At 48.1% G+C, this 71,100-nt stretch overlaps 1 protein-coding gene across 1 annotated transcript; it reads left to right on the top strand.

Annotated features, from left to right (window-relative positions):
* Positions 1 to 33,708: 33,708 nt before the first annotated feature.
* Positions 33,709 to 56,018, top strand: INCENP (inner centromere protein). The gene is made up of 19 exons (XM_054563807.1): positions 33,709 to 33,827; positions 36,839 to 36,989; positions 37,386 to 37,499; positions 38,695 to 39,485; positions 41,999 to 42,050; positions 42,904 to 42,958; positions 43,067 to 43,184; positions 44,240 to 44,291; positions 44,727 to 44,847; positions 44,920 to 45,054; positions 45,563 to 45,574; positions 49,031 to 49,140; positions 49,222 to 49,342; positions 49,738 to 49,860; positions 50,662 to 50,855; positions 52,425 to 52,503; positions 52,684 to 52,776; positions 53,997 to 54,147; positions 55,626 to 56,018. Exons 2-19 carry the CDS (start codon positions 36,850 to 36,852, stop codon positions 55,838 to 55,840), a joined length of 2,676 nt encoding a protein of 891 aa, XP_054419782.1. The 5' UTR covers positions 33,709 to 33,827; positions 36,839 to 36,849; the 3' UTR covers positions 55,841 to 56,018.
* Positions 56,019 to 71,100: the final 15,082 nt, after the last annotated feature.

The raw sequence follows: 71,100 nt of genomic DNA, 5'->3' as shown, positions 1-71,100 counted from the left end.
AGAGACCCTGAAGGACACTTTATAATACTTAAAGCAAGAATCCATCAAGAAGCCATGAATATTGTAAACCTATATGCTCCCAATGTAGGAGCACCCAAATATATAAGGAAAATCTTGGAGGACTTCAAGAAAGATATAGACAACGACACATGGATAGTAGGGGATTTTAACACCCCACTTTGTTTGGAAGATCAACAATAGGTAGATCTTCCAAACAAAGTATCATCAAAGATATAGTGGAACTGAGTGACGCATTAGATCAAGTGGACTTCACTGATATATAGAGAACCTTTCATCCCAAAGAAGCAAAATACACATTCTTTTCAAATGCACATGGTACATTTTCAAAGAGAGACCACATGATAGGACACAAAACAAGCCTCAACAAATTCAAGAAAATTGAAATCATAACAAGCATTTTCTCAGACCACAAGGGCTTGAAACTAGAAACCAACCTCAAGGAAAAAACTCAAAAACATTCAAACTCATGGGGACTGAATAACATGTTATTGAACAATGAATGGGTCAATAATGAGATCAAGGAAGAGATCAAAAAGTTTCTGGAAACAAATGAAAATGAACACACAACTGTCCAAAACCTATGGGACTCACTGAAGGCAATCCTGAGAGGGAAGTTCATAGCAACACAGGCCTACCTAAAAAAGATAGAAACATTTCAAATAAACAACCTAACCCTACATCTTGAAGAAGTGGAGAAACAACAACAAAGCCAAGAGTGAGTAGAAGGAAGGAAATAATCAAGATCAGAGCATAACTTAATGAAATAGAGACTAAAAGAACAATTCATTTAAAGGATCAACAAATCCAGGAGCTGGTTCTTTGAAAAGATAAACAAAATCAACAAGCCGTTAAACAGACTAATCAAGAAAAAAAGAAAATTATTTATTAACCAAATAAATAATATCAGAAATGAAAGAGGAGAAATAACAACTGATACCACAAAAATACAAAGGATTGTAAGAAACTACTATGAATAATTATATGCCAAGAAATTTGAAAACCTGGGTGAAATGGACACATTTCTAGAAAAATATAACCTTCCAACACTGAATGAAGAAGAAGCAGCAAGCCTGAACAGACCAGTGACAGCTTGTGAAATTGAAGCAGAAATCAAAAAACTCCCAGCACTCAAAAGCCCCGGATCGGAGGGGTTTCACAGGAGAATTTTACAAAATGTTTAAAGGAGAGCTAACCCCTGTGCTTCTCAGATTATTCCGAAAACTCCAAGAAAAGAGACGTCTCCCAAACTCTTTTTATGAAGCCAGCATCATCATAATCCCAAAACAAGATAAAAACAGAACAAAGAAAGATAACTACAGGGCAATATTGCTGATGAATAAGACTATAATATCCTCAACAAAATATTGGCAAACTGCATCCAGCAATACATTAAAAAGATCATCCACCATGATTAAGTGGGAGTCATTCCAGGGATGCAAAGATGGTTCAATATTTGCAAATCACAGAAAAAAAAAGGAAAGACAAAAATCACATGATCATATCAATAGATATGGAAAGAACATTCAATAAGGTACAGCACCCAGTTATAAAAAACACTCAGCAAAGTGGGAGTAAAGGGAGCATACCTCAACATAATAAAGGCCATATATGAAAAACCTACAACCAACATCATACTCAACGGGCAAAAACTAAAAGATTTCCCACTAAGATCAGGAACAAGACAAGGATGTCCTCTTTGACCACTTCCATTCAACATAGTATTGGAATTCCTAGCCACAGTGATCAGACAGGAAAAAGAAATAAAAGGCATCCAGATTGGAAGAGAGGAAGTGAAACTGCTATTGTTTGCAGGTGACATGATAGTGTGTATAGAAAATCCTATAGATTCCACCAAGAAACTACTCAACCTAATAAGTGGATTTGGCAAAACATTGGGATACAAAGTCAATATTCAGAAATTGAAGGCATTTTTGTACACCAACAATGAATTATCAGAATCAGAAATCAGGAAAAAAAATCCCATTTGTTATAGCAACAAGAAAAATAAAGTACCTAGGAATAAATTTAACCAAGGAGGTAAAAGACCTGTACTCAGAAAACTACACAACACTGAAGAAAGAAATTAAGGAAGACACAAAAAATGGAAGCACATACCATGTTCATGGATTGGAAGAATTAACATCATTGAAATGTCCAAACTACCCAAAGAAATTTATAGATTCAACGCAATCCTTATTAAAATACCAATGATGTATTTCACAGACATAGAACAGATATTTCAAAAATTTATATGGAACCATAAACAACCCTGAAGAGCTGCAACAATTTTGAGAGAGAAGAACAAAGTAGGAGGGATCACGAACTATATTAGACATCAAACTATATTAGAAGGCCACTGTAATCAAAACATTCTGGTATTGGCATAAGAACAGACACACAGATCGATGGAACAGAACACAGAGCCCAGAAATAAACCCATGTCTCTATGGCCAATTAATATTTGACAAGAGGGGTGGAAGCATAAAATGGAGTGAAAATAGCCTCTTCAACAGATGGTGTTGTGAGATCTTGAAAGCTACATGCAAAAAATTGAAATTCGAGCACCAACTTATACTATGCACAAAAATCAACACAAGATAGATAAAAGACTTAAATAAAAGTCCTAGAGGAGAACACAGACAGGAAACTCTCAGATATTCCATGCCACAATATTTTCACCGATATGTCTCCTAGAACAAGGGACATAAAGGAAAGAATAACTAAATGGGACTTCATCAAATTAAGAAGCTTCTGCACAGCTAAAGAAAACATCAGCAAAATGAAAAGGGAGCCAACCATATGGGAAAATGTATTTGCCTATGATACCTTGGACAAGGGTTTGAGCTCTCAAAATATATAAAGAACTCACACGACTCCACTCCAGGAAGACAGACAATCCAATTGAAAAATGGGCAAAGGACCTGAATAGACACTTCTCCAAGGAGGACACACACAGGACCCAGAGATATATGAAAGGATGCTCAGCATCACTAGCCATCAGAGAAATGCAAATTAAAACCAGAATGAGATACCACTTCACACTGGCCAGAATGGCCATCATAAACAAATCAACAAACAACAAGTGCTGGTAAGGTTGTGGAGAAAAGGGAACCCTAGTGCACTGTTGATGGGAATGCAGACTGGTGCAACCACTGTGGAAAACTGTGTGGAATTTCCTCAAAAAGCTAAAAATGGAACTGCTTTTTGACCCAGTGATTCCACTGCTGGGATTATACCCTAAGAATCCCAAAACACCAATTCAAAAGAACTTATGCACCCCAATGTTCATAACAGCACAATTTACAATAGCCAAATATTGGAAGCAACGTAAGTGCCCATCAGTAAATGAGTGGATCAGAAAATGGTGGTCCATTTACACAATGGAATACTACGCAGCAGAAAGAAAGAAGGAACTTCTACCCTTCATGACAGCATGGATGGAACTGGATAACATGATGCTAAGTGAAATAAGTCAGGGGACAAAAGACAAATACCATATGATCTCACCTATAAGTGGAACCTAATCAACAAAACAAACAAACAAGAAAACTATAACCAGCAACATTGAAAGAAAAAAAATAAATGGACAATAACGAAACAGGAGGGGGGAGGAGGGTAATGGGGAAAGGAAGGGAAAGGGGCAAGTCAAGGAGGATGCATAAAGGACCCATGGACTAAGCCACAGTGGGGGAGAATTGAGGGTGGGAGGTGGGGGTGGGTTGGGAGGGGAAAGTGGTGGCAGGAAAATGGAGAAAAATGTATTGGAACAATAAAAATATTTTTTAAAAAATACAAAAATATATAATGCAAGAATAAACTGTGTTTCTCATACTCATAACTATAAACCTACTTGGGCGCAACCCTGTAGAACGTACACCACAGGAGTTAACCCTGAGGTAAATTGGGGACTTGGAGTGATTATGATGTGTCAATGTAGGTTCATTTTATTAAAACGGCATTCTGATGAGTGACGTTGAAAATGGGGGAGGCTGTGCACCTATAGGGGCAGGGGGTGTTTGGGAAATCTTTGTACCTCCCTCTCAATTTTGTTGTAAGCCTAAAACTTCTCTGAACAATTAAAGTCTTAAAAAACAAAACAGAGGCAGGGTCTGGACCTCTCTTGCCTTGGCCATTGTTCAGGAGCTTAGAGCTGTGTCCGGTGATGAATGAGTCCTGAGTAGCCGAACAGAAGCTAGGTAGTGTCGGGGCATCACCAGGCAGGACACTCAAACCTACACAAGTGCCAGAGACATTCTGGTCCTCTCTGGAGAGGTCTGAATTAGAGTAAGTGACACATCTCCTTTCCTACAAAGATCTCAAGCCCCAAATGTCACCTAGCTGTCCATACAACACCCCCCTTTCCCCACTGCCCAACAGTGGGAGAGTTGAAATTAGATTTGCAGGCCCTTGCTGTTAAGTCTGGAAGTTTCCACCGCAGTCCCTGAACTCTAGAAGGGGAGGCGCCTGTGGGGTTCGTGGATCCAGGAAGCAGCAGCACTCTTCCAAGTAGCTTGGGGAAGTGAGTCAGCACCTTGCCACAAGTGGATTTCAAAACAGAAGGAACAGCAGACTTCAGGGAGTGAAGAAACCTATTGGACAGTGTCATTATTACTTCAGAAGAGCTGAAATCAGCAGGAGCCGTCTGCAGTCACCAGACAGCCACAGGACAGGACATGACAGGGTTTGTTTTGACAACACTCCTCTCAGTCGTTACAGACAAGCCGAAGGGACAAGTCAAAGGGAAAAGCCCTGAGACCATGACTGGCAGAAAAGCGACTATTGGAAGTATTGTTTGTTTCACAAAATCATGCCCTCAACGCACAAGGCAGGGCCTTCACGTCACTGTGTGTGCAAAGACCAAGTCCCTTCAGGTCAATGGCCCTTCCCACGAGAAACAACCCAACACATCCTGGCACATGACTGTGTCTTACGAAGCCACCACCCTGTCGCTTCCTTTTGGCCCTTCTGAACGTGCCTCTGCTGCAGCTCCTCCTTCGCTCACAGCGGCCACAGTTAGTCCTCCTGTTTAACTTCAGAGCAGCAGTGGCCGACCTTGCCTCCGCATTACAATTACCCAGAGAACTTTTAAAAATCCCAATCTCACCCTGGCTGGTGTGGCTCAGTGGATTGAGTGCTGGCTTGTGAACAGAAAGATCACCAGTTCAATTCCCAGTCAGGGCACATGTCTGGGTTGTGGGCCAGGTCCCCAGTAGGGGATGCGTGAGAGGCAACCACACATTGATGTTTCTCTCCCTCTTTCTCCCTCCCTCCCCCTCTTTAAAAAAAAAAAAAAATCTTTAAAGATCCCAATCCCTGGTCACACCCAGAGAAATTAACCCAGAACCTTTAGGAGCTAGTGTGGCATAAATGTCAGTTAAGCTCCCCAAGGCTGAGCAAGCAGCACCCACTTTTGAGTCCTGCTTAGAGGATGCATCCAGTAAAGATTTATTAAGTGCAGCATGAAGAGAAATTCCTTCCGCGGAGGCCAGGGGAGGCCCTTGTCCTGGGCATTTCCCTGGGACAGGTTATAAGTGAGAATCATCTGCCCAAGGCACAGGCTGGTTGGCTCTCATCTCCCGTGGGTCTGATGGGAACATGGCTTTGCTAAAGATAAAAATGGGACCTTAGACGGTCAAACTCAACACTCACCTGAGTGTTAGCACCGCTCCTCCGGGATCTTCCCTTTGTCTGGCACTAAGCTGAGGGGACCCCACGAGAACCCACTTCTGTAACTCCCGGTGGGTGCACGGTGAGGGCTGGGAGCTGCAGCAGGGAGTTCCAGCAGAAATCGGGAGACCCCTTATTCCTTTTCCTCCTACATTCCCTTCCAGGCTGTTCCATAGTTCTTTGGGGTGCAACACAGATAGGGTTGGATTTGAAGGGGAAAAGGTAACTTACCGTAACTGAGAACGTGTGAGAGGAAGCCACATTTGAGCTCTGCCTGCCAGAGTTACGGGGCCAACAGTAACTGTCCAATCCTTTTGGGCTCTTTTCTCTAGAGAAACGCTGTTGATAGCTGAGACTAGAGAGAACAGTGGACGCTTTTTTTTTAAGTTGTGGTAAAATATGCATAACATTGTTATATGCATAATATACAGTTTTCACCATTTTCAGTGTACAGTTCAATGGCATGAAGTGCCTCCATATTGTTGTGCTACCGCCGCCACCACCACTATCCACCTCCAGAACTTTTTCCATTTTTTAAAATGGAAACTCTGAAAAATAAAATAAGACAAAACAAAACAAAACAAAACAAAATTTAAAAAAATAAAATAAAATGGAAACTCTGACCCCATTAAACAGTAAGTCCCCATTCCCCTCCCCAGCCCCTGACAACCACCGTTCTACCTTCTGCCTGTATGAATCTGACTCTCTAGGGACCTCACATAAGTGGAATCATACAGTGTTTGTCCTTTTGCATCTGGCTTATTTCACTCACCATCATGTTTTTGAAGTACATCCATGTCGTAGCGTGTGTCAGAATTTCTTTCTTTTTAAAGGCTGAATTATATTCCATTGTATGTATGGATGATATTTTGTTTATTCGTTCACCCATGATAGACACACGGGTCATTTCTACCATTTGGTTATAAAAGAACAAGTCCTTTCAGAGCACTCTGTGTGCCTGATGTTCATCTGAGTACTTTACCTGTATTAACTCATTTAATCTTTCCAGCAACCTGTGGGTTAGCTTCTACGATCACTGTCATTTTTCAGATGAGGAAATCGAGGCACAGAGAGGTAAAATAGCTTGCTTGGTTACTCAGCTATCAAGTGACGGAGTCAGCACTCCAACCCTGCATCAAGTATCTAGGGCCACTAGTTTGGGACTATTACAGCAGAAGGGGACTCAGCTACCATGTGTCCAAATTTTTTCACAGATAAGAAACTGAGGACTTGCAGTGTTAAGTGACTTGTCCCATAGCTATGGAGACCATATTATCTGAACCTCCCAATCAAGATGTATAATTTGATATTTTTAATGTTTCTTGATGGAAAAAAAAGTCAAGCTGAGAAGTGTAATTGAAAAGGACCCCCAAAGACAAATGAAACTGGGTCATCTTGAGGGTTTAAAATGAGGTCTCCCAGACAGAGCATTCTAAATGAGTACTGTCTGTTTGGAGAACCTAGCCTATCCCTGAAGCTGGCGTGCAAGTCTTCATTTAGAGATTCACCAAACTTGGCAGAGGGAGGCTTTTGAGAGCGACAACTGGCAAAACTGAGTCACATTAGGCATATTTCTGCTCCTTCATGACCTGGATCACAGCTTCCATCCCCCTGGTCATCCAGCTCTGGGCCTGTCTAGTCTTATTATCATTTTCTACCTTTGCACACAAGGAGACTGGGGAGGAGAGGGGGTTGTGAAATTAGCCCAACCCATTACCCTCCGTGGAAGGAACTGCATAGCACTGTCCCCTTGCCAGAGAGGACGAGGACACAGACACGCTTGTTCAAAGGATTCCCAAGTCAAACTTCCCACGTTCAGGTTTTATCTTGTTTCGAAGTTTGTAAAAAGCTTCCATTTCCATGGCAACTGCCCCCTGGTAATTCCTCCTTGGGATCCTGACAGATAATTCATTTTGTACCTTGCTACCAGATATCTTCTAGAACAAGAGTTTGATCATGCCACCCTCCTCCTCAAACACACATCGTGATTCCCCATTGCCTGCAGAGTCTTAGCACAAATACCCTGGCATTACATGTGCCCCATTTTGGGAGCCCCGCATTTCCCTTCCAGCCTCACCGGCCACCTTCTCCCTACACTTGAAGTGTGATGCTCCATGTACTGCCGGCCCCTCCTCAATGCCTCTCCTCTCTGCTCACCAGCTAAGTCTACTCCCTAAATGCCTCTTCCTCGGTACACCTGGCCTTCTCTGAATTTTCTGGTCAGAATTGGCCACTCCTTCCTCAATGCCATCACTGCAAATAGCTGCTGAGTCATCTCAGCCCTGCGGACACCTTGCCTTGGATTCCTGGGAGGACTTTGCAGCCCTTCCCCTATAGACAATAAGTTCCTCACGGGCACTGACCATGAATTCACCTTCATGTATGGCAGAAACCCAAACTCTTCTATTTATAGGCAATACAATATCCTCCCTGGGTATAGCATCCTTTCTTAGCCACCAACTCTTTGTCTTTTTTTTTTTTTTTTTTTTTGAGATATCAATGTTTCTTAAAAGGAGATGGGAGGAAGTTGATGTCAGTTAAAAGTCACCCTGTGGTGAGCACTGCAGCTGCTGACAGGGTGAGGCACTAGCCTAGTGTAGAGCAGAGCAAGGAGAATGGTCAAGAACCACCATCGGGCAGCCACGCTGCTAGAAAGAACAGCCGCGAGTTGTCTCAACCCATAGTATGGGTATATAAGACACTCTGAGCTAGGGATTAAGTGAGGTGGCTTGTGGGCTTCAAACGGTCATTGCAGAATGATAAGAAGAGCAGAGGTTTGATAAGTAAACAGGTCAAAAGAGGCCATCTCTTATGGGCAAGACATAATATGGGCCCAACCCATTGCAGATGGGATGTGGGCCCTCCAGAGCTGCCAAAATACCCTTCTCTGAGGTGATCCCCCAAAAGCAAAACCCAGGACATTTTTTGCATTCACTGCTGTCGGCAGCCTTGGCCTTGTTGGGTTTCAAAGTCTCTCCTTCCTAGCCCTCTCCTCCATTCCCTCTTCCGGTCCCTGTCTAAATGCCCTGTACTTGATTATCTTCTTGAGCCCAACTCTTGTTAGTGACGTTCTTGTTCCATCTGGGGGTACTCTTCCCAGACAACTCGCTTGTGGGGCATCAGGTCCTACCTAAATGCAAAAGAGCCAAGCCCTGGTCTATGTTTGTGGTCTTTCTGAGGCCCAGATTAGAATTTCTGACTCCCAGCTGGGACGCCCCTGCGATGGAGGAAGAAACTTTACTCCCACGCTTCTTTCTGCTGGCCTAATAATTAGACCTGAGACAGATTAGCAAGAGAAAAGAAACACATGTAATACATACATATGTATGGGAACCCCATATACATAAGAGACAGACCCCCATATGCACAGAAGTTTCAGAGACAAGAGGAGAACATGGGTACATAAGACATTCTGAGCTAGGGATCAAGTAAGGTGACTTGGCGTCTCAAAGGGTCATTGTAGAATGATGAGAGCTGTTGTTTAGTAAATAGATAGGTCAAAAGAGGCCATCTCTTATTCCGGGCAAGACGCCTAATTCAAGTTCTTCTAGGTAGTTAAGAGAGGGGCAGAAGTTTCTCTTGAGTTCTCAGCTAAAGTTGCCTTTAGCTCAAAACAATCCACATATCACAAAGGCACATTTTAGACTGACTCATTTGGAACCCCGACACACCAACATCACCTCAATTTTTCTTCAAACTAATATGTTTTTAAAAAATCCTCACCCAAGGACATTTTTTCATTTCTTTTAGAGAGGAAGGGAGAAACATCAAGTGAGAGAGAAGCATCGATTGGCTGCCTTCCACACAGACTGGGATCAGGGATCAGAGATGTCTGACTAGGGGCTGAACATGCAACCTAGGTATGTGCCCTGACTGGGAATCAAACCTGCAACCCTTTAGTTATGGGCGACACTCCAACCCACTGAGCCACCGGCCAGGGCCTAACGGATACTTTCATTGGGAGAAATAGACCTGCATTTTTGGCTCCACTGTCTTCACCCCTCTGCCTCACTGTGGGCTGGGTATACACTCCCACCCCTTGGTTTTGGGTTTGACCATGTGACTTTCTTTGGCCACTGAGGTGGAAGTGATAGTATGCCCTAGTTGAGCCTTTGATGTTGTTGTGAGAGGAGCTGCCCCTAGGTAGCTGCAGCCTGCGGAGTCTGGGCCCGAGATGATCACCCCCTGAGTAAAGCCGCCCCAGCCAACGTGCAGACTAAAGTAAGAACCACTGTGGACAGGTCGGAGCCACAGGCCCTGCTGACTCCCTGAGGTGTGAGATTAAAGGCTTGTGGTTTTCAGCCACTGAATGTGGGGATGGTTTGTTACACAGTGTTACTGCTGCAATAGCTAACCCAAATAGTCTTACACAGAGATGATATGTACAGAACATAGCGCAGGTTAAAATTAGTTATTCCAGGGAATCCTATGTAACCATCACCAAAGTCAGGAAACAAACATTGCTCAGCACCTCAGAGACCTCCACCTGCCTCTTCCTGATCTCCACCTCTGCCTTCAGCCCTGGAGGTAATCACAGTTTTCATTGTTAAAAACTTGATTTTCTACTTTTTTTTATAGCTTACCATCCGTATATATACCCTTAAATTATATGTGTGTTTGTTTTTGATCTTGATGTGACAGGAATCTCCCTATTTGCGTTTTTTGGTGTGTATCCTGTTTTATTTGCGCAGTATAGTTTGTAAGAATCATCCAAATTACTACATGTAGCTATAGTTTGTCCACTTCATTGCTGTGTAATATTCATTATATGAACAGACTACAATTTATTGATTGATTCTACGGTTAATGGATATCTCACATTTCCAGCTTTTTGTTATTACAAACGATCCTGTGTAATCATTTCTATATATCTAGGGTCGGCAAACGTTTTCTGTAAACAAGCACATAGTTAAAATTTTAGGCTTTGTGGCCCTATATGGTTCTCTGTGGTAGCCTTATTTATTTTTAAATAATGTTAAAGTGCTTTTAAAAATGGAAAAATGCATTAAAAAAATGTAAAACTGGTTCCTAGCTTCTGGGTGGTACAGAGAGATATTGGGGGCAGGACTTGGCTGGTGGGCTGCGGTTGGCTGACCACCGCGACCCGAGATACCTGGCGCATGTGCACAAACGCTCCTGTGGGAGGGGCCTAGCGGGTCTGAGGGTTCGCAAATCTTGAGTCTCCCTAGGTGATGCCCAGTCTTAAATGCAGCAGGTAGAAAATGGGAATTTCATCTTCTCAAACGAGTCTGTGGGCTCTGGCTTCACAGAGAGAGCGACCTTCATGTGGTCCCCGTGGGACCTGAGCCCTGTGCCACTCTGACCTTTCCCCGCTCTCACTCCAGAAAGTGCGGTAAACAGTGTCGTTGTCAGGCTGGGTGCCCATCAGAGCGAGCCATGGAGGAGGCACTGGACGGCCGAGCGCAAGGAGTCACATTGGACCTTGAGTCCAAGGGGAGTTTGGATTTCCTTCTAACTGTAATCAAATACCAGTGGTGGGGAGCGGGGGCGGGGAGGGAGGTGTGTGAGGCGGGGTGGTAACCGGCCTGAGCTCTCTTTTGAAAGGATGCTTTCGCTGCTGGAAGCGGGGGTTTTTAGGGAACAAGAGAGGAGGTGGGGAGACCAGGAGGTGGGGAGGGCCACTGCAGGAGTCCCATGAGAGTGGTGGGGACCAGAGCCAGGCCAGGCCTCGGCCTCTGCTGGGCTCTGGCCACCAGAACCTGAACAAGTCCCTGAGCCTTCCATGCTCATCCCTTGCACATCCTGTGCCCTGTTCCTGCAATCCGCTCCCCTAACCCGGTGAGCACGGTTCAGGCATCCTGCCCCCTGCCTGTCCTTCCCGTCCTTCCGGGGCTGATGCCGTCCCCCAGGCGCCCCCACCAGACAACGCAGTGGCCTCACTTCCTATGATTTCACAACCACTGTGATATATACCCTCAGCCTGTTTCCTCAGGGAATTTTAGGTCGCTCTCATCTGTGGGTTCCATCGTTGCAGGAGTTCCAAGTCAGGCCATGGAGCGGGCATTGAGGGGAAGGAGGAGGAGCTGAATGCATGACCAGGCACCTACTGAGGGAGCAACAGGGCAGGTTCCATCCTCACTGTGGTGATTAGGCAACCGAGGGCCACGCCAATGAGCCCACAGGCGGGTCACTGGGAAAGAGACGGTCAATCAAGTGGCTGAGCTGGACCAAATCAGGTGGAGCGGCTTTTGGGGTAATTGGCACCCAGGCTTTGCCAGAGGGAGCAAAGCTAGAGGCTCCCAGGGCTGGGCCCTGCCTCGAATGGAAGCCCAGAACATACCTTACTGTTGCTTAGCAAAGAATAAGCTTCTCTTATCTCTCCTCCTGCAATACTAGTGGTTGTTACAGCCACCTCTGCCCCAAGATAGAACCTGAGGCACTGCTCCTACTCCACCGGAGTTCTTGGCTCTGTTCCTCCCTGTTCTCTAGACCAGTTGCAACACTCAGAGATAAATTAACTCATAAAAAAAGGTCAAACCATCCAGTTAGTTGGCTATGGAGATTCTGGAGAGAAAAAGTGAGGCTAGAAAGACTGAGCTGGGTTAGAAGGCCGGTAGAAGTTTAATCAAGTTATTTGTTTGTTTTGCTTTTTGGCTAGAAGACAAAAGAAAGAACACAACAGTGTGGGACTGGCCAGAATGACACGGGGCTTTTTAGGTAATGAATGCACCCTAAGTGACTCAGGTCTATAGCTTAGATTATTTACCCTCCAAAGGGTTATAAAAACAGGTTCCAAGAGCGCCCTTGGTGTTGCCCATCCTTTCGAGAATTGCAATAAGGAAGTCACTGTAGAATCATCGGATCAGCAAACCAGGGTGATAACATCTCAGGTTACCTGCAGAGGACGAGAAGCAGGAACTTCTGCGTAAGGCAGGAGAACAGTTGGTGTCATCCTGATGTCAGATGAGAGGCATTCCCTGTCCAGGATGTGAGGAGCCGCTCCTCACCCCCATGTGTAGGTCGGCCTGACCTGCGCGGCACAGTCAGAGTGCATTCCCAGCGAAGGGAAAATGTGGGCAGCTGGGAGGTACAGCTGGACGCTGTGTTCCCAGAAGATACCCCCGATGACTCAGTGCGTTGAGCGTCATCCCGTAAAGGTCACCAGTTTGATTCCTGATCAGGGATCACGTGCCTGGGTTGCGGGCTCTGTGCTCTGTTCCCATTAGGGATCTTTCAGAAGGCAGAAGACAACCAATCAATGTTTCTCCCTCACATCGATGTTTCCTCCTCTTTCTCCCTCCCTTAACCTCTTTTAAAATAAAATTTAAATTAAAAAAATATTAAAAAAAAAAAGAGAGAGACCCTTGGAGAAGAAACTGGGCAGCTGCCTGCAAGGTGGAACTAAGCCTTGTTGCATCACCTGATTTCTTTCTAGAACATTCTCTTGCTTCCCTCTGTTTATATGCTAAAACTCTCTTTTTCTGGGAAAAAAGTCTAGATGGTTATTTTTCATTTTCAGAAACCCTCAGGGAGAAAAATGAGTATATTAGGCTTAGAGGGGAAAGAAACCAGATGCTCTGCCAGCTCCCTCAGGCTGGGCCAGGCCTGCGGGAGGCTCAGAGAGCCCTTGGTGGACCCCACGACCCTGTGCACTTTGCGTGTCCATTTAGTAGATGTCAGCGCGATAGCAGCACAGCCCGACATTCCAGGGAGCCTCTGCTCGTCCAGCTGTTCGTCCTCCTCCAGACTGGCCTGGCTTCCTACATTCTCTACTCGACCCAGGCCGGAGGTCCGGAACCATTCTGGATTCCTCCTTCTCTTTTGCTCTCCTCCCTTCTCCCTATCCCTGCTCCCCTACCATCTAATCAATCACCAGGTCCTCTCAGTCTCATCTACAGCCTCCAGGATAGAAGGTTGATAACGGATGACTGTGGGTGCGGGGTATAGGGAGGGTGATTATACTACCCTCTCTACTTGGGCGTGAGTCTGAATGTTTCTGAAGCAGAATGTGAAACTTAACAAAATCCAAATCAAATTTCTCAAGTCGGTCCCTCTGCCAGGATGACTCCTTGGCCATCACTGTGTCTCTTGGAGTTGCACTCCGAGTCTCCATCTGCTTCTACCAGCCACACTTAGCTTGACAGACGTTCTTCCCTCAGTGCTGAATGTAGCCGGTGGCAGCGTTTCCTCCCTGTAGGTAATAGTTTCAATTGCTTTTAATTGAAGGAGTGACAAGACTTGAGACATTGATCAGCTCCCTGCCAGGCATGCTTTTTACCCCAGCACTGGGGGATCGTGCCTGGGTTCTAGGCCTAGCCCAGCTCCCAGGCAGGCAGGAGGACAGGTCCCTGAGGATGAAATACACAAAAACAGCCCCAGCCCTTGGCCAGCGCTTTCACTTTCAAAGAGATTTGAAGATATTATTGTATCTCTTTTGAATTTCAAAACAGACCCATGGGGAAGGGAGGGCACCTTTGAAAGTTAATTCAGCCGGTTTTTGGCAAGGTAGGAAATGAGCACCTTCCCTGACTCCCTCCCCAGAGGAAGGCTGACACACGTCTGGCTCAAGCAATTTCCTGGCCTCACCTCAACTGACTCACTTGTCTGAAACAGGGTCACACGCCAAAGCCAACAGAGAAGAGGAGACGCTTTGTAGGAAGAAAAGTAGACACGTATGTCAACTTATTAAGATGTATTTCCAAAGGCATGTATTTTTAACCATGCCAAAGAAAAGAACTGGTTCTTTGGAAGACCAGCCTGAAGTTCGCAGAGGTGAACTGATCGGCCCAAAGTGACTCTTAGTAATAGTAGTAACAGCAAATAATAATAGCAGCAGAAAATGTTTATTCTCTATCAGGAGCATCAAAAAGGGCTCTCCTGGAATCCTTACAATGACCCTGTGATATGAACAGTGTGTCCTTTATATAGATGAGGAAACAGAGCCAAAGAAGCCTAAGTCTTGGGAACAAGAATTGATCGCTGCTCCGATGGACCTCATGGCCCGTGGCCCTGTGACCATTGCACCATATGTCCCCTGGCGGAGCCAGATCCCTTCCCAGTTACTGTTGGAACTGGGACAACACTCAGATCCCTGCACAGGGGTCTTTTCCATTATACCTTCCCACCATCCTCTCAAATGGTTGCCAGGGGCTTTCCCAGCCTGAGGAGAGTGTGATCCAGCCTGCGGGAACTCTGCAGGTCTGCCACCGAGAAGCTGTAGGCAAGGGAAAACTCGAGGGGAAATCCAGACAGGAAGGAGGCGTAAAACACACACCCAATTAAAAATGAACAAGACTAAATAAACAGAAGTGTCTGGTGTGCACACCTGGGTGATACAACTATAAAAAGCTCAAGTTTGTGGTTCCTGTGGAAGTCAGGGGGTCACTGTTGTTGGGAGAGGGAGGGGCTTGAATTGGGGGGCACACCCAGAGAGACTTTGAGGAAGAGTTCTACTGGGGAAAGATCTGGCAGCGGCTGCAAAGGTGGTCACCTTATAGTAATTTTCTAAAGATATGCATTTGTTTTGCATGATTTTCTCTACCTGTGCTGTATTTTATTTTAAAATTTATTTTATTGTTGTGTGTGTACTTATGTTTTATTTGACAACAAAATGATTTTAAGAATTTACCTGAGGCCAGTCCAGTTCTGCCACATAAAGGCCCCCTCTTCTGGTGTTGCTTGCCCCCTCCTGTCTTTGACTCCATAGTGACCTACTCAGAACCTTCCTAAGGTAAACCAAGACCCAGACAGATTCGTTCTAAGCCAAAGCGTGTGTGCACTGGCAGGTGTGTGTGTGACCCAATCATATGCATACCCCCTCCCTCATTTCTCAGATTATAACTTCTGAGTTATGACTCTCCTTTCAAGTTCAAGTCCATTGCTCTCAGTGGCCACTTTCAATCTTTAAAGCCTGCAGTTGAGAAAATCTACCCTAGCCTTAACTGCATAGAAGTACTCACACCCCTAATTGGCTTACTGATTGACCTTTCTTACAGGACATGGAGAGAACTTCTCTCTAAATTGCTTACACTGACTTTGTTCCTGATCTCGAAAGCCTCGTATTTTTACCACAAGCGTGTCTGTCACCTTCCTATCCCCCTCGGCTCTTTTCCTTTCTTTATGCTCACGTCTTGCTTCACATAAATTTTTGCTCCTTTCTACATTTGGAAAGAAACCGGAAAAAAAAAATCTTTAAAAAGCAGCAGAGAAAAATGGCAACAGAGAGCCCTCCCACCGTCTCCTTCCTGGCCACACGCGCTCTCCACTGGCCCAGTGCAAGAAGGCCGGTCGTCCTGCCCTCCTCCTACAAAGGGGCACAGGTCGGGGCAGGGCGTGGTATCCTGTTGCCTTCTGCGGGGCTGAGGTCCTGCATACCTCATGGAGCATTTATAGTCTCTTCCCTTCAAAAGGTGAGAAGAGCCTTGTTGCAAAGGAGCACAAAGCTCTCCAGAGAAGCCTGGGCAGGAAAGATAAAGTGGAAAAACCCACAGTCAAAAAAGGAAAGGAAAACAGAGGTGTGACCTTAGAAAAAGGCAAATAAATGTCTGCTATCCCCTCACAGAGCTGCTGGTTCCTACCTATGCGCTTAAGGATTCTCTCTTCCTTTGGTGCCCAAAAAAGGGCAGAGTGCAATCTTCTTTGTCCAGAACCAGTTTTTACTGACCAACCAACCGTGGGGGTGTTGCTTTTCCCTTGAGCTTGCTGTTTCTCCTGCTTTCTTGTGGGCTGGTTTTCTCCCCCTTGATTTTTCTCTTCCACTGTCCCTTCCTCCTTAGCGTGGGAAGGCCTTATGAATGCCACCTGACGTGGGTGCGCACTGATAGATGGAGCAAATGAGGAAGTGAGAGCTAAGCCCATTAGCTGTTGCCATCTTGGAAGTTCTCTTCCCAGCATTCAGTCATTTTTGACAATTCGAGAAGTACCAGTCAAAGAACAAGGCTTTCAAACCTTTTCCAGAGTTGTCAAGCTCGGGGGTTTGGGGTTGGGATGGACTGAGGTAATTGGACCTTGAGACTAGGTTTGAGGGACTGCAGATGAGTGTGGACAGGGCCAAATTATGTCCCAGCCTGTATCAACTCAGGGCCTTAACAGACAGCAAAGCCCCCTGGATCCCTCAAACACTGCTGTCTTTGCTTTGTAACCTCTATCTGAACAGTGACCATATCACTATTCCCAATTGTGCAATCAATGTGTGGGGAGGAACAAACTTTCCTCTGCTCCCAAGATTCTTCTGGTTGGCCTAATAATCAGATAGACATGAGACAGATTGGCAAGAGAAGATAACCAAATTTAATACATACATATATAGGGAACCTTGCATGAGGTTCAGAGACTCCACATGCACGAGAGGTTCAGGGATAGAAAGGGGGATTGAGACACATAAGACATCCTCAGCTAGGGATGAGGTAATGCATCTTGGGGCTTCAAAGGGTCATTGCGGGATGATGAGAAGAACAGAGGTGAAGTTTGTCTTGCCCTGTAAATATGTCAAAAGAAATTATCTGATTACGTCAAAGGAAATTATCTGATACTCTCTTATTATGGGCAAGGTCCCTAATTCAAACTCTTTGAGGTAGTTAAAGGGAGAGGTGAGAAGTTTCTCTGGAGCCTAAAGCTAAAATTGCCTCCAGCTCCAAGTAATCTGCATACCACATACAGAACACATCTTAGGGGCGCTTATTCTGAAGCCCCACAAATGCCTACTTGCTGAGTGCCTGACCTTAACACTCTGCAAACTGCTGTGATGACACCAAGAAGAACAATACATCCCTTCCGCTTGCCTTCAGGTGGTGGGATATGACAAACATGTGGGAGATAAGCATATCCTGGTTTATATGGTTAATTTAGCCTCTAAGTAAACACACAATAAATGTGTGCCAACAAAGCTCGAAAGAATTTGGGAAGTGTATCATTGTCCTAGAGCTGCCATAGCAAATTACCACAAGCTGGGTGGCTTCCAACAACAGAAATGTATTGCCTCACACTTCTGGAGGCCACAAATCTGAAATCAGGGTGTTGGTAGGGCCCAGCTCCTAAGGCTCCACGTGGGAGGATCCTTCCTTGCTTCTTCCAGATTCTCGTGGCTCCAGGCATTCCTTGCTTTGAGGCAGCGCGCTCCATTTTCTGCCTCTGTCTTCACATGTATCTGTGTCTTCTTCCTTTCTGTGTCTTATAAGGACACTTGTCATTGGATTGAGGGCCCACCTGGGTAATTTAGGATGATCTCATCTCAAGATCCTTAACTTAATTGTATCTGTAAAAACTGTTTTTCCAAATAAGGTCACAGTCCCAGGTTTGAGGGTACAGACATATCTTTTGTGGGGGCACAGCTTTCAACCCACTGCCAGTGAGATTCCTGAGGTTTGGGAAATGCACTTTAATTTTTCATTCATTCACTCAGTCATTCTTTTTGTACACCTACTATGTGCCAGGCATCATTCTAGGTGCTGGGACTATAGCACCACAATCTCTGCTCTTCGTGGAGCAGAGATTTTAGCTTTAGTTATAGTTGATAGGCTTAAGTGATTAATGCATGTGGAGAGCTGTTTTTCCAGGAACTGGAATACATGACTTGCGTGACTCCAGGAGGTCACAAGTAATTCAAAGTTTACACCCCAGGTGGTATGAGCCATTGTGTTCCAGAAAGGAATGTCCAGTGATACAGATAAAGAATCACTGAGCCCTGATTGGTGTGGCTCAGTGGGTTGCGTATCATCCCAAACACTGAAAGGTCACTGGTTCAATTCCTGCTCAGGGCACATGCCTGGGTTGTAGGCCAGGTCCCTGGTTGGGGGCATGCAAGAGGCAACCGATGTATGTTTCTCTAGCACATTGATGTTTCTTTTTACCTCCTTTTCCCTCCCTTCCCCTCTCTCTAAAAATAAATAAAATCTTTTAAAAAATTGTTGATGAGTAGGTAAAGAAATAATAAGAAAAATCACTGCTGGACTGTAACCCTTATCTGATTAACCTTTTTCGCAAACTCATTACCTACCCTTTTCTTCTTCTTATGAAAAGGTCAGCTTGAGATGAGATGCTAAAATGGTTTTTAGGGTCCGTGACCCACCATCTTCTCAGACCGCTGGTATCTGAAAAAGATGTCATAAAGATCCATTCAATCCTCGTCTCTATTCTTCGGTTCTGGTAGTGGCGGGCAGCATGAATGCTGACTTTTCCAGTTTCAGAGGAAGGAGATAGACAATAATTTATGAGACAAATAAACAAGAAAATACTAAGGAATGATAAGGTCTATAAGTAAAGTGCAACAGGGGCATGTGATGGGGTGACTGTGTGGCTACCTTAGACCTAGAAGGAAAAGGCTTTTCCACAGAGGTGAAATGAGGCAGAGGTCTGAATGGCAGGAAGGACCAGCATGCTGGGGCCTGGCAGAGGAAACAGCTCGAGTGAAGGCTGTGAGGTGGGAACACACTTAGCGTGTTCAAGGAGCAGAAAGATGATCAGAGTGGCTGGATCATGGACGGCAAGTAAGAAAGTGGCAGGAGATGAAGCTGAAGAAGCAGACTGAGGTAGGTCACACAGGGCCTGGAGTCCAGGTAGGGAGCTTGGCTTTTATCCCAAGAGCCAGGAGAAGCCATTAGGTTTCAAACAATCCTTTTGATGGGAGCTAACTTATGATCTGTCTTCTGAGAGGGAAATGGGCTGCAGAGGGGGAAGGGTCTGTCAAGGAGATGAGTCAGGAGTGAGGAGGCTACTGCTGCAGCCATCAAAGGGGACAAAGGGGACAGCAAGGGTAGCTTGGACCAGGGTGTGGCTGTAGAGGTGGAGAGGATGATTCTAGAAGTCTTCAGGAAGAGATGACAAGACTTCCTGATAGGTTGATCATGTTGGGTAGGTAAAGGAGAGAATCAAGAATGGGTCTTAGGTTTTAGGAGCAAGCAACTGAGTTTCTTCCTCATTTAAAAAAGAGTGTAATGAAATTCACATAAAACTTATCATTTAAAACATTAAGTGTACAATTTGGTTGTATTAAGGATACCTACAATATTGTGTGACCGTCACCGCTGTCCGCTTTTGGAACGTTTTTGGGTTTCTGTTTTGTGCACTGTGCCAATGGATTAACCCTCAGATTCCGTGGAAAGCAGAGCACTAAGCGTGTCTTGGCAGTCAGCACTGCTGGACAGAAGGCCCACCTCTAATGGGAGCTCCCATGACTTCCAGTTCTTTCCAGTGGGTTTCCTGGCATGGGGAACATGACAGCATGTTACCTTTTTCTTTTGATTTTGCCTCAGCAAAGCTCAGGAAAAGTCATGGGTTTGATGCTAATGAAGAACTTCCCCTTGACCTTGATTAGGACCCTGATACCCTATACTTCTGACTCCTCTGTGCACAGACACGGGAGATTCTGAGTGGAGCAGGGATTACAATCCTTTTGACATTAACCTGAGCCTTTGCTCCCACTGGTCACAGGGAGAAATCAGTTACAGGAAGGTCGACTGAAGGACTGCAGACCAGAGTGCGCTGACATCACCAACTGAAACCCTAGAGGGGGTGGGACTAGAACTGCAGAGCCCAGCAGAGGGGGAGGGAGGAGTCGGGAGCTGAGGGGTGGAAGTGGCCAGTCTGCAGAGAGACCACGGCCTTTACCAGCTGGCTTTAGAGAAGTCTCTAATGACTTAAAACAACAACAAGGACAAAGGCCACCTAAGGAGAACTCACATTGTGTAATGTTAAACATGTTATAATAAAATATGCTGGTAGAATTAGAAACTTTAAAGAAGGACTGGAAGATAAAATTGAGGGAGGCTTCCAGAAAGTAGAGACAAGGACAAAGAGGCTTGGGAGCTTTGAGGGAAAAAAAAATTTCTGGGCCTTCTCCCAGAGTTGATGAACTCACCTTCTGGAGGTGGAACTGAGACATCTGGATTAAAATGAACAGGTTCTCCAGGTAGCTCCAACGTGCAGCCAGGGTTGAGGAACTCTCCGCTAAGGTTAAACCAAGAGTAGAATGGCTGAGGTGTGTATTACATCCTCAGCTAAACTGGCTATTGCTAGTGTTTTGTAAAGTCATTGAAACTAAGGTCCTTCAAGTAAGAGAGTTCCAGCTTCACATCTTTGAAAACACAGAGCATTGTGATGCCAATTAAGTGATAAGGAAACCCCTGCTCAGAGCTTTGGGTGATTAGGGGACTTGCCTAAATCAGTGGGGTGTTGCAGTGTTCCTCCGCGCCCCCCCATCTCTGACCTCCTACCTCTCTATTTACATACATTACTTCTGTTGAATATTCTTCACTCACTAGCATCACTGGACAAGAGCACCGGCAATGTTTATGGGTCTGTATACCCCATCTGGCTCCTATCAGGACTCTAAGCTCAACCTTGGCTTAAAAAGAGAGATTCACCATTCAACTGACTTCTAAAATTCTGGGGTCAACCACTCTCATAAGCCTGGGCTTTCAAAACGTACAGAAACATCAAATGAAGAAGGGCTGAGTACTGGCCAATGAGTTAGTCCTCAAATGTCTATTGACAATCAGGAATTTGTCGAGTTTATAAAGATGTATGTGTTCCTACCTATGTGCCAAGGAGCAGGTAAGATGTTCTAAGAGCTTCAGGAGTATAAGGCAGGGTTCCTGCTCATTGGAGACACCAAGACAAGTGTAAATGGGGCAAGGCTTATGCAACTCAGTTTTAAATTATCATTAGAGATTTTTAAGTGGTAATTTTAAAGAAGTAATTTATTTGGGTTGGCCCTTCAACTAGAGGTGGGACAGTATTGTAACGGGGCACAGCCAGGGCCCCCCGCCAAAGGGTATTTGTAACAGAGTCCAGCGATTGGGGTGTCCAAGAAAAATATATTCTCCTCACCCCAAGGGGGGTCGCCATGGGGGATGGGAGCCTTGAGCAGGGCCATTGAGAGTCATTTTGTATGTCAATAACAGGATAGCTTCATTCCTCATATGCAAAAAGGGTTATTTTGCATATCACCAAAGCTAATCAGGAAGGTTTCAAAGACTTAATAGAGAATGTACCTGGGAGAGAAAGAGGAGAGACTGGGGCCCACAGGAGAGACAAAGGGACACAGATTCTGGGGAACAGTGTAAAGACCGCGCGGGAAGAAAAAGTGGAGAAAGGACTTTTTCTAGTGGGCCAGGAGAAGGTGCCCCATGGTTATGGACTAAGAGCTGGAGATCGTGGCGACATGGTGGATGGTGCTGAGACCTGCGAGAGGCCTGCCCAGCCGAGCCCCGGACTTATTTTTCTTCTGAAGAACGGTGCCCCTGACTGGCCTGACGGGCCTAACTGGGCAAAGCAGGGAAGGCAGAGCGGTGTGTGTGCTGGTGGTTGTTTTGAAGGGATTTTGAGGTTTAAGGGTGACATTTAGCCATTCATCAAACCTGTATAACTTTTGAATAAATAATTCCTTTCCTTTTCACCAAACTGTCATTCAGAGCCATAATTCCAAGGGTGGCAGGCAAAGGACCCACAACCGAGGGATCCCGGGGAAGGAGGGTGTCATTGTTTCAGTAATAGCATCTGGGCACCCCTGCCCCACAATGGGTCCTTTTGTTCGGTAACAGTTTAACAGTGGTAGAGAAGGTTCTAAGATTATAGTTCGGAGTCTTGGAATGTGTGAATCTTTATTTGAAGGAGTCCTCAATGAATAACTTCGCATGTAACTGCTTCCTGGTGTTCACTGACCACAGGAGGAAGCCGACAAAAGCTAACCAGCTCAGTTCACAAGTAGACAAGTTGAATGTCAAACATCAGTGCTGAACCAAGTTAAAACTATACTGGGAACGAACAGGGGAAAGAGTTCTAGTCTTTCATTTAAAAATAACATTGCATTTATTTATAATTATGTTTTAAATGGTATGTCTGATGATTACAAGTAAGTATTGTCTCCTTCTCACTTGCATTCTCTGTGAAATGCTCCCCTTTGAACATTTACTGCTAATCTCTAAATGGTCATTGACAGGAAATGCCATTCCAACTGGTTCTGCCTGAAAGACTTAACCAGGACATCACCAAAATACAAGGTACAAACCAAAGAACACGGAGGAGTGTTCAACTTCACTGGGAATCAAAGAAATGTATATTAAACACAAGCTGCTGTTTGTATCTGTTCAATTAACGAAGGTTTTGAAGCATAACAATGGCTACATAGGTACTGGTATGGCAATATGCACGTCCATAGATTTCCAGTGGGTAACGGAAACTAAAGCGAAAACCTTCCCATCCTCAAACTCAAGGGAATATTGAACTACAACGAGCCACCCACGAGAAGGAATTTGGTAGCCGGTGGAAGTGAGACTCATGGAGTGGTGACACACACGAGAGTGACCAGAGTACAAGGTTTTTAGGACACCATGAGGACAGCCGTTTCTAGAAAATGACACGGGAAGGGCAAGTACTACAAAGAAATAGAGTGGTGGTGTAATCAGACTGAGATCCTGGTGATCAAGTTCTACCTCTCTTTGCCCCCAAGTTTCTATGATGAGGATATATTATTTTAATATTTTTTTTTACTTTCTATTTTATGTTAAAAAATGTTTGAATTATGTAAAAATCTAGTGGTCAAACATCTCATCTCTTACTTAAGGGGACGAGAGTCTAAGCTGCAGCGACAATTGAACTATCCATGACAGATTCCCAAAGGATCCTAGAACATCCCTGACTGCCTCACAGCCTACCCTAGTGAACAAGGTTTGCTTATCTTTGGGGAAAGCTGTACTAAGCTACCAGAACTTTAATAGCAGAGACTTTATAATCCTAAACAACTTTTCTTCTTATCTCAATGTCTTCCTCCTTTTCAGCCCACCTGGAATGTTTTCTTTCAGCTGTCCTGAGGCAACGAGATCTTTGAGCATAATTTCAAGTTCAGAGAGAGGTTGTGGCAAGAAGCTCTCTACAATTCAAGCAGCTGTGGTTTCCTGTTTTCCTGTAGGTTAGGAGCACACAGTGTGGGGTTTTGGAGGGTGCCCTGAATGCCCGTACTATCCAGGAAGAGCCCTAGATTGATTTTTACCTGACTAGTAGAAGAGAGAGTATTGTAAGAGATAGCAAAATGCAACATTATCAATCAAACAGAACATGGGTACCGTCTTTCTTTTTTTTAAAAACAATGTTGTAAGGTACAAGACATATATTTTTTTAAGATTTTATTTATTTATTTTTAGAGAGGGGGAGGGAAGAAGATAGGTAGAGAAACAATAACGTGTGGTTGCCTCTTGCATGTCCCCTATTGGGAACCTAACCTGCAACCCAGGCATGTGCCCTAGAAGAGGGGGTAGGTGACCCTTTCGTTCCCAGGCCATCACTCAATCTATTGAGCCACACCAGCCAGGGCAAATCTTATGACCAAAAATATCACAGGACTTCTACCCTAAATTGTATACACCCAGTAAATCCCGTAAAGGGCTAAGATGTTTTTTTTTTTAAAAGTGTATCTTTTCTCAGACAATATAACACAAGACACAGATAAAATGAAGTGCACAAATTGCTGTGACAAACATGGTTTATCAAAACCGGGATATTGTTTAAAAAGAAGTTGCAGTGTTATCTGAGTGTATAATGCTAATAATTGCATGGTGTCCTAGTAAGCTGTAGACTGGGAGTAGACAGTTTGCTGAAAAGCCACTGAGTAAATAAAAGCAGGGATTCTGATTTTTCAATTTCTCTTTGGGATGATTACCTTCTCCATTCAGCATTTGCTCAATGTGAGTGTTGTGCGGGGCCCACACAGCGACAGCCTCCAACTGCCTGCCTCAGGCTTAACTTCCATCTTACTGGTCCAGCAGGTTTGCGTTCCCAGAGGGTAACTCTTTCTCTACCTACACCTACCACCTACCTGCCTCTCCGCCTTCTACTTTCAGTGCCTTTTAGGCTTCAAGAGTGCTTTATTGTACAGGAACAGAAGTTACAAATTTCCTCCTAGGAAGTTCTTTGGAGGTCCGGCTTTAAAAGACATTATTTTCCTTCCCTCGGTGTTTTCTTACCCAGCTTGGAAATCTTTAGCCTTCATCATCTCTTGAAGGGAGCCATTCATAGGCAAAAAAGCTGATTTGTGAAGGTTCTGTTGTAACTTTGGCTAGTTTCTTAAAACAGTGGTTCCGAGCCGATCTGTACTCTGGATTCAGTGGGCAATAAGGGTTTTCCTGGTTTGTGCAATGTGAGAAAGATAAGAACAATGCAAGAGTTTTTCAAAAAAGAATTTATTTATCTCACTGTGATGTATTCAGAGATTGTGTACTCTCTACTTTTTGAATTGAAATGTCTTTTATAATAGTAGCATCATAAAAAGTGATAGGTTTAAAACAAATGTGTGCAAAAAAGAAAAAAAAAAACCACTCAGTAAAATTAACCCAATGCAAATGCCTAAACATTTTTGTTAATTTTACTCCTTTGTGAAATCCCGAAGTCCAGAGAACCACCATTATAGTGGATTTAGTCAGAGATTTAATTTGAGGTATTGGATTAAATGATGTAGGGGTTCAGAATGAGTCACCCCAAGATGTACCACTTTGGCATGTGAAATACCTTGAACTGAAGGCAACAAAGACTCTGCAGACTCATGAGAAACTCTCTCTCCCTTAAAGAATTTAAATTAGGGGGCCTTGCCCATAATAAGAGCTATCACCAGACATAACTTTTTATGACCAGTCTATAGGGCAGAGCAAACTTCTAATTATTGAAATCTATTCTTCTTACCGTCCTTCACTGACCTTCCTCCCCTCCGAAGCCCCAGGGCAGCCTATCCCAGCTGTAGCCTAGGAGGTCATACATACCTCATTTTCCCTTTTTTTGTCTTTGAAACGCTCATGTTTGGAGACTCTGACTCTCTCATGCATGTGGTGTTCCCATATATATGTATGTGTACGTAACTGAACTTGGTCATTTTCTCTCGCTAATCTCTCTCTTATCTATTTGATTCTTAGACCTGCCAGAAGAACCTTGAGGGTAGAGAAACATTTTTTCCTTCCCCACAATGAGATTTAATTGCATCTCTTTCTGATGAGGAATGTTTTGAATAATCTATCTCTGCACATTCAGAAAGCCAACACACTGGGAAGCAACCAAGATGTCCTTCAGTTGGTGAATGGATAAATAAACGGTAGTCCATCCAGACTGGGGAACACTATTCAACACTAAAAGGGAAGGAGGTATCAATCCATGAAAAGACATGAAGGGAACTTAAGTGCATTTATTAGGTGAAAGAAACCAATCTGAAAAGGCTATACTGTATGACTCCAACTAAATGACATTCTGGAATAGGTAACTTTGGAGACAGTAGATGGATCAGCGTTTTCCAGATGTTGGGAGGCAGGAGGGATGAATAGGCAGGGCACAGAGGATTCTTAGGGCAGTGAAACGAGTGCTCTGTATGATCCTATCACAGTAGATACATATTATGATAAATTTACCTAATTCATAGAATGTACAACGCCAGCAGTGAACCCTAAGGTAAGCTATAGACTCTGGGTGATAATGAGGTTTCAATGCAGGTTCATCAGTTGTAACAAATGTACCACTCTGGTGATTGATGTTGAAAACAGGGAAGGCTACGCATGCCTGAGGGGGGAGGTATATAGGGAATCTCTACCTTTGATTACATTTTGCTGTGTACCTAAAAATGCTCTAGAAAATGAAGTCTATTTTTTTTTTTTTTTAAAGAAAGTCAACCTGCAAAGCAAAATTTAATGTTTAGTTACAGTCACCCTAGGGGAGCAGACACCACTGGCCAGGTATAACTGAGACCAGAATGTGAGACTGTTAGGCCTGCAGGCACTTCAGGGACTACCTCTCATTATTTAGCCAAGGAACTGACTTCGGTGGTTTCTGGGCCTGGCGCGGCCACTCACTCGCCACTCAGGTCTGTTTCCTCAACTGCAAAGAGCCCTTCTAGGTCTGAAATTCTGTGACTTAAGTAAATGGTCTCCAAATTCAATATAGCTGGAAAAAGTGATGGTTTTTCATGGGGAAGAGGTCAAGTGTGGGGAAATTCAGACTGATGCAGAAAGCTGCAAAACACTCATTTTTTTGCTTATTGCTAGAAATGGACATGCCTTATAAGTTATTAGTCTAGAGTAGCTTGCTTGGTATTTAGGGGAAACCTGAGAAGAGATTCTTTATCTCACCCCCACCCCATTTTTATTTTTTAACTGACATCCAGTAAGGTGAGGCGGCTTTTCATAGGGCAATGCATCCAAATGTAGACACTTACTGCCTCCTAGTGGGCACAGCATAGGGCTCATCTCCAGATTCAGAGATTGTAACAGGATTTCCCTGCTGCGCCAAGAGCTCCTGTTCAGAGCTGAAGGGACCGTGAGAAGCCAACTGTTTCACTTCCTTTACATTGCAGATAGGGATATCGATGCTCAAAGTCATTCCCTGGGGGCCAGGGCCATTTGTCCCAGGTCCGGGCCCATCCCGCTGCATCGTACTGCAGTTTCCTTAGGCGTCACGGACTCCGCTTTCTCCTGCCGACTTCCTCGAGTGCTGGGAACCGCTCTTACCTGTGGCGGGGGGGAAAAAGACACCACCCTGTGTCGGGAACTTTGGCTGCGGGAGGACGCCTCGGCCACAGCTATGTGGCCTGATGAGGCAATCGCGCAGGGAGAAAGCCACGGTACCCATGGAACGTGGCGGAGGAGACGGGATGCGCCAGGGTCGCCAGCAAACCAGAAGCCAGGAGAGAGGCCAGGAACAGATTCTCCCTCACAGCTCTTGGAAGGGACCAACCCGGCAGACACCTCGATCTCAGACTCCTCCAGAACTGTGAGACAATACTTCTGTCCTTCAGGCCACTCTGTTTGTGGTACTTTGCTTCAGCCATCCTAGCAAACTAAGACAGATTCTGTACGACTTTGTCTGTCTAGCACCTTCCAGCTGTCAATCACACTTTGGTTTGGGAGAACCAAATGAAGTTGCCATTTCTTCAAGGCTGCCAATGACTGTGAACTTTCAGAATGTGAAAAAGGAACATGTGAGCTTAAAACCTCAGAGTTACAAGATGGAAAGAACGTAGTCCAAGTACTCATTCTGGGTAGGAATTCCTTATTCAATGTTTCCTTCAGCTGGGGGTGGAAAAGACTCCTGTACCATAGGGCGCAAAGAAGGTAGGCTATCCCAGAGCCAGACAAGGTTCTGTAATAGAGACAGGAGTTAGAATACAGTGAACGATTAACGTGCTCCACCACCCTCAACACTTGGAGCTGCAGAGAGACGCTCCTTACAAACCTTGAAATGAGAAAATAGGTTGTCATCTGTGAGCTCAACTCTAAGATCACTTTGAAGGGATTAGAGCAGAGATGTGCAAAGTCACCAAGCAAAGCAAAAGGAAAGTCAGAGGAGCAAATGCCTCTTATCCGAGGGCTGCACAGAGAAGGATGAGTCTGAGCCATCAAACTTCAAGTATTTCCTGTTCCAAAGGCAAGGTTCTGCTGACATCAGGCCTGGAGGCAGCTGAACGGACTGGGATCTTCAGAGTAAGAGCAGAAATTGGGGAAGGGTGCTCTGTGAAGTGGGGAAGATGTGCAGCACTTGGAACTTGCATTAACTGCTGTGGAAGTGTAAAATGGTACAACCGCTTGGGAAAACTCACAGTATCTTATAAAGTTAAACATGCCCTGGCTACATGCCTTGGCAATTCCACTCCTAGATAGTTACCAAAGAGAAATGAAAACGTATAGCCACATAAAACCTGTGAATGTTCATCGCTGTTTTATTATCCATAATAGTCCCAAACTGAAAACGACCCAAATGATGAATTTAAAAAACTGTGGTATATTTATACAATGTTTCATTTTTCAGGAATAAAAAAAAGGAACCAACTACTGAGATCCACAATATGGTAAATTGCAAAAATATAATACTGAAAAAAAGAAGTGAGACACACAACTACATTCTCCATGATTCCATTGGTATGGGGTGTGGGAAGTCTGACTGTAAAGCTGCAGGAGGAGGATTTCTGAAGTAGCTAGAAGCGTATTTTGATCACAGGTGCATATATTTGTCCAAATTCACGGGACTGGACATTTAAAATATAGTCATATGTAATTATACCTCAGTAAAGTTGATTAACACAAAAAAATCAAAGAGGGCCAGCTGCTGACATGTAATCTTAAAATTAATTATTAAAGTGAACCAGCTCTACATGTAAAGTGAAATTTTAAAAACTTCGGGAGGAATCAGGATTTGAAGATCTAACTTAAATAAACGGATATTTTAAGAAAACAGCCCTCGCTGGTGTGGCTCAGTGGACTGAGTGCCCACCTGGGAACCCACGATCACGGGTTGGATTCTCAGTTGGGGCACGTGCCTGGGTTGCAGGCCATGCCCCAGCAGGGGGCGCACGAGGGGCAACCACACATGGATCTTTCTCTCCCCACCTTTTTTCCTCCCTTCCCCTCTCTCTAAATAAATAAATACAATCTTTAAAAGAAAAGTCACTTCTGAATCACTTTTTTGATGTAAAAAGACTACTTTCAAGGGCACCATAAAATTCTTACGATGTACAGACTACCAGCCACATGGTCGTCACTGACTTCAACATCACTTCGCGCTGATGCGTGGCACACTACAAGTCACAGTGATGCATTATAACTCCACATCATTTCAAGTACCACACATATAACTGTACTACATCTTTAAAAAACTGCCAATTTATACACATCATGCCAAAACAAGAGGATTTAGAATGTTGTGCTTCTTTAAAAAAAGGTTTTATTTATTTAGTTTTAGAGAGGGGAGAAAGTGAGGGAGAGCAACATCAATGTGTGAGAGCTACACCGATTGTATCTCTCTCACGCCGCCAACTGGGGACCTGGTCCATATCCCGGGCATATGCTCTGACTGGGAATCAAACCAGCAACTCTTCAATTCACAGGTCAGCACTCAATCCACTGAGCCACACCAGCCAGGGCTAGAATGCTGTGCTTTTAAGGGAGAGCAAAGTGTGAATTATTTTGTTATCTAATTAGATGGCAAAGCACTGTGTTTATTAGGTAATGACAGTAATTGTGCTAAAAGAATGCAGTATAATCAGCATTATTTCAGACTAAGCATATGATCGGAGTGAGTATGCCCGATGACCAACAATGATCAGAAAAGAATAGAAAATTCAAAACCTTTTATCTCATCACGGCAGACTTTCTTTACAAAAATAAAAAATGAAAAATTGTCTGCCACCAAAGTGAGTTTCCTAGTGTCTCATTTGTTAACCAAGGAAAACTAATGTGGGTGAGTTAATTATATCATGTTGAATTGCAGCAGTCAGAGTAATGCGTCCAGAGAAAATAAACCTCTTTAGAAATATTAGCCTTTTGGTGAGAACAGTTGCTCCAAGAGTTGAGGGCATCGGGAGCCACAGCAGCAGTTATGTCAGGCCAAAATGTCAAAGCTGTCTACATCAACCCCCTGGAATCTGCAAATGGGATCTTATTTGGAAAAAGGGTCTTTGCAGATATAATTTAGTTAAGGATCTCAAGATGAGATCATTCTGGCTCACCTGAGTGAGTCCTAACTCCAATGACACATGCCCTTATAAGAGACACACAGAGGAAGAGACATACAGAAACAAGGGAAGAGGATGAGAAGGTGGAGGCAGATATTGCACTGATATGACCACAAGCCAAGGAATTCAGCAACAACCAGAAGCTAGACAAGCACAGATTTTCCTGTAGAGCCTCCAGGGACAGGGTGGCCCTGTTGACACCTTGATTTCAGATTTCTGGCCTCTAGAAATAGGAGAGAATTCACATCTGTTGGTTTAAGCCACAAAGTACGTTATAATTTGTTACGGCAACCCTACGAAACTAATATAGTAATTGATTGAAAAACAAGTCAAATGATTTTTAGTGGGTTTCCTTGGCTCTTGATGAATGGACAGATGTTACTAACACTGCTAGCTGCTTATTTGTGGGGTCCATACTGATGTTGATGTGACTGAGGTGTTAGACTCTATAAATAGTCTGCATGAAACAACTATAGGCAAAAATATTCTCAAGGAAGTTGAAGAACATGAATTCAGTACAATGTGAAGTATAATCTGCTAAGATGTGTTACAAGAGATGGAGGTAAAAACAGATACACAGCAGAAAATGGGTAAATTGGGCAAATTTACAAAACTTGTGAAAATGTAAAAACCTATAATTATTCATTGTATTGTTTATCAGCATTTTCCTGAAAGTTTGAATCTATCATGCCTTTTATAACCAGTAGTATCAACAGTGAACATCCATTTCTATAACCTTAATTGTACTCAATTCTATGAATTTTTGTCAAAAATAGAAGCTGAGTATCTTGACTTGCTCTGCTGCACAGCAGTTAATGGATGAGCAGTGGTAAAGATTTATTATAATTTTGTGAGCATAGGGTCCAAACTGAGATGTTTCTGAATGATAACTGCCCTCAATTAAACATCTTTAAACGTTTTGGATTGCATTTAAATTTTTACACATTTAATTTTTTTAAGGACTTCAGCAGTCTGGTTTAATAAACTATCCCAGACCTTAGGTCAAATCATATGAAATTGCCTTTTTCTACATCAGCAAAACAAAACCAGTTAAACAAAGCCCAGGTAGAGGTAGACGCAGTTCTAATGTTGCCATCTTGCTTGGGCTTATGCTACTGAGGACACCTGCAGTCTTTGTCAGTGCTGACCCCAACCAACAGACGTGTCCAGAGTCCAAGCCACTATGCATACTCAGCAGAAGCTGAGCCACCACTGCACCTTTCCTGGGGCCAAAGCTGCCACAATCCCCGACCAAGCACTACCATGTACACCTGCCCTCAGGACCTGGCACCAAAAGGGATCCTCTCTACTGTGACTTCACCTTATGGAAGAAAAGGAGAGCAAGAAAACCATAGCAGTCATTGCCTACAGAGCTCTCTACACCTGTGTGGACACCCTCAGCCTTTGATGCTGAAGATCCCCATGGTCTTTGTAGACACTGACTTCAGCTGATAGAGCTTTCTGGAGTCCATGCCATTGCACTCATCAGAGCTGCAGTTGCTGCTGCACTCCCCCTAGACATGGAGTTGCCATCCCAAGCAGTTGGCACCTTCACACCCAACTGTAGGTGAAGGTCTTTGGTCACCAAAGGCAGTTCAAAAAGTTTGGAAGAGAAGACTTCTCCTCTAAATGTGCTGAAATCCACGGCTATAAGGAACATAAAAAATTAAGGAAATACGACACTACACAAAGAACAACATATTTTCAGTAACCCATCCTAAAGAAATGGAGATCTATGAATTGCCTGATAAAGAATTCAAAATAACTGTTTAAGAGAAGCTCAGTGAGCTACAAGAGAATACAGACAACTCAGTGAGATCAGGAACACAATACATGAACAAAATAAGATGAAGCAAAGAGATAGAAACTCTAAAAATTAACCAAACAAATTCTGGAGCTGAAGAACACAATGAATGAAATGAAACAAGGGACAAAGACCTTAGTAATTCAAAAGCATGGTACTGTCATAAAAACAGACACACAGATCAATGGAACAAAATAGAGAGCCCAGAATTAAACCCACGTATATACAGTCAACTAATCTTTGATGGGGGCACCAACAATACACAATGGGGAAAGGACAGTCTTTTCAATCAGTGGTGTTGGGAAAACTGGATACCTATCTTACACCACTCACAAAAATTAACTCAAAATGGATTAGAGACTTAAATATAAAACCTGAAACTATAACTCCTAAAAGAAAACATGGGGGAAAAGCTCCTTGATGTAGGTTTTCGTAATGATTTCTTGGCTCTGATACTAAAAGTACAGGTAACAAAATAAAAGTAAACAAATAGGACTACACCCAACTTTAAAACTCCTGCACAGCAAAGAGTCAACAGAGTTACAAAGTTTTGGAAGGATGGGAGAAAGTAGTTGCAAACCATATATCTGATAAGTGGTTAATATTCAAAAAGTATACAGGGTGGGCCAAAAGTAGGTTTACAGTTATGAGTATTGAAAACGGAGTTTATTCTTGTATTATTATTAATTATTGTACTATTTTCATAGGAACCCTGTATAAAGAAATCCTACAACTCAACGACGATGATAGCAACAAAACCCGAAGAACCTGATTAAAAAATGTGCCAAGGACTTTTTCTTTTCTCGTTCATCTACCGAGGGACATGTAAGTTGCTTCCACCTCTTGACTATTATAAATAATGTTGCAATGAGCATGGGTGTGCAAATAACTCTTCCAGATTTTGCTTTTATACTCTATAGCAATCCTGACACACAGAGTAATGTGATTGTCTGCAGCAGTTTCTCAACAGCAGTGATACTGGCATTTTGAGCCACGTAATTCTTTGCTGTTGGGGCTAGCCTATGTATGCACTGACGGGTGTTGTGTAGCGTGGCTGGCCTGTACCCACTAAATGCCGGTAGCAACTCCCTTCCCCCTCCCAAAACGCGTATTCATACATTGCCAAGTATGAGGTGGGGTGGGTGGGGGCATAATATCGCTCCAGCTGAGAACCACTGCTTCAAAGAAACACTCCGGATCATTACAGGTGGGATTCAGACTGCTGGTGCCCGAGGTAACAGAGGGCTCTACATAAACATAAACTCTGGCGCGACTCGGCACTTTTTTTTTTTTTTTGTACTTTTCAAAAGTGACAGAGGTCGGAAGTATGTCGTCGTCCTGCATGGAAGACTACATAAGACGATGAAACGGCAAAGTAGAAGACTCCCCGGACGAGCGTAACCTCCGGAATCCAAGATTCCTGCCCCTCCGTGACTCCAGAAGCACCTTCTAAGCCCCGCGGGGCCTTCGCAATGCACGCTGGGGCTTGTAGTTCCGGCGTGCGAGGGTTTGCGCGCTCATCCTCCGCCGACGGGCGACTTCCTCTTTGGGTCGCGGTAGCGGCTCCCGGAAGCTGAGCAAGTTAAAGTTTCAACGCTTCCCTTCCCCGCCTATTCGTCCCGCAGACTGCCAATCCAAATAGCCAATAGGTAGTCTGACTGGCGCTTTCTCTTATAGGATTGGCTTAGAGTTTTGCAGACGCTCAGACAAATTTGTCGGGGATTGGCCGAGCTTTCAGTTTTGAAAATCGTAGGTTTCGCCCGCGCTACGCGGCCCTATTGCTTCCCAAGTAGCCGGGAGCCTCAGAGTTCGGGAGCTAAGGATCTGGGCGGGCGGGGAGCTCTTCTAGGGAGGCCGCTGGACTTGGATCGGAGCAGCGCTTAGTAGACGCGGTGCAACCGAGTGAGTGCGCGTGGGCGACCGGCGGGGGTGTAGGGTGGTTAGCGATTTGTTTCCCCTCCCGCCAACTCTAGACCGGGGGCGTGACCCTCTGGCCCCTTTCGGCTTGGGAATGGACGGGTCACCTCTTTCACTTGGCGAGGGGACCTTCCTTGGTCCTGGGACTTGAGATAACCCCTCACCTTCCACCTAGGTCACCAGGTTCCGAGAAAATAACTTCGTGCCCTCCCGGTGCCTACCACCCTTGTTGTGTGCCTGCGAGGCCATTTGTTGACTTGGACTCAGAGCAAGCGCACACCGACCACGGTGTGTGATGGAATTATGCCAGATTTCATTTCTGTGCAGTTAACCTTCGCTCAACACCTCCGCCTCCAGCTGAGCAACATGTTAAACTAGCCATTTCCGGGTGGCAATGCCGTCCCTTGTCACACCCTAGGCATGTTCGCTGTCAGCGGTTCAGCCCCGTCCACCCACTGTGACTTTCTCTGGGGGCGCCCAGAGCCCAAACCTGACGCCTGCCTTTCAGAGGCTGAAATCGAGTAGGGGCACAGCTTGTTTAAGAACAGAGTTTAAATCCAGGCCCCAGGGTGACTGTTAACTTCTCTTAGCCTCAGTTTCCTCATCCACACATGGGTATCCTTGAGGTTGAGGTGAGAATTAAATGAGATGATGCCTGACCTGGGCATGGAGTAGGACTCTCGTAAATGGAGCAGCTATTATGACCGTTCTTCACTGAAGTGTGGTAGAGGGTGAGGTCCCTGACTTCCTGCACCCTCAAAAGAACAGGCATTGCAGAGGAGGGCAGTGGGGCCTCTAGTCTGGTATATGGTGTGAAGGAAGTATTGGAAGGGAACAATGAGCTCCTTTCTCTTTTGGTGGGGTATCAGGTGCTCTGGGTTTGTGCACAGGTTTTGACATGGGCTGAAGACATTTTTGCTGCTTTTCCCGGGAGCCTCGTTCTTTGTACACTGATCCCTCCTTTCTTAGGGTTACCTTTGTTCTAATTTACGGTGACCCTTTTTAAAGCTGAGGTCTGCTAAAAACAAACATCCCCGTGGAAGAAGCCCAAACCCTTTCTGACACTTCGTGAAAGGCGCTGTCACCTACTTTGCCATTTTGAACAAAGACTTAAGAAAAAAGGAAAGCAAGTTGTTGCTTTTCTGCGAACCTTTGTTTTGGTTTTGGCTTTGGCTTCCTTAAACAATTTTCTCTTTCCTGGCCTGGAACTGGGATTTTGCACTTTGCTAGGGCGGAGCTGTAGAGCAGAGGGGCTGGGGAGAGCCAAAGGGACGGTGGTGGAGAGGCCATGCCCGTGACTGGCTGGCTGCAGCGCTGTCTCTGCAAAGCTTCTGTGATCCTGCCCATTGGGCCCTACCCAGATTAGTGCTGCTCTTGGCATTTAGGAGCAAAGCTTTGGATAAGTATGGCATGCCCTAACCTGTGCGGAATGAACTTATTTGGTGTCCTCCAGGGGGATGGGGTGGGTGGGAAGAAAGCCTGCAGGATGTTTGTTTTAAGGTGTAGAGTTGATAGGTGGATTGATTCATTCAACAATATTTCTTTCATGCCAGGCGCTGTGCTGGGCTCTGGACTTTCAGCGATAGGCAAGGCAGACAAGGGCTTGCCCACTAATGTTTAGTGGGCAGAGACAGGCAGTAAGCAAACATATAGTCACCCAAGTGCCATGCACAGAACTGAAATTGATGGATGGGACCATGGCTGGTGGTCAGGTCCTCCCTGAGATGTTGAGACGCAAGTAATGAGGAGAGAGCTGTATAAAATAGGAGCCAAAAGGTTCCAGGCAGAGGGCAGAGCTTGTTTTGAGGAACAAAGACTGTGTGCCCTGGAAATCCGATTCCGTGGGGCTGCAGCCTGACCTGGTGTTAAGCTCTATTGGGTGTTACGGGGTGACTTAGCCTAGTCCCTCCTTCTAGGTGTGAGGCTGAGCTTTGCATCGTTCTTGGTTTCGAAGGTACAGATCGGGGTGGTGGGTCACTGCTATGGCATGAGACATGTAGTCTGTTATTTATGGCTGTCGCCCCTTCACTTGTTCTTTCTGCCATTCATGCAGTCGGAATATTTACTGTGCCCCTGCTACGACTGCATGGAACGCTTCTTCCTTGCCTGGGATTCTGGTGATTATGATATAATTGAGTATTAAGGAGGATGCCTGAGCTACTAGTTTTCGAGGAATTAATTGAAAACTGGTTTTGTATCCCCCCGCCCCTGTCCAATAGTTCTACGCAAATTTTCTTAAAAATAAGATGTTGCTTATCCATTCCCTTGATGCTTCCTCATCTGTTTCTAGGACAATTTCAGCTCAAGGGAGAGAGAGGGTTGTGGGGCTTCTTGGAGAGGAGCCGTCTCTGCCCCCTACTTTCTTACTGGGTCCTTTGGAACGCAGAACCTCTTCTGTTCACTGGCCTCTTGAAGAGGCAGTTGGATTCGATGTTCTTTGGCCTGAGGCCTGGGGTCTGCTCACGTGTAGCTCGGGATGGCTGTGTCTAAGCCCTTGCTCACCCACAGGGAGGAAGAGGAGTGCCCACCAGAGAGTAAGAACAGGGCTGTGCTTGGGCAGGTGGACAGGGGTCCTGTGGTAGGCCTGGTTTCTCCCTGATCCAGGAAGGCAGTTGGCCATGCCTTGTCATTTTAAGCCCTGTACCCCGCCCTCCCCCACCACGGCCATTTGTAAGGACTATTGAAACCAGAATTGGCTGGGAAGTGTGGGGACAGGGTACTATGGGTGGGGTAGAGGCAAGGCATTGGAAAAGTGTAAGTAGGATGGCCCTTCTTTTTGCAAAAATGAAGCTAGCGGATTGGCATTTGGAATTCTGTATCTCTGGGGAATGGCTGTGAGCGGGGACGGGGGTGAGGGGGTGGAGGAGGCTGATTCAGGCACTTGGTGCCTTGTGGTGATTGGGGAATGGGGGCTGTGGCCTGGCAGGCTCTTCCACTGGAGAAGGTTCCAGTCCCCAGCCTGAGCCCCTGTGCCTCTTGTCTTTGTTTTTCACCAGAGAGAGCCACCATGGGGACGACGGCCCCAGGGCACATTCACCTGCTAGAGCTTTGTGACCAGAAGCTCCTGGAGTTTGTCTGCAACGTGGACAATAAGGACCTGGTGTGGCTCGAGGAGATCGAGGAGGAGGCCAAGCGCATGTTCACCAGGTGAGGGCAGGAGCCTGCCAGTGCTGGGGGCTACCTGGCTGCTGTTGCCTTGGGGACAGAGCGGCCCACTTCCTCACTGGACAGGCAAGACAGACAGGCTGCCAGGGGTCTGTCCTGAGTGCCCAGTGTGCTGGGGGCCCAGCCTAGTATAACAGGAAGACGGGGGAGAGGTGTTGCGCCGGGCCTCAGAGGATGGGCCGCACACCCTTGCCCAGCAGCCTTGCTCCCTTGCACATGGCCTTGGAGAGCCCCCTTGATGCTGGTCACCCCAGCTTGACCTGTCACTGCCAGGAAACGGGCAGGGGCTGGGCTGGGCTGGGCTGGGCTGGGTTGGGTGGAGGACGAGGCCGGTAGTTCCCAGGCAGTGACAAATATCACCCATCTTATACTGAACAGAGAGTTCAGCAGAGAGCCTGAGCTGATGCCCAAAACGCCTTCTCAGAAGAACCGACGGAAGAAGAAGCGCATTTCTTATGTTCAGGATGAAAACAGGGACCCCATCCGGAAAAGGTAGGAGGCCCGGGGGCAGGGTGGGGCAGGCGGCCAGTAGCCAGGGGAGGGCGGGTGGGGCAGGCGGCCAGTAGCCAGGGGAGGGCCGGCTGGGCAGGCAGGGTCTGGAGGCTTGGCGCCTACCAAGGCGAGTTTGGTTTCCAGTGTTAACGGGGAGCAGAGGCCTGCAGGAGTGGCGGTGGGTGCCCCAGTAGCTGTGCTGAGGGGTGAAATATCGTGGGGAAACAAAGCGTAACTCAAGACCATGGAGCCCTGGGCGTGTGTGTGTCGGGTTAGGAGTGTTTGATCTGGGCCCTGAGGATGGGAAGGGTTTCCAGACGTGGGAAAAGAAAGAGTCCAACCTTCTGCTTGGGTGAGAGCCGCCAGAGCTGTGGACCAGGGGTCTGCGGCTCAGCTCCCTGTGCTGTGCTTGTTGTGCTGCCCATAGAAATGACCGTGGGCTGCAGACTGCGCATACAGGGGGCTGGGTCTTGGGGTCAGGAGGTCCTGAGTACTTACCCCAGCACTGCCCCTTAGCAGCTAGATGTCCTTTGGTTAGTTTTCCCCCCTCTCTGAGCTTCAGTTTCCTCAAATCTGAAGTGAGAATGGCCCCTGCTCTGACTGGTGTGGCTCAGTGGGTTGGGTGTTGTCCCACAAACAGAAGGGTCGCTGGTTTGATTCCCAGTTGGGGCACGAGCCTGGGTTGTGGGTCAGGTCCCCGGTCAAGGCATGAGTGAGAGGCAACCAATCGATGTTTCTCTCCCTCTCTTTTCTCCCTCCCTTCCCCTCTCTCTAAAAATAAAAAAATGAAATCTTAAAAAAGTAAATAAATGAAGTGAGAATGGTCTCTGCTTCTCAGGGCCGCCTTGTGGATTAAGCGATAACATGAGCAAGGCCTGTACAGGGTGCTTAGCGCAGCGTGAGCTCAGTCAGTGAGAGGTTTCTATGAATTTACTCTCCCCAGCAGTTTGGTGAGGACTGGCATTACCCTCAGCTTACAGATTGGAAGGATAAGGCTCAGAGAGGAGTGGCCCCGGGTCTCATGGCAACGGGGGGCAGAACCTGAGCTAGATCCATGCTCTTTTGCCTCCAAGCCCTCCGTTTTACACTCCACCTGAGTTGGTAGCCCCTGGGGAGACTGGCACCTCGCTCGAGTTTTGGGGTGCCTCCCTGCCCTGCTGGGTCCTCTCAGCTTCTGCTGTGCCGCCTTTGGCAGGTTGTCCCGCAGGAAGACTCGGAGCAGCCAGCTGAGCTCCCGGCACCTGCGCAGCAAGGACAAGGTGGAGCAGCTGGCCATTGTGGCAGCGGAGAATGGCTCTGTCCCGCGGCGGGTGACCCGTGCTGCGGCCGCAGCTGCGGCCGCCACCATGGTGGCTGCTTCACCCACCCCGGACTCTCCCACAGTGCTGACCCGGAAGCCCAAGAATAGTGTCACCCAGTGCCAGCTGGTGCCCGTGGTGGAGATAGGTGTCGGCGAGCGCTGCAGCGCTGAGCAGCACCTCAGCCGGCTCAGCTCTGCCCGGGCTCCCTCCCCAACCCTGGCTCCAGCCACTGCTCCGGCCTCTCAGGTCACTGTCATACCAGACGAAGAATCAACACCCAAGAAGTCAGAGGCTGGGAGACTGGAGTCTGTTGCTGTGAGCTCCCTGATGGCTACACCCCAGGACCCCAAGGGCCAAGGGGTCAAAGCAGGCCGGTCTGCCTCCAAGCTCAGGATCGCACGGACCTCCCCAGGCCCCCAGGACTCTCCTGGCTCTCCAGCTTCCCCGTGGCAGCAGCGGGTGCTGGCTCCCCTCCTGCCGGAGAACTTCTCCACGGCCACGGGCTCCCGTGCGGACCGGCAGTCAGTGCGGCGCAGCCTGATCGCCCCAGCCTCCCTGGATCCCCAGGACTCTCTGGCCCAAAAGTATTCCCTGGTGGCCAAACCAGAGAGCACCATTCGCAGGTCAAGCAGAAGAATTGCCAAGAAGGCCACCAAAGAGCCTGTTGCCTCTGCCCGCATCATCTGTGAGTCTGGGGCCCAGCAGTGCTGTGTGGGGGTCCTGGGTGCCCAGCTTGGCCGCAGGGCCTCTGGGAGACCATCTAATAATCTAACAAGGAGCTGTCCATGGAGCTTTCTGTGATGATGTAAATGTTCCATATCTGCTAGCCACAAAATGTAGCTGATGTGATTGAGGAACTGAATTTTTACTTTTACTACATTTTACTTAATTTAGATTTAAACAGCCACGCTTTGCTAGTGTTTACTACAGTGGACAGTACAGATCTCGACCAGCCCTCTTGTTTTACGGATGAGAAAACTGAGGTCCCTATGCCCTTCTGATGACTTGAACCCGGGCCTTTGCCCAGGGCCAGCGTGTCCTCCTTTCCACCTGTAGCAGCTCCCTGAGGGTCACCACCTTTGTGGGCTGCTCCGATCAGTGGAGCTGTTTAGTCTGGAGACACTGAAGAAAAGAGATGTGAATAGTCATCACAGCCAACTTGTTCTGGAAGGGACAGATAGCTGGGTTTGAGTGTCAGCTCAGCCAGCTACCTCCTCTGCGACCCTGGGCAGGTTACAGGAACTTCTTCATGGGCCTCAGTTCCTCATCTGCCAACTGGAGTGATAGTAGCATCATTTTAAAGGGTTGTTTCTTTAGTGGACCATTGCCCCAGTGGGAGCCGCAGAGGAGGACAGGCAGCTCTAAGAGTCAGGGCTGGCTGCCTGGAGGAGGTGGGGTCCTGCCAGGTGGCAGAAATGTGGGGAAAGGTGTCCCCGGCAGAGGGAACAGCTTGTATGAAGACCCTGAGGCATGAAATGGCAAGGGCTGGGGTATCTGGGGCGCATGTGGGTTGGGGGATGTGACCCTTGATGGCTGTTGGGAGCTTCCTGGCACTGTATAAAAAAATGACAAAGAGGGAGGGAAGGAAGGAGGCAGGGTGACCAGGCAGGAGGTTGCCACAAGGGTCCAGCCAGAGAATGGAGAAGGAATGGGACTGAGGGAGAAGATGGGCCAGGTTGTACATTAATGTGTATCAAAATTATCGTTGATGTCTGCCTGGCATGTGAAGATTTATAAAACTCAAGGTTGTCCCACTTGGTCCCTGCAGCAGTGCTGCTGGCCTGTTAGGATTTCCCCACTTCACTGAGGAGGAAATGGGGGCTTCAAGAGGTCACTGAGTCTATAAACTGAGGCGCTTGGGGTTGGGCCCGCGTGTTTTGTCTTTTCCAGCCCGGCAGCCATTTGCTAAGGAGGTCTGGTGGCAGGCCCCGGGCTGGGGCTCAGTTGGGTAGGTGAGGGCCCCTCACCCAGCCAGGTTTCTTCCCTTCCCCACTTGGGGAAGGGCTTGCTCTGGGCCACGGGGCTCGGGATCCTAAACCTGGGGCAGGTGCAGGTGTGTGGTCTGACCCACGGTCTGTTTTTGGATCTTCAGAAGGACCCAGATGGTCCTGACCTGCCTTGGAGATTTCCGCAGGCCTGACTTATCCTTGGAAGAGGCCCCAGGGGCTGGCGAACCTGGGCCTCCAGGGAGAGGGTGGGAGAGACTCTAGAGCCTGCTCCTGCTTGGGGAGCGGAATCCAGACGGCCAGCACTTAAGTCATCCTGGGGGCCCCTCCCCTTCAGCCTTCTCATTTGATTTGCATTTGACCCAAGCTTATCTGGCTTCTCTCTGCCTTGAGGTGGAAGGAGGAGGGAGACAGTGCTGGTCTCCTCAGAAATAATCTTTAGGTGTTAGGAAGCTCTGAAGTTCATGGTGGTGGATACCCATTTTCCAAAATTCTATTTTTGGTGCCCCCACCCCTGCCTTTATTTATTTACTTATTTTTAATGTTTTTATTTTATTTTAGGGAGAGGGGAAGGGAGGGAGAAAGAGAGGGAGAGAAACATCGATGTGAGAAACATCAGTTGGCTACCTTTGCAAGTACCCCAACTAGGGATGAGCATGGACCCCGCAGCCCAGACATGTGCTCTGACCAGGAATCGAACTGGTGACCCTTCAGTTTGTGGGACAATGCCCAGCCAACTGAGCCACACTGGCCAGGGTTCAGTTTTTCATTATTGGCAACAAATACTGTTAATTGTTTTAAGTGACTTTGTCACTTTGTTCATTTTTAAGAAAACACCTGCCAAATACCCAAGCTTGAATAACCCCCGTGTGTCCGTTGTTCCTTCAGTTAAAGACAGTGTTCCAAGGGAAGAGTGGCTGGTTTAGCTGGGAGCTCACTTGTGAGTGCTCTTCACAGAGACTCGCACATTCTGCGTGCTTCCTGTTTCATCACACAGTCTTAGAGAGACGTGTATTTCAGTTTAAATTTAATAAAGCAGTCTCTACTTTCATCAAGGACAGTCTTAAGTGAAACTGGACATTTTTGTCCTGTAATATGGAGAGGGTCTGTCTGGTGAAGGGAAGGGTCTCTGAGAGGATCTGACTTCAGACACGGGGTGGCCAAGCCCCCACCAGCCTGGTTCCCTGGACCCCTTAGAGTGGCACCTGGCCAGTTTTTGACGTTATCTTTTGTTCCTTGGTTTTCCTCTCAGGCCACAGTTACCTGGAGAGGCTCCTGAATGTTGAGGTGCCCCAGAAAGCCAGGTGAGTTCAGTAAACCAGGGCTTGGGCACCTCCCCAGGGCTGGGCGGGACACGCCGGGGCCCTGTTGTCCAGGCGCACCCCAGCAATGGAAGCGTTTCCTGTGCCCGATCCCTTCTTCCCCCCGGACTGCCCATTGCCGCAGCCCTGCCCCTGCCCGGTCTAACCGGGCAGCAAGTGGCACAGTGTCAAGCCTCCCTACATCACCTATCAGTACCACTTGTCACCCCTGGCCTAACCTTGACCCCGCCAAGCCTTATCCTGGGGCCTGGGGTCTGTAGGTTGTCAGATTAAAGGCCCGTGGATGAGCTAGGACAGCCATGAGGAGCCACATTCAGATTTGGGTAGAATGGGGGCCCCGTGGGGGTTCGGCCGCTCGCTGCTCCAGGATTACACCCTGGCGCTGCTTTGAGCCAGCACTCCTGCTCCTTCAGGCCACATCTGCCATCGCTGAAACTAGCCCACACCCTTGCTTTGGAGCAGAGAGTCAGTGCTTGGGGTGGCAAGATGGGGCAACTGGGCAGAGCTGCTGGCTTTGCTGGCCCCATGGGGAATGGAGAGCAGGCCTCAAAAGAGATGTGGCTCATTGAGGCCCATGGGGCTGAGGCAGAGCTGGGGAAGGGCTCACACCCGGAATCGAGGCCCTCATAGAGGGTGAGATGAAGCCAAATTCTGAAAAGGACATCCTTCATCTATCCAGGCAGCAGACGCTCCAGGGAGCCGCTGGCTCTGGCTGTTGTCCTCCTGTCCTGCCTGGGGCTGTGGGTTTGTGGTCCAGGCCAGGGTTGGGGGCGGAGCTCCTGTGGGGGCGATTTGGGCTGGGTGGGTCCCATGGTATCTCCTGCTCTGCTTTCAGCCCTAAGGAGAACCCCAGCAAGGAGGCTGAGCCTGCAGAGGAGGCTGAGCTGGAGGTGAGGCGGGCAGGCTAGGGAGGTGGGGAGGGCTGGAGGGCCTTAGGGCTTGTGCTCTATGCTGTGAGCCCCAGGTCCAGATCTCTAAAGTCTTGCTTCTTTCCCCAGGTCCCCAAGAATGAAGGGAGTACATCGTCACCCCATGGTGCCACCAAGACGGCTAGTAGCACACCCAGCTCACAGCCTGTGTCTTGTGGTCAGGAAACACCCTCCGTAGGGCAGCAAGGTGAGTCTTCCTGACCTGCCATATGTGACACCCAGGGCCACGCCAGCCTTGGTGGCCTCAGCCTGAGTTTCTCTGGGGAGAGGGAATTGCGTTGTCTAGGCTGACAGGCTGAAGGTAAATGAGGCCCAGGGGGTTGTAGATCTCCTTTGAGTCTGCAGGTTTCACCTCCTGCCTTTGGGCGGGAGCTGCTGCCACGTGCCTATGGGAATGGAGTGGCGGAGTAGGGGGAAGGGCTTGACCAGGTGCAAGGCCTTGCACTCCACTCAGTGGGGCAGAGGAGGAGCTATGTGCGGGGCCTTGTCCTGTCCTTGGCTGCCGGCTCGTTCTCGCCCTGTCTGCAGAGAGCAGGAGAGCTGTAGGCTCCAGGCTCCAGTGTCCCCAGTCTGCCGGAGGTGCCCTGGGGTCCCGCTCATGAGCCCCTGGTGGGAACAGCATTGTAGTGTGAAGCCTTGGACCCTGCTTCCCCAGCGAACCGGGTCAGAGACGATGGCTGTGCCTGCCCCATAGCCCCTTGGAATAAAGGACCCTTTGAAATAGTGTCAGAGGGCAGGGGAGATATCAGCACTTTCTCCTGGCAGTGAAACAAAATGTACTGACCCCACACCCCCATGGAAACCCTATTTAGGAGCCCTCCGCCACCTCCTGTCCCATTGGCTCCAGCTGAAAGGGCCAGGAGGGGTGGGATTTCGAAGCTGGTCAAGGGGTCTGTTCCATAGGCTTCCGCTCCTGAAAGTGCCCCCCACACTCCCCTGCTGTTAGCGGAGGCCGGGTTGTTTTTGGGGCCACCTTGGAATTGTCCTGTTGTTCTTGTCACAGAGGCTTGGGGGTAAGAGGCCTGTGGGCTGGGGATAGCGGGCTGGGCTCTGTGTGGCCACAGGTCTGTCAAGGCCAGTTGGTGCTACGGCTGATTTTTCTGCCACTGGCCACTTGGGGGCCTGCCTGGAAGAGGGCCTTGCCCTGCCGCACTTGCCCCTGCCACAGCTGCCACCAGGGGCACCTGCCCCTGCGCCCTCCCAGCTGCCCCTGCGCCCTCACTGAAAAGGCTCTCTTCACAGAGGCCAGGACTGGTCAAGCAGACGGCCCCAAGGAGGCACCGCAGAGCGCCAGGTTTGTATTTGGGAAGGGGAGTGTAGGCCGCTATGCCAGGGGGCCCAGGGGTGCATGAAGCTCGAGTCTTCTCTTGCGGGGGATGGGTGTGCGGTCAGGAGCCTCCGTTTCCTCTCAGCAGGAGTGGGGCCTGGTGCTCTGACTTAATGAAGGAGGCAGCTTGATGCTGCGGGACGAGCCTGGCCTGGGAGTGTGTGACCAGATCCTGGGCCCTGTCCTTCTGTGTCCTCCCACTCATGTGACCTTGGGCTGGTCCCTTCCCTTCCTCTGACTGGGCAGTGGAGGGTCAGTCAGGGAGACCCACCTCTGCAGCATAGAGGCCCGTGGGTGGTCTGTTTTCTTGGTAGGGGCGCCCTTTCATGGGGTGTGGCTCTGGCTCTGGAGGGAGTTCCCGGGGACAGCCCCGTGACGCTGCTGTGGCCCGCGCTCCTGCAGGAGGAAACGCAGCTACAAGCAGGCCGTGAGTGAGCTGGAGGACGAGGAGCATTCCCTGGAGGATGAGGAGCTGCAGCCCCCCCGGAGCAAGACCCCTTCCCCGCCCTGCCCAGCCAGCAAGGTGAGCAGGCATCTGCCCGCCCTTGCTGCCTCCACGCGGCCTGCGGGTCCTGACCCTGGTCCTCGCCTGCAGGTGGTACGGCCTCTCCGGACCTTCCTGCACACCGTGCAGAAGAACCAGATGCTCATGACCCCGACCTCGGCCTCCCGCAGCAGTGTCATGAAATCCTTCATTAAGCGCAACACTCCCCTGCGCATGGACCCTAAGGTGAGGGAGCCTGCGCCCTGGGCCGAGCTTGGCTAAGGCTGGGCTGCATGGCTGGGGGCTCCTGCATGTGCCATGGCTGCTGAGAGCAGTGTGCGTCTGGGCCCAGGCAGGTGTGACCTGGCACTGGTCAAAGGCCAGCTCAGCCTCTCTGGCCACAGGCTGCCTAGATGCTTGCGATCTGTCCTGCCCTCTTGGGCTCTGTATTATGGCCTAGAGGCTTGGCCAACTCAGTATGACCCCTGGGGCTTGGCCCCGGGTCTGTGCAGTTGCAGAAGTGGCCCAGCAGGCCCCTACCCTGCCCACCCATCCCACACCCTCAGCGCCTTGAGGGCTGAGGTGAGGGGCACCCTTATGACACTCCGACTCGTTGGGGATGAGGGCTGGGTGAGCGAGAGGGTGCGGGCCCGGGTGGACTCGCTGGCATAGCTGGGAGCCTGGCCAGCTTTCTAGGACATTCCCTGGCCTGCCATTAACTCTTGGCTTTCTCCTTGTCTCCTCTCCTCCACAGTGCAGCTTTGTTGTAAGTAAAACCTTTTCCTGTCCCTGTAACCTCGCTTCCCCTAGCGCTTAGCAACTGTAGCCCTCCTTGCAAAACTGACAGCTCCTGTAGTGGCACTAACATGCTGAGCGGGAGCTGCGAGGGAGGTGGGAGGGGGCCAGAGGCTCTGGGTGGCAGCTGGAGGTGCTGGCCGTGCTGGACCAGGCCCCCAGCCTGGCCCTCTGCCTTTGATTCTGCTACCAGGAAGAGCCTCGGAACCTCCTTGAGGTAGAAGGAAGCAAAGGGTGTGTGACCTGCAGCTGTCGCCAGGGCCACAGCTTGAAGTTCCCCACAGCCTCCTCCTTCGCTCCTCCCCAGCCCTGGGCTTCCACTCAGGGTCTGAAGCTGAGATTTTTTGGGTCACACACCTGAGCTACCACCTTAGAGGAGGGCAGAGCAATGCGTGGTTGAAGGCCAGGCAGGTGACTGAGGGTGGAACAGTCAGCAGTGGCCTCTGGGAAGGAGGCCACAGAAGCTGTTCTCCTCTCAGACACCTCAGAGCTAAGGTGGGCCGCTAGCTGTGAGCGAGGAGCGACTGAGAGCCGAGATCTGCTGGGCCTGCAGCCCTGGCTCTCTGGAGGCTCCTGGGTGGCAAGGCTGCAGCTGCTTCATTCCTCAAGTTCCCCCTGCCGCTTCGAAGGGCCCGCTGGGAGGGCTTCTGCCTCCACTGGACGCCCCAAGGCCTCAGCAGCACTGCCCTGGGGCCTAGCAGATCAAGAGCTTCCCAGCAGTGGACAGGTGGGCCCTGAACTTGCCTCTCTGCAAGGAGGCTGGTCCCTGCTGGGTGGCCGTGCCAACGGCTTACCTTCCAATATGCCAGTCAGGCTGGGAGACCTTATATGCCTATTTTTCTGCTAGGTGCCTGCTAGGCATCTGGGCCCACAGTAGTGAACTACATTTTTCACCCTGCGGTGAACTCCTGTGCCCCATGCATACTGGTCAGAGCCTGGCAGGGCTCACGGGGATGGCCGAGGGGTCCAGGAAACTGCCTTTTCCTGCTTTACGGAGCCCAGGTCCCTGCCCAGAGCATTTGTGAGGGGTGGGTAGGACAGTCCTGCAGGAGCCTAGGTAGGTTACACGGGCCTTGGGGCCTTGGACTAGTTTCCTAACCTTTGGGTGTAAGTTTCCTTGGCCCCTCATAGGGATTGGATGAACCAGAGAGTCCTGTGTGTCAAGCACCCAGCACTGGGCTTGGCATGAAGGGACGCTGCTTGGTTGAAGCCTCTGGAGGTGGAATGGACTGCACAAGCATTTGGGTTGCTCTCACCTTTCGCTGTGGCCTTGACGGTGGCCTCTGGGGAGCAGGGACAATCCAGCCCACCTTTCAGGGTTGGGGCAAAGAGGAAACACATTCCATGACACAAATAGCTCTTGTCTTCTATGCAATCCACGGTGCAACGGGATGAGTTCTCTGACCTGCGCTGGGAAACTTTTGCACTCAAGTTTTGGGACAAAAACCTGTTTTGCTGAGCACTGTAGAAAGCAGGAGTCTGTTGGGCTCTCAGGGCAGGAAGACATGGTGGTGGGCACCCTCTGGACCACTGGCTTTTGCTTCCAAGGTGCTTTCCTCATAGAAGAGCAGGTGGGTGTAGTGGATGGAGGTCCGGCCTCCTGCTGGTCTTCTGTGGGTCTGGACCATTGGAGAGCGAGAGTCAGCCAAAGGCCACCCACTCGCTCCCCATGGGAGCCTCCCAAAGGCCAGTGTCCTCCAGGTCCTTCCTGCACTCAGCTCAGCCTCTGTGGCTCATGGTCATCACTCTTTCCTTCTGTTCCTTTCTCTGTCTTTAAAACAACAACCACCAAACGTTTATGTTAAAAAATTATATAGTAAAGTTTACGTTGAAAACTATGTAGTAAAATATACTTTATAAAACTTCACTTGAATATTTTCAGTATTGCATTTTAATTTGTTTATTGTGATTTTGACTATTGCATTTTGCAGTTTTTTACTGGTTGCTCAAGGCATTACATACTTAAGTTTCACAATCACTTTAGAGTTGATAGCAGTTCGATTGTGTTGTGGAAATCTTACTACGCTCCCCAGCGTGTGCTCTTTTTGTCTCACATGTTACCTCGTTGTACATTGACTACCTTGTCAGACATTCTTATAATTTCTGCTTTCAACTGTCAAACACAGTAAAGAACTCAAGAGTAAAAGAATAGTCTATTGCTATTTACCCAGATATTTATTATTTTTATTGCTCTTTCACTTTTGATGTTGTGCCTGTCCTTCTGGTATCATTTCTTTTTGTCTGGAGGACTTGAGTGATTCTTTGAGAAGGAGTCTGCTGGCAACAAGTTCTCCAGTTTCTCTCCATTTGAAAAAAATCTCTTTACTTCATTTCTGAAGGATACTTTCACTGAATACTGAAATAGAGTTCACTGAACACTGAATAGAGTTCTGGGGGAGCAGTTCTTTTCTTTCAGCACTCTACACACGTTGTGCCACTTCCTTCTGGCATCCATAGTTCTAATGAGAAGTTTTTGGTCATTCAAGTCATTGTTCACCTGCCCCTCTAGGTAATGTGTCTTTTTTGTGGCTGCTTTTGAGAATTATCCCCTTTGTATTAAGTTTTCAACAGTGTGATTATCATGTAGCTTGACGTGGGTTTCCTTGGGTTTATCCTGCTTGGGTTTTGATGACCTTGAATCTGTAAATGTATATCTTTTACCAAATTTGGAGTCTTTCCAAGCCATTATTTTTCCACATTTTCCCCCCTGCATGGCACTCTTCCCATTGTAGGATGACGATGGCACAGATGATAGGCCTTTTTGTGTCATCTCATGGTTACCTTGGTGCTATTAATTTTTCTTCAATATGTTTTCTCTGTGTTTAGATTGGATACATGTTATTAATTTATCTTCATGTGTTAACGGATGCCTAACTTCTTCTCTTGGACCCATCTACTAAATTTATTTCAGTTATTATTAGTTCTAAAATTTCCACTTGGTTTTTTAGATCTTTTACTTGCTGAGATTTTCCATTTTTCCAGTTGTCTTAAGAATGTTTGTGGTTACTTGTTAAAGCACATACACAGAGTAAAAAACTTATAAAGCATAATAATGATAAATTCCCAAACTTATTCTTTATTCTCCTTTCAAAGGCATGGTCACATAGTTATCATCAGAGCTTACATCCAATTTTGAACCTGATTTTTGTTCTGCCCACAATTTGCCAGGGCTGAACAGAGTTCAGAGTTGGAGACATTTGTGATGAAGGCCTGTGGGAGGCCTTAGGGTCCCCTAAGAGGAAACATGGATGGCCCAGGCCTCAATCTGGGTGGGAATGGAGGGTGTTTGGCGGCAACTCTGCCCCCAGAAGCAGTCTGATGTTGCTGTCCATCTTGCTGGAGCCCGTGGGCCTGGGGGATTCCCTGGGGCCAGCCAGGTCCCCAGCCCAGCACTAGGCTGTCTCCGCTCATGCCCCCTTCCACCCAGGAGAAGGAGCGGCAGCGACTGGAGAACCTGCGGCGGAAGGAGGAGGCAGAGCAGCTGCGTAGGCAGAAGGTGGAAGAGGACAAGCGGCGGCGGCTGGAGGAGGTGAAGCTGTAAGTGGCCCAGCTGTAAGTGGCCGGCTCCTGGCTACCCCAGGCCACGGCAGGCTCTCCCTGATTGCCCTGTGCCCACAGGAAGCGCGAGGAGCGCCTCCGCAAGGTGATGCAGGCCCGGGAGCGGGTGGAGCAGATGAAGGAGGAGAAGAAGAAACAGATTGAGCAGAAGTTTGCTCAGCTGGATGAGAAGAATGAGAAGGTGCGAGCCATGGGCTGGCGGGCAGCCAGGTCTCGGGGGCTGTTCCCTGCTGGGGCTCACACAGCTCACACCTGGCGGCCCGAAGGTTAGGGCTGTATCCCTCAGGGAGTTACGGGTTTGACACCCTGGACCCCTCTCCTAACCATTCAGGGGTCCTGGAGTTAGTTCTGAGCCCAGCTGAGGGTGGGCAGCCTCTGCTCTGGACCAGGCAGCCCGCTGCGAGGGGTGGGCTGAGGCCCTTGGGCAGGGCTGGCTTCCAGGTGCCCCTCCCCTGGGCTGGGAGGCCCAGGCTGGGTTTCCAGGGGCATGGGGTGCCTGTCCCAGTTCTGGGGCCTGCTTGGTAGGGTTGGGTGGGAAGGGCTGCTCTCACGGGCACATGTGGGTGGGCTCTGCAGGCCAAGGAGGAGCGACTGGCGGAGGAGAAGGCCAAGAAAAAGGCAGCGGCCAAGAAGATGGAGGAGATGGAGGTGCGCAGGAAGCAGGAGGAGGAGGCACGGAGGCTCAAGTGGCTGCAACAGGTGCGAACGCAGGTGGGGAGAGGGGCTTGGGCACCGAGGCAGAGGAGGGGCAGGACGGGCGCTGCCTCAGCCTTTGAGGACTGCTGGGCATCCCCACTTTGGTGGGTTCGTCCTGGAGGATCTGTGCTTTCAAGCCCCGAGGAGGTTCAACAAATGCCTTGGAGGTGGGGATGGTGACAGTAATGTGCTTTCCGTTTTTCTGTAGAGGTGGTGCTTTGAGGGTGAAGCACGTGGACTCTAAGCCAGACTTCCAACCTCAGCTCTGCTCTTTACTAGCTGTGTGGCCTTGGACAGGTCACTTGGCCTCTTGGTGCTTTGGTTCCTTCAGGTAGCAGTAGCAGCTACTTGACAGGGCTATTGTAAGGATGGACTATTCCGCTTCTAAGAATAAGGGCCTACCTCTTCCCTGGAGCTGTCGATCTTATGACTGTAAGGAGCACACATCTGTTCTGGGGGTTATAATACTAATGGCTAAACTTGATTTAGTATTTACTGTGTGCCAGGCACTGTTCTAAGGACGTTAGGTATTACTGTTGTTCCCACTTGCTCTGTGAGGAGACCAAGGCCAGAGGGCTTAAGTGATAGTCCAGTGTCACCCAGCAAGTGTGTTTGGCTCCAGTCTGCACCTTAACTATTAAATCTGCTGCAGCAGCAAAAAGAGTTGTCGTACGATGCGTCTTCAGGCTGGCGTGACCTTGTGTGGTGCCTGGCGTGGGGTGACCCCAGCTCAGCCCCTGACCTCTCCTGCACTTCTCTGGCCCGGGCCTGTTCTGAGGCCCTGACCTTGCTCTGTGTTCACAGGAGGAGGAAGAGCGGCGACACCAGGAGCTGCTGCAAAAGAAAAAGGAGGAGGAGGAGCAGGAGCGGCTGCGGAAGGCAGCCGAGGCCAAGAGGCTGGCGGAGCAGCGGGAGCAGGAGCGGCGGGAACAGGAGCGGCGGGAGCAGGAGCGGCGGGAACAGGAGCGGCGGGAGCAGGAGCGGCGGGAGCAGGAGAGGTGAGGGAACCCTGAGGGCCAGAGAGGTGGAGCCATCCTCTAGAAGCAGCTGCCACCTTCACTTGGCATTTGCAAAAGAAGGACATACCTCCTCAGCTCCAAACCCAGAGGCCCATAGCAGGCAGACCACCCGAATGTGGCACGTTGGCTCGGGATGGGGAAGATATAAGGGGCAGGGTCACCTGGAGCTCTCTTGAGTTCTGCCTCCATCCGGTACAGTGCCCCCTTTGGTTCATTTTTGTCCCCTGCTGACATGGTGGGGACAGGGGTGGGATGCTACTGTAGCGTTAGCCAGTATTTCTCAACAGGACCCCCATGGGCATTTGTGCAGTTCTTTGGTGTAAGTCAGCATCCTTGGCCCCTGCCCACTAAATGTGGCTCCTCTGGTGATGAGGAGTCAGATCTCCACCCCGACTGCACATCCCAGCACCTCTGGACTGCCTTCCTTGGGAACTGTGGCTGAAGGGCCCTGAGGACTTGCAACTCTCAGAGGCAAGGGTCTCTGTGCAGCAGGCAGAACCCCTACGTGCAGTTCTGCAAGCCTTTGCCTGGGGCCTGTCCTGTGCTTGGCTGGGCAGGGTCCCGGGGATGCCAAGGAGGACAAGCTGCAGTCACTGCTGGCCAGGACAGGTGGCATCCATGCCTGTGGTGAACTCGCTGGGGTGTGGACGTAGAGAACTGTGTCCCGTGTGTGTACCGACAGCCAGCACCCAAGCACAGGCCTAGCAGCTGCCTCTGTCCCGCCTCCACGCCCTGGGGAACACCAGGCAACACTCTCCGTGTCTGCCTTTGCGGGGCTGCCGGCCCCGTGGAGAGGGAGGAGTCGACGCCTGGGGTGGGCTGCATCAGAGCTATCTCCCTGTGCTTCTTGATGAACACAGAACTGTCTTGGTTTTATGGTAGAGTTGGAGACAGGAGTCTGGGAGGGGGACAAAGGGTGGGTGCATGACCGTTGATGTGATTTTAGAGTTGCATGTGTGCCAGGCAATCCCAGGGGCTGACGGCGTGATGGTCATAATGGTCAGCTGCTTTGGTGGGCCCTGAGCTACATGCTTTGCACGTTTCCTTGTTGAATCCTCACTTGAAGGCCCCTGGGGGATAGGAGCCAGCAGCTCCACTTCCCAGAGAGTAAAACAGATGCAGAGGTCAAATGACTCGTTCAAGTCACGAGCTAGTGAGCAGAGGTGGCTCCAAAGCCCGTGGCAGGCGTGGAGCACGGTATCCGCCCGGCGGGCCAGGGCGGTCGGAGATAACTGATCATCTCATCTGACTGTCGCAAGGACTCTGGAGGACAGGTGTTACGATCCCAAGTGTACAACAGACAAGACTGAAGATGAGACCTAAGTTGTATGGGAGCTTGGCGGCTAAATCTGGTGGGCTCCAAAGCCAAGCGCTCCCCGTACCCTGGGCGTGACCTTTCCGACCCTTCGGGCACAGGCACAGCTGTGGGCTCTTGGCTGCTGTGCCCATCCTGCCATTCCATCTTCTGCGGCCAGTGCTGATGAGCCTGATGGGGATGGAAACAGAGCCAGGGCTCGGCTTCCTGACAGGCTCTTGCTTGGATTCCAGGGAGCTGCAGGAGAGGGAGAAGGCCCTGCGGCTGCAGAAGGAGAAGCTGCAGCGGGAACTAGAGGAGAAGAAAAAAAAGGTACCAGGGAGCTGGTGTGGGGCTCGCATGGGACCTGGGGCCAACTTTGGGCTGGGGAGCCCTGCCCCAGTGGCTCTCGGGGCAGGAGCTGCCTTGCATGCCTGGCTGTGTGGGGTTGGCCTGGGGCTGGGGAAAGCACATTCGCACGGTCTCTTACACCTGGCTGGCCACTGGTCCCAGGAAGAGCAGCAGCGCCTGCAGGAAGAGCAGGAGAAGAAAGCCAAGGAGGCTGCAGCGGCCAACAGAGGCCTGAACACGACGATGGATGTGCAGGTGAGGCTTGGGCACCAGAGCAGAGAGGGGCCCCCAGCGCTGATTATTGTCCCCCTGTAGCTGGAGGCACAGATCACATCTAGGGACCGTAAGAAAGAGGAAGGATACAGTTGGTCCAGAGAGTTTTTACTAATTTTGATATGTGTATTTCTTATTCTCAATGTAGGCTTTCAGAATTTATTGTTAAAAAAAAAAAAAGAAACTAAACTTTATAAAAGAATATAAAGTAAAAGAAAGGTACCTCAGATGAGAATTTTGGTGTATATATCTATATTTTTACACATGTAAACATTTATACACACAGGTTGTAAGTGGACATGGTCTGTACATACTGTCCTAGTCTGTTCAGGCTGCTCTAACAAAGTACCATAGACTAGGTGGCTTAAACAAACACTTCTCTGAGACTGGGAACTCCAAGGTCAAGATGTGGGCAGATTTGATGTCTATTGGGAGCCCTCTTCCTGGTTCACAGACAGCTGTCTTCTTGCTGTGTCCTCGCACAGTGGAAGGGGAGATGGAACTCTCTGGGGTCTCTTTTTTAAGGACAGCAATCCCATTCAAGATGGCTCTGCCCTCACAACCAGAGCACCTCCCAAAGGTCCCCCCTCCTGATTCCATCATGTTGAGGGATGGGATTTAACATAGAAATTTGTGGGGGACATGCCTTAACTCCATAATATATACCACTTGGCAGCTGGATTTTTTTTTCTCTCTTTTTTTTCACTACATTGTAGACGATTACCTATTTCAGCCCTTGTAAATCTCTTAATTTTGACAGTTGTGTACCAGCTAGTTGTACCAGAATTTCTTGAACCAGCACCTGTGGACAAGCATTTAGGTGATTTCTCGTTAAATGCTTTACAAACAAAATGGGCTGTGAAGAGGGGTTTTCAGCGCAGCGCAGGTGAAGCTGTTGGAAAGTTGGGGGCTAGCTGAACGTTCATCTACACGGACTTTTAAGTTCCCCATGATGGGGTTCACAGCGGGGTCCCAGGGAGCTGTCCACATCAGGCATGCTGACCTGGGAGTGCATTTGAAACTTACTTCAGCATGAAGAAGGAAGATACAGAGCTGTGGATGTGGTGTGACTTTTTACATGACCCTGAACCTTTTGATTTTTCCTGTGAAGAGGGGAGGTGGCCTGAACCCCAGGGCTCCTCAGTAGAGGCAGATGCAGGAGTGGGGAAGGGGGAGCTGAGGGCCTTGTTTATCTTTTCCAGTCTCCAGCTTGTACCTCGTATCAAATGACTCCACAAGGGCACAGAGGTCCCCCCAAGATCAACCCAGATAACTACGGGATGGACCTGAACAGTGACGACTCCACTGATGACGAGGCCCATCCCCGGAAGCCCATCCCCGCCTGGGCCAGAGGTAAGCGGGTCCAGGGTGCGCTGGAGACCAGGGCCCTCACGTGTGATTTCAGGGGTCCCTGGAAGGAGTGCTTGGCAGCTGCGGGTGTCGGGGGCTGTTGTGCTAGATACTTGATATGTTGGCCTGACAAGCCTGCTTAGGGCCTTGGGACACATGTAGGATAGTGTGGCCACTCTGGCCAGTGGGCTCATTTTTGGACCAGATGTGGGATGCCTTTGTTCTCAGAAAATGTATTGAATTGCAGCGGGCTGTGGGCACTCTGGCCCAGGCTCTCTAGGTCCCTCCTTGGAGTCCTGCCCAGAAGGCCCGATGAGACTTGGATCCAAATAAGCAGCCTGGGGTGGGAATAGAGCTGAGGGATAGTGGGGTTTAGCAGTGCACTCAGGGCTGGGGCTGGGAGCTCCAGCCAGCCAGGGGAGGCAGGAAAGCCCTGACGGGGGGGCAAGGCCCTTAGGCAGGATTTGACCCCGGGGTGTACAGGCCCCAGCATTTAACCAGGAGCGGGGTGAGCGTGACTGTGGCCCTCGGCCTGGGTGTGAAGCCTGCCGGCAGTAGAGCGGGTCATGCACACAGTAGGTGCTTTACAGAGCTCGCAGGGCCGGATGTCAGGGCAGGCTGTAGTCTCACTCCCCAGGGCCAGTGCTTACTAAAGAGAACTTGCTCTTATGAGTGTCACCTCATTTGAACCCCACAGCATCTGACTTAGTTTCCTTAACTACCAGCATCAAGTCACTTGGGAGGTGTCAACATGCAGGGTTCAGTGTGGCCAGGGAGCCAGGTGACCGGCAAAGCCACCTAATTGTAGTTGACCTTTGCCAGCCCAGTGTTCTCATCTGTGAAATGGGCATGATAATAGGACCCAGCGGAGAAGGGTTATTGAGGATGAAGTGAGTATGTGGAAGGCGTGGTCCAGAGCAAGCTGGCTGCACATCCCACCTGCTCCTCCCTGTTGGCAGGGGTGTGCCACCCCGGACTCGGCCCAGAGGCCCCTCAGTCTGCATCCTGCACCTCAGGGCCTGTGCGGCTGGCTGATGAGATAAGTAGCCAGTAGTCACTGCGGCAAGGACGGAACCATGGGCTTAAGCTCTGGAGCTAGATTTGTCTTCAGACTGCAGCTCTGCCAGTTCCTAGCTGTGCACCTTTGGGCAAATCTCACCGATGTAAACGGAGAATAAAGGACCTGGCCCCCAGGTGGGTGAGGGGATGACAAGGTCAGGCCATGAGGGCTCGGCTGAGTGCCTGGCCCTGTGAGCTCCCTGGCACCTGGGTTCAGACTAGGCTGCCAGACGATGGCAGCTGTAATGCACAGTGAGAGCATCATCAGCGTTTGGTGGTGGGGCAGGAGGAGCAGGGCTCGGAGGAGCTCATGTGGCAGGAGGTGGGGACATGCTGGCGACAAGGGCTCTGGGTGGGGCAGGGGTATGGAGAGGCTCATGGGGAGCCCCGCGGCGGTGACCCAGCCCTCCGTTCCCCTGCAGGCACCCAGCTCAGCCAGGCCATCATCCACCAGTACTACCACCCCCCGAACGTGCTTGAGCTCTTTGGGACCATCCTCCAGCTGGACCTGGAGGACATCTTCAAGAAGAGCAAGCCACGCTACCACAAACGCACCAGCTCTGCTGTCTGGCACTCGCCGCCCCTGCAGGGCACCAGGGTCCCCGGCAGCCTGACCTACAGCCTGAAGAAGTACTGAGCCAGGTCCGCCAACCCCCTCGGCAGCCTCAGCCTCCTGTGTGTGACTGTCTGTCCATCTCCGTTGGTCTGGTGTCCTGCCTGCTAGCCTGCCGCGGTGGTTCTGGTCACTTGCACATAAACATTAACGTTCTCTGTGTGCTGCAGGTGGGAAGTAGCTCCGGCCTGTTTGGAGGCTGCGCTTGGTGTGTGTTTGGGGAAGTGCCAGGCCTGGCCCCTCCTGACCCGCAGGCAGCGCTCTGTAAATATTGATGGGTTGTTAGAATTTTAGCCTCTAGTGTTTGAGAACTAGGTTAATAAAGTCTATTCCTTTAAGCCTGCTGTGGGTTTTGTGAAGACCAGGGGGCCTCGGCTGACCCTGGCCCCTGGCCCTGCAGCCATGTGTCTCAGGCCACTGGATGGGCTGGAGGAGCAAGGCAGTGTTCCTTGTCCTGGGGTGTGCTTCAAGGTCACCTGGGTCCCACCCACAGAGATGATGATGCCATCCCTGGGGGACCCTGAGAAACACTTCTGCTACTCATGATGGGGCAGGTGAAGATACTTCCTGTTTTTCTGGGGAGCTTCCTTTGTAAAGGGGGTGGGGGGCTTCTTCGGTGTGAGAGACCTGGGGTTGAGGGCAGGGGAACTGGGCTCTTGTCACAGCTCTGCCATCAGGACAGGCCCTCAGCTCCTCGCTGCGTGGATGGTGACAGCTACTTAAGCAGGATTAGAAAAGGACGGTTAGAAAGGAGATGTCTCTTCAAACTACCTTGGGGCCAATGGTTGCAAGCAGTTGAGATGTTTCTCCAGTAAAACCAGGCAGCTGCTGACTGACTGCTCGGTGCTAATGGAAGCTGGCTCTGGTCCTGCCCGCGAGCTGCCGGCTGGGTTCTGAACGTGTGGCCGCTGGCTCCTTAGTCTCCGCTGCTCTGGCCCCTGGATGGGGTCAGTGGGCCCAGTCAAGCCACAGCAGGCTTCTGTAGAGTTTTATTAGAACTCACCCAACAGGAGCAAGTGCCTGTGGCTGCCCTGCTGAGGGCGGAGTTAAGTAGTTGCAGCAGAGTCCTTAGGGCGCGCAAAGCTGAAAGTATTTACTATGACCCTTTACAGGAAAAGGTTGCCGGCTCCTGCTTTAGGATAAAATACAGGCTGAACTCAAGAGTGCTTTAAAGAAATGAGGATAAGGTGAAGATATATGGTAGGCTGAAATCTAGATTCCATGCCAACAAAAACACTTTACATGTCTCTCAAAAATGGTGCGCAACTCAAATGTGTTCCATATGTTCTGACTGGAAATGAGTTGACTCGACTGACGAGTGTCTGCCTAAAGGCACAATGTCAAAGTATTACTTCTTGTAAGTACATTTACATACTGTGTTTGAGAAAAAGTCATTATTTGGTAGAAAGAGTTCCAGCTGTTCTGCATCTTCACCAGCTCTTGGTATTGTCAGTATTGTCTTATTTAAGCCATTTTAGTAGATGTGTAGTGACATCTCACCCCGGTTTTAATTTACATTTCCCTAATGGAATGATGGTGAATATCTGTTCACATGCTTATTTGCCATCTGTGTATTTTCTTTGATGCAATGTCTCTTCAAATCTCTTGTTCATTTTTATTTTTTTTTTCCTTTTTTAAATTATTTCTAGTTTTCTAATTTTTTGTTCATTTTTAAATCGGGTAGTTTTCTTACTGTTGAGCTTACAGGCTTTATGTATTATGGATACATATCTGTTGACAGTAACATGCTTTGCATTGTTTTCTCCTGGTCTGCAGCTTGCCTCTTCACTCAACTGCTTTTCATAGAGCAACACTTTTTATTTGGGTGAAGTCCAGTTTATCAGTTTTTTTATATGAATCATGCTTTTTGGTGTCATGTCTAAGAAATCTTTGTCTAGCCTCAGGTATTGAAGATTTTCTTCTAAATGTTTGATAGTTTAACATTAAATTTAGATTTATGATCTATTTTCATTTTTTTTAAGTGTGAGGTTTATATTTTTTGTTTGGTTTTGGAGGCATGTAGATGGATGTCTGATTGTTCCAGGACCATTTGTTGAAAAGGTTTTTCTTTTTCTGCTGAATTTCTCTTGCATCTTTGTCAAGAATCAATTGACCACTTCAGTATGGATCTATTTCTGGACTTTGTATTCTCTCCCATTGATCTGCGTGTCCTTTTACCAATGCCACATGGTCGAGATTATTGTAACTTTCTGTGTAGTCTTTAAATTCTGGTAGTGTGATTCCTACAACCTTATTTTCTCAAAATTATTTTGGCTTTTCTATCAATTTTGCTTTCCTATATAAATTTTAGAATAATCTTATCTATACAAGAGCCTTGCTGGGATTTTTACTGGAACTGCATTAATTCTATAGATAAGTTTGAGGAGAATTCACATATTTACAATAATGAATCTTCTAAACCATGAGCGACATGTCTCTCCATTTATTTCCATTTTTGGTTTCTTTCATCAGCATTGTTTAGTTTCAGCATACAGATCTGTACAAGTTTTGTTGGATTTAGAGCTAAGTATTTATTTTCTTGGAGCTATAGCAAATGGTGTTGTATTTCTAATTTTGGTTTCTACTTGTTTGTTGCTGGTAAATGGACACACAGTTGATTTTTGTGTGTTAACCTTTCATCTTCTGATGCAGCGAAAGCAGTACTTAAAGGGAGAGTTACAGTGCTATGTGCTGTGTTAGGAAAAACAATCTCAAATCAGTGACCCCAGCTTTCACTTAAGAAAAAGAAGACCAAATAAGAGTATAAGCAGAAAAAGGGAAATAACAAAGGTAGAGCAGAAATCAATGACATTGGAAAGAAAAAAGTAATAGAAAAAAATTTAATTAAACCAAAAGCAGGTTCTTTGTGAAGCTCAAAAACAATTTGTACACTTCTATCTAGAGAAAAGCAAAAAAGAAATGACCAATGCAAAGAATGAGAGAAGAAACACCGCTACAGATTCTATAAATATAAACAAAATGTCAATAAATTTGAACATTTAGGTAAAATGAGCACAGATTCGTTGGAAGATACAAAATATTAGTTTACTCAAGAAGAAATAGACAACCTAAATAGCCCTATTTATGAAAGAAATTGAATTTGTAGTTTAAAATCTCACAAAGACTACTCTAGGCCTAAATCACTTTAGTGGTAAACGTTACCATCTGTCCAATGAAGAAATAATACCAATTCTACACTACCCCTTCCAGGAAGTTGAAGAGGAAAGAATGCTTTCCCATTCCACCTATGAGGCCAACATTGTGATCTCCAAACCAGACAAAGATATTGTAAAAAAGGAAAACTAGACAACTATTCCTCATGAACATAGACATAAAAAATTTCAACAAATTAGCAAATCAAATCCAACAAATGATCCTATATGGAAAAGGATGTTATATCTTAACCAAATAGGGTTTATTTAAAAAATGTAGATTTAATGCTTGAAAAGTCAACTAACAATACAATTCACCACATTAATACAGGTGGAAAACTATATGATTAATAGATGATGAAGGTGAGTTTGACAATTCATTAATTTATAATAAAAACTCTAGGTAAGTTAGAATTTAAAGGGAATTTCCTTAGTTTGATAAAGCACATTTACAAAAAAAAACAAAAAACAAAAGAAACCTCCAGCAAATGATGGTGAATGTCTGGATGCATTTGTCCTAACAGGTCCAATGCAAGGATGTCCGTTGTCATTGCTTCTGAACATTTTACAGGAGGCTCTAGCTAGGGCAGTGGGGCAAAAAGAAGTGGCACTGAAATGGAAGAATTAAAACTATTCAGAGATGACTCAGAAAATCTGATAGTGTCCACCAAAGGATTAATAAATGAGTTTAGTATGGTTGCAGGATGTAAGATTAATACACAGAGATTAACTGTATTTCTATATACTCACCTTGCATAATCAGAAATTAAGAAACAATGCAATTTACATCAATATCCAAAATTATCAGAAGCTTAGGAATAAATGATAAAAGGTGTGAAAGACCTATACAGTAAAAACTATAAACATTGCTGAGAGAAATTAATGGAGACCTAAATGGGGTGCACATACTGTTCATGGATGGAAACAATATTCTTAAGATGTCAGTTTCCTTCAAGTTGATTTATAGTTAATACAATGCAATGGCAACCAAAGTTCAAATAGGCTTTTTTTGGGTAAGTTTATGAAAAGTCTGGTTTCAAAATTTATATTTAACTGCAAAGAGCCTACAATAGCCAAAACAATTTTGAAAAAACAAATTTGGTAGGGCAATATAACGTAACTTCAAAATTTACTACAAAGCTACAGTAGTAAATAGGATAGTATAGTATTGGTGTAAAGATGGACAAATAGATCCAAGAAATAGAGTCCAGAAGTAGAACTGTACATATGGTTGGCTTCTCACAAAGGTGGAAGGCAATCTAGTGTGGGAAGGGTAAGTTTTTAACAAATCGTCTCAGAACAACTAGATATATTAAAAAATCTCCAACTCCACCATATACAGTGTCTGGCACAAATAACATCCCTTTTTTATTACAAAATCATAAGCATGTAATTCTGTAACATAGCAATATCACACTCAAGCACACCATATGATATTTTAGGTGAAATGTTCACATTGCTGTCCATCTCACCAAGACATTCACATACCCTGCCAACCACACTCAAGCAGGCGTTACTTCTGCCAGACCTTGTATGAGATTTAATTCATGATGGATCATAGGACTAAACGTAAAAGCTAAAAGTATAAAACTAGAAGAAAACAGGACAAAATCTTACTGTCTTTATGTTTGGCACAGATTTCTTATAAATGTCAAAACATGAACTAGTCCTGGCTGGGTAGCTTGGTTGGAGTGTCATTCTGTACACAGAAAGGTCATGGGTTTGATTCAGAACACATACCTAGGTTTTGGGTTCAATCCCCAGTCGGGGCACATATGGGAGGCAATGGATTGATGTTTCTCTCCCCAATGTTTCTGTCTCCCTCCCTTGCCCTCCTCCTCTCTAGAATCAATAAGCATGTCCTTGGATGAGGGTAAAATAAAGTAAAAGAAAAAAAAGTCAAAATTAAAAACTTTTTGCTCTTTAAACGTCACTGCTAGTCAGAATCTCTGCCCCTACCACCCCACCCTATTAGTGGGGTAACGCAAATAACCTATTCTACCATATTCCAGGAATAGAACTGGCAATGGTCACCACCTGGTCAGAGTGAAGATGAATGAAAGAGTTCACCTAGGTGCTCTTGCTTCCACCGGACCCATCCTTGTGTGCCCACCGCACCCCTGACTGTAGCCCACCCCCTTGCCTACCTGACACTCTTCTAGTCAGGCCCCAGCTAGTGACCTGCCCCACAAGTCTTTCCCTGTCTCCCTCAAGTAGACTAAGGCACAGCCTCTTTCTAACTTCTCCTGAGTTGTGAGCAGCTTAGTCGGCTGAGCAACAGGGAATGCTGGGTAAACTCTGCTTTGGCAAGAGCCATGGTAGCCTCTGCTCCCTCTGGGCTTCTATAATGCAAACGTTCTTCCAGAAGGTTTGGGAAAGAAGAGCAGAATTTCAGGTCGAGGGACACTCCAGGATCTAGTCATACAGCTCTCTGTAGTTTTTACATAAATGTGTTGTAAATTATTCTAGGGACCAATATTCCAGGAAACAATTTAGCATCTGTTGGGCAACATAGGTGAGACAGTAAAAGGCTGAGGTTCTCTAAATCACCGGCAGGTCTGATGAGACAGGTTTTTGGGCCCACCGTTGGACTTTCTCATCTGTAGATCTGAGTTGAGGTCCAGGAAGTCGCCTTTTAGACAAGTTCCCAGGTGCTGCTGAGGTTGCTGGTGTAGGGGGAGGTATTCTGGGAAGAAGGCATCCTGTGGATCTCCCTAAGATGTGCCCTGAGGGCCCAGGGTTCGGCCATGTGCCCACGCCTCGGACTTAGGCTGGGACTTGGGGATGTGGATGGACTAAAGAAACCGCTCCTTCTGATCACTGTATTCAAAGCTCAGCAGAGCACTGACAAACATTCTCCCTTCTGAATGTGTTTTCCTGGGTGAGAGGGAGACCATTTAATGAAAGACCTGTCATCCTTCCCTTTCAAATAAACGGCTTCCTGGTCATTCAAACTGCATTGATTTCACTAAAATGTATCTGACTGTCACAAGTTCGCCTCTTTTCATTTGCTTTGACTCTTCTCCATCTGCGATTTGTGAGAGTAGCAACCTTGAAATGTTTGCCGCCTTCCCTGTTGCCCGCACAAACACAGTGCATGTGCACATGCAGGGTGAATAAATAGAATCACATTGCAGGCTCACTTGTTCTGCTGAGAGAGACAGAGAAGTAGCACTTTCTAACAGGAATGGTTTCTCTCCCTCTCCCTCTCTCTCCTCATTTTTTCCTAGAGAGTCAACAAAAAGATTCCTGCTTTTCTTTTCCAGGGAAGGGACAGATAGGGGAATGGAATAAGGAATCACTAAAGACAGTTTGAAGTCACTTCTGGAGAGGATTCCTGCAGGTGGGTTCAAAGAACCCAGGCCTCGGGCTGGAAGGAGCTGGTCCTGAGCACCTGCAGTTAGCGGCAGTGTGACATCTGCCTTCTCTGAAGCAGGAGTCACTGAACTCGGTTGGTGTCTAGAGAAACCTAACACTTCTGATGTCCTTGGTGTGCTCTACAAATAGGGATGTCATCTTAAAGAAGTATATGAAATTGCATGAATGTGCCCATGTCCTTGATCCTGATGAGTTACTGCCATGTGAGCCTCTCTTCTGTGTTGTTTTCTCTAGGTATGTTCTAACAAAACATCAGACAACACTGTTTAAGCATCAGCAGGGTCTGGTCTTGAGGACGTCAGGGCCTGAGGACATGCTCCTTCTACTCTGAACACCCAAGCCTATGCTAGACTGAGTGTGAATTGTGTCCTTCCTTCTCTGCTTCACGGCTGGAAGCTTGACACTGTTGTCAGAGACCCTGGCCGCAACGCGTGGGCCACAGGACAGTCGCGTGCGGGAGGGGAGCCTGGGGTGGGGGCCGGTGGGTGGGGGATGGTGGTGGGTCGGGGAACAAGAGGAGAAAAATGCCTACAGCACCCGCTATTCCCAGGTGGTCTCCCATCCAACTACTAACCAGTCCCGACCCTGCTTAGTTACTGTGATCAGACAAAATCGGACGCGTTCAGGGTGGTATGGCCTTAGCACTAAAATACTGCCTCCAGGAGCCTCAAGAGCCTGGCTGGGGGGCCTCAGGCCGCCCAGCCGCGCAGGGCATGCCGGTACAGCAGCAGTGCCACCTTTGAAAGGAACAGGGGCCGCCGCCGCCAGGCACTCGCAGGAGCTCTGGCGTCGCCTGCCCGGTTCCCACGACGCGTCTGCGGCCCGGATGGCGGGAGGGCGCCAAGGCTGCGTGGGCAGGAGATGCGGGACCCTCGAGGCTGACAGGCCGCGGGAGGTGTGTCCGACGGGGTGGCCCGACCAGCAGCGCGTGGCCAACCGAGAGCAGGTGGCGGGCCGTGCGGGGAGCGCAGGGTCCTTGCGCCCTGCTCGTGGGGCTCCGGAATCCCGCCCCGGGGCGGGGGCTTCCGCCCTCGCAGCTCAGGGCTCTGGCCCGGCTGCGGCGCTGAGGGGGCATGTGGTGGCCGGGATTCCCTGCGAGACCCGGGACAGCGGGGCAGGGGCTGGTCCCCACCCCAGGCAGGGGTTTCCGCCAGCCACAGGAAGAGGCAATCCAATTTTTTAAAAAACAGCTTTATTGATTGATTCATTTTTGAGAGGGAGAGAAGAACCAGACCAGCTCAGGAGGATTGGCTCTAGTATTGAAGTGAGACATGCCTGGGTCAGAATCCTGACTGTGTCACTGCCTTGCTCTGTGAGGCTGGACAAGTCACATGACCACAGTGACACAACTGACACTTCTTTGTTGGGAGAGTCAATGAAAAAAGCAGATCAGAACATTTGCAAAACAGTTCACGGCCAGGGGACTTGTTAGTTTCTTGGCTTTTCCTCTTCATGCTGTTGATTCCCAGGTAGACAGCACAGAATGAAGGACATGTTAAATGGTGGTTTTTATATAACAGCAACCCTTGGTTTGTATACCTTTGACCTAGCAAATAACTCCAGATTGCCCAGACAATTCCACTTTCAGACACAAGGAGATTCATCAAAAACTTCTTTGTGATGACTTTATAATGTTCACCTACAAGGGAGGTAAGGCTTCACCCTGAGACCTGATGCTCAGATGGTGTCTGATTATTAAGAATGAGCCAGTAAAAACTATCCTGCCCTTTAGGAAAGCACCAGAGTTCATTATGACAAGGAAGGAACCCCACTTGAGCTTATTCACAGTTATTCCTGGGCTCTGGGCTTTCTTATTGCTGGTCCCTCTCTTTACCCTAAAGCCATAGCCATCCACGGGTCTCAGCAGACAGCTGGGGGTATCAAAAGCTCTCCTCCTTTAAGGAAACTGAAGTCCAATATTTATCCACCAACACTGTGAGAGGCCAAGGTTTCCCTTAGGTTTTTAGCTCTTTAGTTGCTGTTTTTCCTTTTTTGTATTATTTATTTATTTGTTTTTTAAAAAGATTTTATTTTTATTTATTTTTAGAGAGGGGAAGGGAGGGAGAAAGAGAGGGAGAGAAACAGCAATGTGTGGCTGCTTCTTGCATGCCCCCTACTGGGGGCCTGGCCTGCCACCCAGGCATGCGGCCTGACTAGGAATTGAACTGGTGATCCTTTGGTTCACAGGCCAGCACTCAATGCACTGAGCAACACCAGTCAAGGCCTTTTTTGTTTTTGTTTTTGTTTTTTTTTAAAAATCATGTCAGTTTTTATGTGGAGCAGCAAATGAGTTTTCAGTGCACTTCAGAATGAAACTTGATGAAAACATGACGGAGAGATTACTACAAAACCAGTGCATATTAGAGAGCAGGACAGCCATAACCTGATAAAAAATGTGTACACTTCAATGCACAGAACAGTTGACCTGTCTTCCAATGGAATCCAGCTGTTAAATTTTCTTAAAGTTACCTTTACCGCATGGGCCCGAGTTCATGGTGTCCACAAAGTCTCTGGAGATACTCATTACTTCTAATATAAGTTACAGCCAACATTTTTTTCTCCTTCTAATTATCATGCCCACTTCCCAATACTAACCTCCTGGTCATTTGACTACTCACTGGGTAAGTAGCTATTCACTTTGAGATGTGAGAAAAATAGAGAAGTAGCACACTGATAAACCAGTCCAAAAAAGAGCAATCCATTTTTTTTTAAACAGCTTTATTGATTGATTTTTGAGAGGGAGAGAGGAAGTGAGAGAAACACGATTTGTTGTTCTACTTAACCTATGCATTCATTGGATGATTCTTGCATGTGTCCCAAATGGGGATTGAATCCATAAACTTGGTGTAACTAGATAATGTTCTAACCAACTGAGCTACCCACCAGGGTCCAACCCAACTTGTAAATGAGGGTGACTAATAGGACATGGGATTGAAAAGATTTGGCTACACCCTGCTGCACAGGAAGCTGGCCTCTTCTAAGACATACATGATCAAGAGCATATGCAAAAAGTTCATAGAATCTATGGTTCTTCAAGCAGAAGCCTACATGATTTTACTCATAAGGTGTCAGGGCAGGTTTCCCTACACTTGGAAACTCATCACACACGTCTGATTCTGTAAATCCAATCCACACCAACCTCACCTTTGCCTTCGTCACCGCATGGGCTTGGCCTCTCAGCATCCTGTGCCCTGTCTCTCTGCGACCCGCCCGACAGGTGCTCGAGGGGAAGACGTGACTCGGGGGGTGGGTGCACTTCTCTGTAGCTGCCCTCTTTTCTAGAAGGCTGACCCATTGATCCATCTGCTCGGTTGCTCAGCAACCTTTCACCTCTGACCTTTGCATTTCCTCTAGATCTTCCTACTGTTCTCAGAGGACACAGTGCTCTCATACAAGCTATGCCATCATAGGCAGAAGTGCAAGTATGTGGGGCTTCTTCACCTGCCACTGGTTGTCTTCCATCATTTTGGGGTTTTCTCATGGATTATCTCTTCAAGTATTTATTACCCCTTTAGCTTCACTTAGTTTCTTTACGGATACCAATTTTTCCTGCGTTGGACGTTCTGAATTGATGGTGGAGTGAGGAGCGGCACAGGCAGGTCACCTGCAGGACGGGCACAGGCAAGGCCATGCCCCGTGAGGTGTTCTTAGACTGGGCGCAGCTGTGCGGCCTGAACCTCCCTGCAGGGGGCACCACTTCCCCGAGAGACTGCGATCTCCCTGAGCACTGGCAGCCTTCCCCGAGCCACCAGGGGGAGCTCTTCGTTTACGGATGCAGTGGCTAAAGTGACTCAGAGTAGCAAGTTCCCTCGGCTTTGTGCTGGTGCAGAATAACTGCCCCGCTCTTCTCTCCTTGACAAAAGGAGGCTCCGCATCGTCATGCCGGGTGTCCGGGCATGCAGTCTCCGGGTCCACCTCACTCGCCCTGAGGCTTTCTGGCCCCCTTTCGCAGGGAGTTCCTCCATTACACCTGATCCGATTCCTTCAACCTGCCGCGGGCGGCCCAGCGCAGCGCCTTGCTTCTCCGGGGTCGGGATGCGGCACACCTGCTTAGTTTCTTGGGCTCAAGTGGCACCTGTGTGTGCAGAGGACTCAAAGTCCCACGTCTGGGAAGTAGCTCTGTGCGGCTATGACTTGCTGTCCTCCCGTTTCCCGTTCACGTGTGGCGCTGACGTCCACCGAGGAGCTTGGACCTCGAGGGTGGCCAGCACAGCTGCCCAGTGCACGCGCGCTTGTGCGCGCGCCCGTGTGTGTGTGTGGCGGAGCGGGGGCGCCCAGAGGAGCGGAGTGAGGAGGGCGCCTTCCAGGCTACGAGGCAGTTCTTCCCGGGATGGCTGTGTGTGACGTCAGGTCCCCAGGTAGAACCCGTGGGGTGTGACAGAGCTTCCCCTCGGGCCGGTCACCTCAACCCCTGTTGGGAAGGAGCTCAGGTTGGACATCCTTGACACCCGAGTGTCTTCTCTTGGTGAACAAGGTCACTGGGTCCTACCTGGAGGTCTCCTGGCCCAGGGCACTGCCACATGAGCAGAGCCCCAAGCGTCTTGCACGGTGCCTGCGTGGTCACTGTGACACTGAGTGGGCCCAAAGCCATGTGCAGGTGGTGTTTTGCAATTTGCTCAGTCCTTGCCTTGCCTCTGGGTCTGTGTGTGACCTTCCACAGCTCTGGGGTTGGGGTGGGGTAGGCAGTTGTAATTTGATGTGTAGGACTTTGTATATGTGTTGGATACTTTGTCTCTTGGGTTGAGATTCTTGGTTTTAGTCCTTCTTGGACTAGAATTCTCGAAGGAGACTGCACCCTGGAGCAAAGGGAGACACCAGTAACAGGTGGACGAGGGTCAACGGGTAAGGGTGTTTCCCCAGTTGAAAGATCACTGCAGCATTTTTGTAACTTCGATGTCATTTTCAACTTGAAAGTGAAACATTGTATCCCAGAGGCAAAATGTATTGGGGTGAACACACTCCTGTCCTCCTGGGAGGAAGGGTCAGCCACCCAGCGAGAGTCCATGGCTGAGCAGGGTCATGGGAGCGCCCCCTTGAGGGGTGACGGAGCACGAAGTCAACATGCCCTTGGATGAAGGGTCTCCAGGCCCCAGGCTGTGGGTGCAGTGGTACCCGGACTGGACTCTGAGTGTGAGGAAACACACGGGGAAGGCAGGGCACAGAGAGAAGCCAATGAAAAATTCAGAAGCTTTCCAAGCCCCTCTGATATTTTCCTTTATTTTATACATATATATATATATATATATATATATATATTTTAACTGAAGTACAATAGAGAAACAAAGTGTAGCCCCCCTGGGACAACTGACTCGTGGCAGGAGCTGCTGAACAGGAGGCAGGGCTCCCTCTGTGATGCCCCCGGCCCTTTCCTGGTGCTTGGTCTGCCTTGGCAGCTCACTGATGGCAGCAACGGGCTGAGCCTTGTCAGGGGGCAGAGGGCTGCGGGCAGGAGGCCGGGATCATGGGCAGGAGAGGGACAGCTGTTCGTATGTGTCCCTGAAGCCTCAGGGCATACATCTGGAGGCCCTGTCAGTGCCCCTGTCAGGGGAGGAGGTAATAACATGTGTTCTGAGGCTTGTAAGTCGAGGTACGTTGGTGAGGTGGGCAGCAACAGAGACGCTTGCATCTTTGGATAAGAACCAAACATATATCTTTCAATTTTTGATACTTCTTTCAAGTTAAATGTTATTGATAAATACATGACTTCTAGAGCTGGGCGAGGCCTGGTTTTGATTTTGGGGAAGCACGGATAACATCCCTTATTGGTAAAACGGAGGCCCCTTTAGGCTCGTTCTCATCCTCAGAGGTATGAACTCGAAACACACTTGTCACTTGATTGTGTACACATGGAATGGAGCAGTTTGTGGTTTCTCTGTCACTCGATTCTACGCATTCCTTGGAGAGCGGGCCAAAAGTGACATTGGGAACTACCACTCCAAATTATTTCTAATGATTGATCAGCTACAGCTAAGGCAGGACCTCCTTTGATTTAATTCAAAGCCAGGACACTGAGACCACTCTCTATGGTAATAAAGCGTGTACTACAAAAACTGTCTGCGGTTGGTTCTCTGGAGCCTGGAGTTGTACGTGCAGAGTCAATGCCAGGTAGGATGTGAAGGATGACGTGTCCGTCAATTGTCCTGGTCAAAGGGAGCAAGGGTGTTTACCTCAAGGGAGGTGGAGCATGAGAACCAGTGTCCCCAGCTGGCACATCCATCGTCACTGTACACGTGGACCTCATCATCCTGAAGTGAAGATGTCTGAAATGATTCTCTCTCCCGAGTCCCTGTTTACCAGCTAGACGCACAGTGTGACGAAGCCCTGGGATTACAACCACTGCCAAAGGACACCTGTCACCAGCGCATCCTGCCGAGGACCGCAGTCCAGGGAGTCTGTGTGGCTCAGTATAAACTGTACCTACCTCACCCACCACCCTCCTGTACCCACAGTTCCAACATCCAGTATTTAGGATTATATGATGAAAAGAAGAGTCACTTAGGTGTGATCATGAAATCGGAAAACAAGTGATTGAAACATATTGATGTCATTTTACCTCAGAGAAATGGCACTGGAACCAGAGCCAAATTCAGAAGCTCACGCAATTAGCTTGTAGGATTAAGCAATGTTCCTCCTTGACAAAATCGGTTAGATTCAGTCTGCCACTTGTCTTTGGGGATGAGGTGACTTATTCTGTTTGACATAAGACTTAAACTCGTCCCTTTTCTTGCCTAATTCTAACAGCTGACTTTTACTGCCAGTTACTGTGCTGGGCATTTTTCCTGAATTGATTTCTTTATCCTCACACACATTCTAGGATAGCACCCTTATTTTACATATGAGGAAGCTGAGGCTAAGAGTGCCAGCACCTTGCCGAAGACCCCACAAGGAGAAAGATCCAGAGCTGAGCGTGAACGCAGGTAGTCAGGCCCTGCACCTGGGCTCTTCCCCCCAACTCATTAAGCGAATACGTTCTCGCTTTGAAAGATCCAAACAGCGTTCTAGAATGCGCAACGAGGGGCCAAACTGCCCCACTAGGACCCGAATGTAGGTGGGAGGAAAAGTCTCCAATGGGTTGAGAAGAGTTGACTTGACACTTTCTTATCTTTCATCAGGAACAAGGTATGGGCTTTGGTGTTTTTCGATTCCTTCCTGTAACTGTGTGCAAATTTTCCTGATTTTATCTTTGAGGGTTTTCTTGTTTGAACTGTGTGAACTCCCATGTGCTTCGCCTGCTGCCAGACTTCCCGATGCCATTGGCGTCACTGTCCCTGTTGCACACGTCGTGACGCAGGGATGTAGGAGAGGAGTGTCGCTCCGGTGCCACCTGCATCCAGCCCCTTCACACACTTTCATCCGCTCTAACGGTTTTTCTCAGCGGGGTACGTTAGATATCTCCGAGAGACGATCGACTGCCTGTTTATCACAACCAAGTCATTGATTTGTTTTTTGTCAGATTTCCCCCATCGTTTGAATATAAAGTCATTGAGAAGATGTCGGCCTCTTTCTTTACTAGTCTTTTTTTAAAGCATATTTTCTTGATTATGCTGTTACACTTGTCCCAATTTTTTCCCCTTGCCCCCCTCCGCCCAGTGCGCCCCTGCTGTGCAGCAGTCCTCCCCCAAGTTCATGTCCATGGGTCGTGAGTGTACGTTCTTCAGCTTGTCCCTTTCCCATTGTATTCTTAACATCCCCCTGTCTGTTTTGTTCCTCCCATTATGCTTCCGGATCCCTGCACCGTTTCCCCCATTCTCCGTCCTCCCCCTCCGCAGGTGATAACCCTTCAAATGATCCCCATCCCTATGATTCTGTTTCTGTTCTGCTTGTCTGCTGAGTTTGTTTTTGTTTTTGTCTTTATTTGTTAGTCTCCGTTGCTGATAGTTGTGAGTCTGTTGTCCTTCTCTTGTACGTAGTTTTGATGTTCTTCTTAAATAAGCCCCATGACCCTTCTCTGTAATTATGACTTGGTGCTGATGAACTCCTTTAGCTTTACCTTGTCTGGGAAGCACTTTATCTGCCTTTCCATTCTAAATGTTAGCTTTGCTGGATAGAGTCATCTCGTTTGGAGGTCCTTGCCTTTCATGACTTTGAATAATGCCTTCCATCCCCTTCTTGCCTGCAAGGTTTCTCTTGAGAAATAGCTGATGGCCTTATGGGAACTGCTTGGCAGGTAACTCTCTGCTTTTCTCTTGCTGCTTGCAAGATTCTACCTTTGTCTTTCACCTTTCCCGTTTTCAGTGTGATGCGTCTTGGTGTGGTTCTCTTCGGGTCCAGCTTGACTGGGGCCCTCCGTGTTTCCTGGACTTGCATGTCTATTTCCTTCACCAACCTCGGGAAGTTTTCATTCATTACTCTCTCAGATACATTTCCAATGTCGTGCCATTTTTCTTCTCCTTCTGGCTCCCCTAATGATGCAAAGGTTGGAATGCTTAAAGTTCCCTCAAAGGCTGTATACTACCCTCCTTTGTTTCGGATTCTTTTTTCTTCTCGTTGTTCCGATCGCTTGTTTTTGGGATTTATATGTGCGAAATCGTTGATTGGCTTCTCGGCTTCATCCGCTCTCCTGTTGTTTCCCTGTATATCGTTCTTTATTTCGATTAGTGTGCCCTTTGTTTCCGACTGACTGTATGTCATGCTGCTGAGGGCCTCACTAATTTCCTGGAGCATCTTTACACCAGCGTTTCGAACTCTGCCTCTGATAGCTTGCTTATCTTCATTTTGTTTACTGCATTTTCTTTAGGAGTTTTGATCTGTTCT

Source organism: Pteronotus mesoamericanus, unplaced genomic scaffold, assembly GCF_021234165.1.
Source record: "Pteronotus mesoamericanus isolate MK-2021 breed Mesoamerican mustached bat unplaced genomic scaffold, CSHL_Meso_final scaffold_83, whole genome shotgun sequence".
Classification (NCBI taxonomy): Eukaryota; Metazoa; Chordata; class Mammalia; order Chiroptera; family Mormoopidae; genus Pteronotus; species Pteronotus mesoamericanus.
This window is presented reverse-complemented; position numbering and strand designations above follow the sequence as displayed.

Excerpts from the sequence above, each read along its gene's own strand:
- INCENP (XM_054563807.1), top strand. The coding sequence starts at position 36,850 with ATGGGGACGACGGCCCCAGGGCACATTCACCTGCTAGAGCTTTGTGAC. Across the intron at positions 44,292-44,726 it reads GAGGCACCGCAGAGCGCCAG|GAGGAAACGCAGCTACAAGC; the intron begins GTTTGTATTTGG and ends GCGCTCCTGCAG. Across the intron at positions 49,861-50,661 it reads GGCTCAAGTGGCTGCAACAG|GAGGAGGAAGAGCGGCGACA; the intron begins GTGCGAACGCAG and ends CTGTGTTCACAG.